This window comes from Bidens hawaiensis, unplaced genomic scaffold, assembly GCF_021521415.1.
Source record: "Bidens hawaiensis isolate Kalapana, Puna unplaced genomic scaffold, B.hawaiensis_p1.1 tig00030277_1, whole genome shotgun sequence".
Taxonomy (NCBI): domain Eukaryota; kingdom Viridiplantae; phylum Streptophyta; class Magnoliopsida; order Asterales; family Asteraceae; genus Bidens; species Bidens hawaiensis.
The window spans coordinates 113,108-185,196 of record NW_027495050.1 but is presented as its reverse complement, the minus strand read 5'-3'; the positions used below and the strand labels follow the sequence as shown (position 1 = coordinate 185,196).

The window sequence follows — 72,089 nt, the reverse complement described above, 5'->3', positions numbered from 1 at the left end:
TTACACCGTTGAAAGATATCGACATTGAAATATAAGTGCTTAGATGACTCGTGACTTGTAATGTAACTTTGTTTTGAACAAAACTCACATCAAAAACATAAATAAAAATAAAAATTTCACGATGATATATATTTAATTTGATAAAACATCACATTTTGAAAGCTATAAAAAAAATAAGCAAACGGGTAAAACATATGAACACGGGTGTGGTAGGGAAAAAATTATATGAAATATTTGAAAAAGTATAGGATTTAACTGGTATTTTTCTTTAAAGTGGAGGAGGTTGTTTAATGTTCTATAAAATATTTTGCAGATTGTAGTATTATTTAGTTATTTTTTAATTTTGAATAACCTAGAGGAAGAAAATTACTTGGTGTTCAGAGTAGACTTTGATTTTTTTTTTTAACGGCCAACTAAGTAACGTCTGGCACCTCGTACGCGGCCCTCATTGACTAAAGGTAGCCCAAGCCGGCCACTAATTCGGACGGACGGAGCCTCTAGCGGTCCACCTGTTGAGGGATTCACCGGATAAAACCCGACCCCCACGCCCGCCAAACGGCACGACAGCGAGGAGCCGGTAAAACCGGGTGAGATCAGGACTTGAACCCTGGCAAGCCAAGGTCATCCCTCATATCTCCCATATAAGTTGGTGGTAAGCCACCACCAACTTAAAGAGTAGTGGTAGACTTTGATTGTTTTAATTTGTGAAGATATTTTGGTAAATAATTTAAAATTGAAATTGAAATTGAAATAGTATATGATTTTGGAGAAAATCTTAAAGGTTTGATGTGACGATTCTCGGTCCGTGGACCGATCTTGCCGCTACGACACGCTCCTGACATGATCGTCTCGATCTCCTACTTGTACTTTAATATTATTATATGTACTTTGTTACTCCACTCTTTTGTATTTTTGTTGTTTATATTCGTACAATGTTTTTGTACACATTATAATTTACTGGACAACATCTGTTCCATGAACAAATTATACTCTGCGTCTATTTTCGAAATGTTGATTTCGCCTAACCTTCTAAGTCATGCGAATCGACATGTTAGTCGATTATTATTTATACGGTTTGGTTTACGGTTTAAAATATGAACTTTAGGTCTACTTTTATGATATAACTTTTAAACAATTGGAATATGCACTTGTGTAATTTTTAAAAGTTTAATGAATATTAATGATTTGAAAATTAGAACTTTTTATTATTTTTATGCAACGAACGGACAAATTTTGTTCTTTTACTTCATCTTATTCTTTTTTAATGTTTTTATTCTTTAGAGAACACAGCGCAAAAGACAAATGTTATTAGGTGGACACTAAAGTTGTACTAAAACAAAATAAATTGGAACGAAAGCGATTGCTAGTTCGAAAGTGGAACCAAAATGTTTGCTTTTAGGCAAAACAAGACTGTTGCTTTACTTCTTTTTTTTCCTTTAACTTTTGACCATTTGACCACATTTTTTCATCTTAGTGTAATTATTTTAAACTTATATTTATATTATTTATAGTGTTTTCATGTAAAAAGAAAAAACGATAAGTTATTTTAGTATAATTAATTAATTATTTGTTGATGCATAAATAAAAAAATTTAAACTAATGTTTGGAAATTAATTTTTTACAGGGGTGGAAAAAACAAACATTGATCTTGAGCAAGAGAAGGTGACTGTTTATGGTAATGCAGATCCACTCACACTTATAAAGAAGCTTAGCAAGTCTGGTAAGCATGCTGAACTATGGGGCCCACAGAAAGGCAGTGGTGGTGGGAAAGGTAACCAACAAATGCAAGCAACAAATAATAAAGGGTTCAAGGATCTTAATCCATCTAATAAGAATCAGAAATTTGATATACCAATTGGTGGCGGTGGTGGTGGAGGACGATTTAATGAGTGTGATGAGGATGATGATAGTTGTGATGGCCATGATTTTAAAAAGCCCAATAAAATTTTGACGGGTCCGGGTGTGGGCGGGTATGGGCCAGTTGGAATGATGAATGAGAAGAATGGACCAAGTGGAGGGTTTGATTTGCATGTGCAGTTGAAGGGAAAGGGTGGAAATAATGATGCTAAGAAAGGAAATGGCGGGACAAAGGGCGGAGGTGGCGGTGACGGTGGAGGAAAAGATGGTAAGAAGAGTAAAGGTGGTGGCAGTAGTGGTGGCTTTTTTGGAGGTATGATTTGTAAGGCACTTTTTGGTGGTGGTAAAAAGAAACACGGTGGCTCAAATTCTAAGGGCGGCAAGAATGGTAGCGGTGGGAAAATGAAGGATGGCGGGTTGGACAAGAAAGGAGGTGGAAAACCCGAGGGTAAATTTAGTAGCGATAAGCAAAATGAGTTTCTTGAGTCCTGCAAGCCGGGAAACGGTGGTGGTGGTGGTGGGCCGAGAATGGAGCACAATTGCGGCAATGGTGGCTGGAACAATAATCAAATGGGTGGTAATCCAATGATGCCTCAAATGGGAAACTATCCAATGGGCCCAATGGGTGGTCATCCAGTGGGCCAAATGCAACCGATGGCATACCGCGGTCAAGGGATGGTTGATGGTAGCCACTACAACCAACAACAATATCAGCAACAGTATCATCAACAGCAATACATGCAGCCAATGATGATGATGAATCAACCCAAGGTGAATATTTACCCTCAGATGATGTATGGTCAGCCACCGCCTTCAGCCTATGGGCCGCCGATGGGAGCACCCATGAATGATGGTATGACGCATATGTTTAGCGATGAGAACACCGATGGTTGTAGCATCATGTAAGGTCTTTCTTGGAGTATTTCTATGCGTTCTAGTTAATTTCAGTTTATAGGAGGTAGGAAGGGTATTTTAGTTTATGGTATGTTGATATTTATTTATGTTTGGAAGATAAAAAGTTTTGTCTAATGAAGATTTCATGTTATTAGTTAAGAAAATATAAACCAAATTGAATGCATGGAGCTCTTTTAACTCAAAAGTACCAAGAATATTGGGACAACATCTGTTAAATATATATTTATTAAATTAGAAAAAACCAAACTTACAGATGTAAGGTTTATCCTTGTAATTTCAAGGAATTATGGTACAGGGTGATCAGAAAACCGAATTAAAACCGAATAATCGAAAAAAGCGAACCGAAAAAAACCGAATCGAAGCATTAACCGAAAACCCATTTTTGAGTTTAGGTTCGGTTATCCATTTTATGAAAACCGAAACGAACCGATTAATTGAACTTATGTTTTCTACGTGTTTTTTTAAGATGTTTTGACAGGAAACAACATCAAAAGAATTTACCATTGACAACGATGAAGATTATGAAGATGATGAAAATTGGGTCTAAACTTTGAATATGAATAAGATAATGAATGAAGATTTGGGCTAAACTTTTAGTGTTTTTTAGATTAAAAACTTTATTGAATTTTAAACTCTACTATTTCAACAACTTTATATTTGTTTGGTTCCACGTAACACGTGTCTATTTTTGTGTTTTGAATTCAATATATATGATGTACTCTATTTTTTGAATTCTTTTTTTTTGTAATGTCTACTCATAATAAAAAACCGAAAATAACTGAAACCGAAAATAACCGAAAGCCGAATAACTGAAAACCGATTGGTTGGTATTCTAAAATAACCGATAGCTTTGGTTTAGGTTTGGGTTTCACCCAATAACCGAACCGAGCCGAACCGAACCGTGCTCACCCCTAGTAAGGTATACATACCATCAGGTCTCACTGGTTCGGTGAGCTCGATATTCCATCGTTGTATAAAACTTTTATTGAAAGAGTTTCATGTATTAAAAAAAATTGATATGTCATTATAAACAGGGCTGACAATTTTTTACACGTTAAAATGACATGACATGAAAATTAGCGGATTTGGGTTGGACTTAAACAGGGTTTGTATTATAACCAAGCTAACACATTTATGACACGATTAAAATCGTGTCTAAGCAAATTCAACCCGCACAACCTGTTTATGACATGATTAACCCATTTAACTATATAATTTTATAAATTTCTAAATCGTGTCATGTACCTATTTCTAATCCAAAGGAATACTTTACTTGATATCTTCCATAAGACACTGTAATGGCATTGCTTTCAAAAATGGACTCGTTTCTCACCTTCCAAATGTATCAAAACACCGTCAATAAAATACCATGTAGAACTCTTTCTTACATCTTGCATAACGGAGCTCTGTTGTGGATAACAAGTAGATCCCATGCCAAAAATGCAAAAATGAGTGGAATGTGTCACCAAGCATTTACAAAGCTCCAAACTTGATTGGCAATTTGACAAGAGGTGAGTAAACGATTCGTCGTTTACTGTGGATCTCACAAAGCCACACACGAACGAGTCCACCTGCATATTCTGTTTGAGTAGGCCTACCCTTGTTCGAAACTCGAAAGTTTGTCTTTCTCCGCTTTCCAGAAAGACACATAGCTTTCTTTGTAACCAAATTATTTCACTCCATAACGAAAGAGGCGTTTGATCCTCTCACATTGAAAAGAGCCCGTTCATTGAGGCTACCGATAATTCTCCAGAACTATCCTCGATCCAAACCCACTTACTAGGCCTATTAATTAGACACTTGTTGGAGCGTAATTGTGAGAACCTCTATTTCTAATGATTCAATTAAATTCAAAGACCCTCGCTTCCACGTCAAGACCAACTTTGGTCATGTCAAGTATTGGGTTGGGGGGGGGGGGGACCAACTTTGGTCATGTCAAGTATTGGGTTGGGTTGGGTTGGGTTGGGTGGGGGGGGGGGGGGGGGAGGAGGGGGTTTCTGACAACTTTGGATACTTTAGTTATTCAATGGGGCCCATTTGTCATTACTTGAACTAGAGGTGTATAAATCGGGTTTTCTAATACCAGGGTTTGTGTATTTACTATTTAGAGAAACAAGATAAGGTAGGGGAATTGAGGACAAAAACTCAACCCTATGTACATTGGTAGGGTATGATCGAGTTCGAATATAATTGGGTATTGGAACCTAGTATGTGTCCGGATATTAATACTTACTTTTGAATTTGTAAATTTTTATACAAATTTAAATTCGTTTAAAAATTAAATTTGCTTTCTAAGTTTTAAAAATGATTAAAATATATTACGAAAACTTTAAGTTCACTCAAGTACAAATTATTAATTTATAATTAATCCTTTATAAAAAAATTTAAATACAACAAGTGCGAAGTAATTAATCCTTTTCCTAATACCCGGTTCGGGTTCAGGCTATAATCGGATATGGGTATAGGGTATGACCGGTTCTGGGTATTTACGAGTATAAGTCGAGTATGTTTCGAGTACATGTATTGAGCTCAAAATGCATATCATATCCATACCGTATGGGTAGGGTAGGTTCGGTTCTGAATTTAGATATAGAATACCAGGGTATAAAAACCGGTTTCAAGTACGGTTTCGAATACGAGCTTGTGCACCTCTAGCTTGAACTTGTCATCAAACAAAAAAGAACTTCAATTTCAATACACTCACAACAGGTGTAGTATTTTCACAAAATTAATACTGTGTTGTGTTTAATTTTTTTTAGATTATTAGGTTGTGTGTTTATTGTTTTCCTGACAAATTTCCTTTTGCTAATTCGATAAGATATAACCTCATTGGTTGACCCGACACGTTTAAGCTAACCAACCCCCCCCCCCCCCCCCCCCCTTCCACCGTCCCCTTTTCCTTTCAACGAGAAATCTTGTCATTGTGAACATGTTATTATAAAGAAAGAATAACTATGTATGGTTACGTTATTATATAAAAACTAACAAAAATGAGAAGTGTGGAAAATAATATTTAATTGACATGTGTCAAGTAGAGATCAAAGGAAATATATATAAAAGTAATAGTACATATTTTCTCTCTTCACATGCAAGCCACATGTTAATCCCCCCATCATTTTTAAATATCGATAATTTTTTCATATGATATTTAAAAAAAAAAAAAATTTACCATAATAACAAACGTTTTTAAAACTTAAACACGAGTATTATTTTGTTATATAAAAATAAAAAAAAAATTACGTCATCTTACCATTGTATCTTTTTTGGTTATTGTGTCTTTATGTTTGTCAATGTGTTTTTTCGCCATTGTGTCTTTCGACTGATCATTGTGTTTTTTTTAAATACTAATAACAACGTTGTGTAATAACATGTAAATATAATGAAAAATAGCAACAAATTATCTAATATATAAAACACAATGTTGAATACATATTACACAATAACCTGAAACGTAAAACACAATAATGAATACATATAACACAATGATCTGAAACACAGGACACAATGGCAAATACATATAACACAATGACTTGAAACGTAAAACACAATGGAATCTACATATTACACAATGACTTGAACGTAATACACAATGAACATAATACTATTTTTGTCAACTTAAGTGAATGTTGAGCACAATGACTAAAACACAATGATAAGTAGAAGAACAAATGTTGAGCAAAAAGACACAATGACGAACAAAAAGACACAAAGATGTAATCTTTGTTTTATTTTTATCATTAATATGAGTATCAATTGAAAACCACAATAACCAAAATCTATAACACAATACATAGAAAAACTCAATCAAAAAACACAATGGACAACCAAATAACATAATATAAAAAACCAACTAACTTTTTTTTTTATTTTTATATAACAATATGATATTCATATTAAAGATAAAAAAAGCTTGTTATTATGGTAAAAGAAATTTTAAAAAAATGTCATATGAAAAAGTTATAGACGTCATATGGCTTGCACGTGGAGAGAGAAAGTAATCATAAGTGAGTTATTACATTCATGCATTCTTATCAATTTTTATTCTTAAATTAATTTACACCATCCAAATTTAAAATCACTTGATTAAATTCCTTGTCACAATTCTCATTTTTATTATACTTTGTAGTTTAACTTTACCTTAAGATGTAATATAGTTAAATTGATCACTTGCAAACAAATTGAAGAACTTGGCCTTTAAAAACCACGTATTATTAAAACTTTACATTTTGATGTATACCTAATTTGAAAAAACTCAATATGAGCTTTGAAGCGATTAAACATTGTCTAAAAAGGGAAAGGTTATTAATGGGTATTACTCATGCACCGATCAATCTTGTACTGTCATCTTATTTCTATTCACAATTATCTTAGAACTTTATTAATTCATTTTAATTTAATTCTTCAATGGTCAACAATAAATCAATTTTATGTGGCAAACATTTGTCATGAAATGAAGCCATGCACCTTACCCACATGGAATGGGATGGTGTTGCCATGTGGTTTGAAAGTCATGCACCCTACCCATATGGGTGCCTCGTCTTCTCTAATAAATCCAAGTTCCATAATTGTGTTTACTTACTCATAAAATGCAACTAGGTAATCATAAAACCTATTTCACCAATTTTACTTTTGAACGACAAACAAAACATAATATTAAAAACTTGCGAGACGCTAGAAAAGAATACACCAGAGTTCCAAGTGCCACCAAAAGAAAAAAAGAAAAATACAATAGCAACACCCTCAAAACCCACCCTAAGCCTGATGCAACCGGAAAGAACATCAATTTTCCCAGGTAACATTCCATTGTCGGCTCCTATATGTTATCCATAGAAATCTCATCACTTTAATCTCCTCTACCAAGTTAGAAATATGGATCGAGGTACCAGAATGAACTAATGCATTCATCTTATTCCACAAGCACCAAGTCACAATCAAACAAATAGCTTGGAACACTTTTGCGCTCTCCTTTGAAAGCGAGGAGTATTTGTGTAAGTTCAAAATATCCCGGAAACTAAACAAAAAAATGGTTGGTAACTTACACCATTGGGCAATCACACTCCAAGTGGTTTGAGTGAGACCACACGAGACGAACACGTGTTCAGCCGACTCCTCCGCTCCCCGCAAATTAGGCATAAAGACGAACTAACAGGTGTATTCCATTTTTCAAGGCATCAAACGTAGGAAGTCGATCGAGCGCTGCCCGCCAAGACACGAAACCAACCTTCTTTGGCACTAGCCTATTCCAATCAAACAGGCAATTCGGGTTAGGGGCTAAATTAGTCAAAAATAGCTCCTTTGTTTCCTTCACCGAATAGCAACCTGATCCACCAAAATCACATGAAACCACATCTTATCCATGCCAAAGAAGGACCCTTTCACGGACTCTTAAGAGCTGCCTCAACTCCTCAACTTGAACTACACTAGTAGGTCCTCTAACCCACTCCCATTTTCCACATATCCACCCGTCGAGCATGAAGAGACAGTCTGCGGCATAACAACTTTTAGCTTTCTCAAGGCGAACAGATATATGAAACGAACACTAAGCGACGATCCTATCCAAACATCTAACCAGAACCATGTTTTCTTCCCACTTTTGACAACGTGTCGAAAGCTAGTACCCAAATCTGCCACATCCTCCTTTAATACCGAGTTTATTTTTATAATTCGGCTCTAGGGCCCGAGCTCGATAGTTTAGTCGGGATCGCTGTCCATGATCTTGAGGAATGATGTCCTGCGCAAATAACTTTCCACCAAAGTCTCCCTTTTTTCGTTTTTAAAACGCCACCACCATTTAACAAGGCACGTTTATTTCTTGTAAACTTCCAAGACCAAGACCGCCATACTTGACCGGTAATACCACCTTATCCCATGCAACCTAATTAATTTTCATCTTTTCTTCCGAATCACGCCAAAAAAATACTTGTCTTAGCCGATCGAGTTTATCAAGAACCCCTTTTGGAGCTTTGAATAACGAGAACTAGTAGGTTGGTAAAGATTTTAAGACTGATTTTAACACTATGATCCGACCTCCAACCAAGAGATTCTTACCTTTCCAAATCGATAAACGCTTTCAAAATGTCTCAACAACCATGTTGTGAAGATTAGCGCATAAGATTAAGAGCATAACATATGGGCCAAGATTAAGAGCATAACATATGCGGCCCATATGTTATGCCTATATATAGTTTTTTGTTTCTTGTTCTTGTAATTTTTCAGTCTGATTGAAATAAAAAATTATTTATCTGCCTCTTTTATTCTTTTCTCTCCGTGTCATCGTTCTTCAACGATTACATGGTAACAGAGCAAGGTTCTTCATCCTTCTATCTGTTTCAATGGGTTTCTCTCATTTCGCCGGTTCTCTCATCTTCATCTGATATGATCGTTTGATCATTTTCTTTGATCATTCTTGTGTGTGTTCTAGAATTAATTGTTCCTTGATCAGTGGCGGATCCAGAAATTTTTTCCAGGTGGTGCACTACATTTAGATGCTTCAATTTCATAGAGTCGGGTACAAAAAAGTCCAGGTCGGTTTAAGGTTCGGGTCGGTTCGATGGTTCGGGCAAAGTTCATTACATAATAAAAATACGATAAAATAATTAAAGAGGCGCCGTCATTAGAAATTAAAAAACACATAATATAAATACAATAGTCTTTAAGAATAAAAAAAATACTTATAGTTGTTCCTACGAGTGTTCATCTTTTGAAATAGTTGCATTACTTTTTCAACCGAAACTTGTTGGAGAGATTCCCTTTCAATGTAACAAATGTAAGAATCGTTCATGTATTCATCACCCATCCTATTACACAAATCTGCTTTCACATTCTTAAAACATCTTTCAACACTTCCCGTTGCAACCGACATAACTAATGATAACTTTATTAGCATTTAACAAATGAATGTAATTGTTAAATAACAAATAACACTATTGAGGGGTTCGATTATACTTTTTTTTTTCATCAAAAACTATGGTTAATATTGTATTGTGTAGGAATATGTTAGAATTTGAATTTGTGAATTAATCCTATATTTACAAACAAATACATGGATTCAAGTTTTTATATCATTCTTACCTTATAAACTCTTGCTACTACATTACAGTTCTAGTATTAGATGCGTGCTCAATAGTGTTCTTCATAGAGAGTTTCATAGAAGTATACTTATTACCAGGTGGTTTGTGTTTTTTAAATCTTTGATAGTAGTTGGATAAATATATAATTTGAAACTTATTTAGTTATTTCACCTTCAAAATGTAAGAATCGAGCTCCGAGAAAGAGTGGAAGGCAGGAGGACTGGAGGAAGGCAGGAGGTGTGTGGTCGGCCAGAAAAGCAGCAGGTATCGACGGTGGTCGGAGAACGTCAATGGTATGGTAGCTCTGTAGGTGAGTTTGAAGAGGGGATAGAGGCAGCATAGTTGTGTATTGTGTAACACTCGTCAAAAATTTGTCACTAATCTAGTCATGATTAGCAATTTAGCATGATAATATTAATTGATGAATAAAACCTTACTTTATTAAGATTCAAAATATTGAAAAGTTAACAAAAAATCCCAATTTTGACATGTAACGAGCTTAACGTGAATTAACCTCGGGCAGTAGGCCGGAAAATAAATAAATCATTAATATGATTAAATGGTACCAAAAATTTAAAAATATATGTTAAAACATTAGAGATAATGTATAAACATAACTTTAGAAGGCTCAAATCGCAAAAGAAAACTGAAAAATAAGTAAACAAAAGCCAGTACAGGACCTGGAAAGGACCCGACACAAACTATTTTCAGAAAAAATAGTTTTTATAGTCCATATTGTCAGGAATTTGATTCCGTTCAAAGTCGGACAAAAATTATTAAAAACGGGATCCGATTGATTATATAAAACTCGCAATACATCAAAACGATTAACCAAGTTAGTTGTGTTATAAGCCAACCCTTTCACCCCCTTCCCCTTGGCCGACTCACCTTACACCTCACCACCCCACATCCTTTTTCTCCCAATCTCTATTCACCAACTCACATCACCAATGATTACCACCCTAAACTAGCCTGATGTGTTGTAAGTAACATGGTTTATACACATAACCTCTATTAGCTTACTCACTTATCCTATCTCCCTCCCCTTTCTCTCTATATTACGGCACACACACACACATGTCACACACACCCACATTCAAATTTCAAATCTGTAAGGCCCCGGTCCCGGTGCCCTACTTTGGCATTGGATTTACTCATAAACACGGTTCTAAATATCAGAGTGAATTAAAACTTTCGCGGAATAATAGTAAAGGTCAACCATTCATTACAAACATCCATAACTTGTCCTTTTTAAACATAACATAAAATGTAGTATCAAACATCATAACAAATCTTCAGTTGACAGCCTCTTCAATCTTGCCATGTGTCCCCCCTCAAGCCAGCTGTCTCAGTCTATTTACCTGCGTGCATACTAAAAGTCAGCTACGCTGAGTGAGATCTAGTTAATCAAGCAAAATACAATACATTCACATACTTAAATACATACGTATCCGAAGATACATATTACGTACTTCGCCCGTTACCTTTCTTTCATTCATACATACATACTTCCTTTCTTTCATACTTTCATGCTTTCTTGTTTTAGCTCACTTATACATACGTAAATATCTCTACGTTTTAAAGAGCATTTTGCCCTATAACCTTCGCATATATTATTAGGGTCTGCAAACATGTAACCTTCACATATATTACTAGGGTATGCAACTCTGTAACCTTCGCATATATTATTAGGGTCTGCAACCATGTAACCTTCACATAAATTATTAGGGTTTGAAAACATGTAACCTTCGCATATATTATTAGGGTATGCAACCCTGTAACCTTCCGCAGATATTATAAGGGTCTGCAATCCTTTAAGCATACCTCCATACAACCATACATTATCTTCTTTATATTTAAATTTATGTACTTTCACACATACACTTAATCTTTTCCATAACTTTCATATATCATTCATACATCATTCGTAAAACAATAACATATCACACTATTAACTGGCGGTACATGCAATATCCGAAGATCGTTCACGCACCGTCAAGCATTCATTCATGCAAAAAGTCATAGAAGGCATACACTTACCACTTAAGGTAAGTGTATTAACTAATCACATCGAGTATGCCCACATCCCGAAAACATAACAAGGAAATGAGGCTAGAAACTCATCTTAACTCGGTTCCTCTCAGAGTTAATGGTAACACCTTTCTTTAACTGGGCGTGGCTAACTGTATAACAATTACACGTATAAATTAACTATCCCTAACCATATCATATTTCTAGTTTAATATAACCCTAAACGAACGGGGGACCGGGGGCAGCGCCCCTGGCAGCGGGGTTCCAGGGGGGCAGAGCCCTTGGCTGGGGTCGAGCTGCCAAGTCAGCTTGGAATAATTTTATTTTCATTAACCGCCTTAACACAAATTTCATTGGAATTCTTAAACTATTATTTAATTCGCTAACTCATTCGTTATAACGAATAGCCTTTTATTAAGCCTCATTCGTTATCCCACTCGTTATAACGAATGCTTCCATTCTTTATAACGAATGGTTGATTTGGGAGGAACGAGTGCACAACAAATGGCTAAGGCCATTCGTGCTTATCATACGACAAATGGGAGGCTCATTCATTACTGGAGCATACGGATGTATCGAATGAATTGATTCGTTGTCCTAATTATGGCGAAAGGGTCATAACGAATGATGAGTGCCATTCGTTAATTCGTTAAGACGAATGAAGGGTCCATTCGTTATGAAGACACACGAATGTATCCTATTCGCTATGGTTTTCTAACGAATGACCAGCGATTCGTTCTACATAACGAATGAGTATCAGTTCTTATCCAAGACTTTGACTCAGATGTCAAAGTTAAAATCGTCAAGAACAGTCAACGCACCAGATCTGAAATTAAACCTCAAATCACGATGAGACAATACGATTTTGGTATGGTTGAGCTCGGAATCACAGCGCCTAACAACCCTAACCCTCCAAACATTCAATTTTTACATTTAAATGGTGCGTTTGATCATTGTTTAAACCCGGTTCATTAACCCATCGATTAACCCATCAAATATTTACGAATTTCAGTAAGGTTTGTTGTGTTGGATTCGTTTTTACCATTTATACATAGATCCAGGATCACTAAACGAGCCGAACAAGTTTTTGTTAATGAACGTACCTTAAACGAGTCGGTTTACAGACACGCTCAAATCTTGATGTAGGTTTTGGCTCGTTACGAGGCTCTAACACTAACAATCTCGGTTTTTTTCCTTTGGATCTTTGCTCGGGATATAGGAGGGTGTTTGTGTGTCTTTTTAAAGGTGTAGGCTATGGTGTAAAGATGGATAAAAATGGAAAGGTTTAGGGTTTAAGGGGTATTTATATTCCCTTAAGCCCATGGAACTAAGGCCCATTCCATCCCTTATTCCATATTTTAAATGACCAAGCCCACCCTCTAATAGTTTATTTATCTAAACCAATAAAGGACACATTATTGACTAAACGAAATTTTGTTTATTATTATCGAAAGTAGGATGTTACAAAATCACAAACACACACTCACATTCATGATTGATCAAGAACAATGAAGATTAACAACTAGGAAGAGGATTGGGAGTAAAGATCATCACACCCACAACCATCACATTCTCATCTTCATCCTTAGATCTTCAAGAACACAAGTAAGTTATGTTTATAAGTTGATTTCTAGCGTTAAATATGTTAGATTAGGTGTTACCGAGTTGAGATTGAGCTTGAATATTTGAAAATTATGGATGTTGATGTGTGTGTATGTGAGCCGTGTGTATGCATGTGTGTTTAAGAGGAAGGATTGAACCCACATACACATGCATACATTCATCTTGAAGTTCATACTTTGATTGTTAAGATTGATTGAAGCATTGTTGGAATACTTGATATTTAGGTGTAATCATGAATGAAATTGATGTTTGAGTTTGATGTTAGGATGAATTTTGGTTAGTTATTAATCAATAGGATTGATGATATAAACATGGATCATTGAATTGCTAGTATTAAAATGGAATTTGCAAGAACTTGTTCATAGTTGTAAATTGGGGATTTTTTAATTACTTGGATTAAAGGATGAATTTGGTGAATTAATGAAACATTGAAAATGATATGGACTAATGTTAAGTGAAATTGGATAGGATGTATGCTAGTTGAATCATCAAAACTAATATTTGAAAGATAATACTTGAAAATTGTTGGAAACCGTTAGATTGCCAAATAAGAAAATTTTGTTGAAAGAACAGTTGAATCTTTGATTATGATATGAATACTTAGCACATATGTAACATCCTACTTTCGGTAATGTTAATAAAGGAAATTTTGTTTATTCAATAATATGTCATTTATCAGTATTGGGTGAATAAACCATTAGAGGGTGGGCTTAGATTTTAAAAGATGGAATAAGAGGTGGAATGAGCCTTAGGTCCATGGGCTTAAGGGAGTATAAATACCCCTTAAACCCTAATCCTTTCGATTATTATCCATCTCTGCACCATAGCCTACACCTTCAAAAACACACACGAACACCTCCTTTATCCCGATCCAAGATCCGAAGGTGAGAACCCGAGCTTGATAGCGTTAGAGCATCGTAACGAGCCAAACCGATACCAAGATTTGAACGTGTTCGTGAAACCGACTCGTTTTTATAACGAAAACTTGTTCGTCTCGTTTAATGGTCCTAGATCTATACAAAAATGGTAAAAACGAATCAAACACAACGATTCTTGTTGAAATTCGTTAACGTTTAATGAGTTAATTAATCAAATAATAAGCCGTATTTATATAGAGATCAAACACCAGTTAAACGAAATGTTTTGATGTTTGGATGATTGGGGTTTGTGGCGCTGGGTATACGATCCTAATGATACCAATTTCGTTCTATTTCGTCAAGATTTAAGGCTTAATTGCGAATCTGGTGTATGTTGACTGTTTCCGTTCTTATCGATTTTGACTTTGACCCCAGAGTCAAAGATCTGGATAAGGCCGATGCTCATTTTTCATGATTGAACGAATTGCTGGTCATTCGTTAAGCAATCATAACGAATGAGGTTGCATGTGTAACAAATGAGCCCTCATTCGCCCTATAGGAGTCACGAATGACCTTATTCATTCGTCACCTGTTCACTCGCCATGAGAAGAAAACGAATGGGACCATTCGTCATAGCAAATGGTGTAGCAAATGATACTTAAACCAGAAGGAAGCTTTCATAACAAATCAGACCATTCGTTATAACGAATGAAGTCATTCGTCATAGCGAATATGATAGCGAATGATGCTTAACCTGAACCCATTCGTCATAATGAATGAATTAGAAAATTAAATAATAGTTTAAGAATTCTAATGAAGTTTGTGTTAAGGCAGCTAATGAAAATAAAATTAACCCCGGTCAGGGGCTCTGCCCCTTGGACCCCGCTAGGGGCTGCCGCCCCTAGAACCCTGCTGCTAGGGGCACTACCCCCGGACCCCCGTTCGTTAAGGGTTATATATTAAACTTGAAATATGATATGGTTAGGAATAGTTAATTGATATGTGAAATTGTTTTACAGTTAGCCGCGCTCAGTTATGGAAAGGAGTTACCATTAACTCTGAAAGGAACCGAGCTCAGGTGAGTTTCTAGCCCCATTTCCTTGTTATGTTTTCAGGGCTGTGTGCATACTTGATGTGATTAGTTAATAAATTTACCTTAAGTGGTAAGTGTATGCCTTTTGAATGTATATGAATAACGTATGTATGATATATAAATGTTATGAATGATGTATGAATAATATATGAAAGTTATAGAAAGGGTTAGGTGTAAGTATGAAAGTAATATATTAAATTATAATGAAGATAATGTATGCTCTTATGGTCGTATGCTTAAAGGGTTGCAAACCCTAATAATAATTGCAAAGGTTACATGGTTGCAGACCATAATAATATATGCGAAGGTTACAGGGTTGTAGACCCTAACAATATCTGCGAAGGTTACAGGGTTGCAGACCCTAATAATATATATGAAGGTTACAGGGTTGCAGACCCGAATAATATCTGCGAAGGTTACAGGGTTGCAGACTCTAATAATATCTACGAATGTTATAGGGCGAAATGCTCTTTAAAATGAATAGATAGCTACGTATGTAATGTAAGGGCTAAAAGAATGAAAGTATGAAGGAAAGAAAGAAAGTATGTATGTACGAATAAAAGAAAGGTAACAGGCTAAGTATGTAATATGTATCTTCGGATACCTATATATGTAAGTATGTGAATGTATTGTATGTTGCCTGATTAACTAGAACTCACTCAACGTAGCTGACTTTTAGTATGCACGCAGGTAAATAGACTGAGACAGCTGGCTTGAGGGGGACACATGGCAGGATTGAAGAGGCTGGCATCTGAAGATTTGCCATGATGTTTGATACTACAATTTATGTTATATTTTAAAAAGGACAAGTTATGGATGTTTGTAATGAATGGTTGACTTTTATTATTATTCCGCGAAAGTTTTAATTCACTATGATATTTAGAAATGTGTTTATGAGTAAATCCAACGCCAAAGTAGGGCACCGGGACCGAGGCCTTACAACATGTGTATTTGATATATAATGAACTGTAGACTTGAACTAAGATAGGATGCATTGTTAAAGTATAGATTGGATTAGTATATGGATAAATTGTCTTACTAGAAATAGAAACTTTGTAACTTTATTAATTGAAAGATCAAAACTTGAATAGAACATTAGGGGGCATGAAACTATGTCAAACAAGTTGAATGAGATAAACAAGATTCCCACTTAATAATTATTGGGAAGATTGAATTAGATAAGATTATCAAAAATTAAAAGTTACAAAATAGGAAACTTTGTTGATTAAACACTTAGGAAATTCATAAAAATGATGAAATGCATGAACTAACGAATTGATGATTTGAATACTTGATGATTTGATAGTTGGAATAATTTGATGATTTGATAATAATAGGAATAATTACAAAGTTGTAGAATTGATTCTTAAAAAGGACATAGATGTTAGTGGACATTAGACTTGGATTAACAAATAAAAGACCTTTATAAACTAAAAGTCAAAACCAAGTTTTATTAACAAAATGTGTACTAATATAGTACACGCAAATTTTGGAACGAAAAGCTTCAAACCGTGAGTTTCTCTATCGACCCCTCGTTTTCGAAATGTTTTTATTGTGTTTTGGGGGAAAAGGATATTCTTTCTACTGATTTTTATTGAGATTTTTATAAAGCATTTTATTTTACAAACCGTGTGAGATGAGTCAACAATTGGTTAAATAAATGTTAACCAAATTAATAAGGGCACAAAAATATTAAAAGATCTATTGGGGTGACGCCCCCCACTTCCAATCGCGTTGGGTTAAAAGTAGGAATATTATGTGTATGGTAGGTATCGAGTTATCAATTTTGATAGTCATGCACTTGTTGTATTCCTTGCTAACCTACAACAGTACGATTTGTTAAAAGACAAAATTCTATGTTTTATGAATTTTAAAGATATAATTATCATGTTAAAATAACGGTAAGAAGAGTTACTACCGTTGCTTATGGTAAAAGATTATGAAAAAATGGTCACTGAACCATTGTATAGTGGGAATTTATATGTATTCGTTTATTATATTTATCGATAAGTTGATATAATATTGTTTATCTTGACTTTTATAATTATTTGAATTGAAAGTTCGATTGCCATACTTTCATTATAATATATATGTAAATATATATATATAGAGGAATGTTAAAATAAAAAGCAAGTTTTTCCTAAAAAGTGTGAGAAGTAATGTGGACCGTTAGATTTATTATAAGACATAAGGGTAAGATGGTAAACTACAATATCTTTTTAATTATGGAATGAATTATCAAATTAACTATCGTCTCTATTTTTTACGAATAATCTTGTCATGATGATTTACAAATAGTCTTCAACAGTTGTTTATTGGAAAACTACAATATATTGATTGGTTTGTAGAGACATTATAATAATTAAAATTATTGAAGATCTTCAACAACAGAGACCATTCAACATGGTCGTTCCCCTTTCTACCCACCACCGTTCACCCGCTCATCACCACCATCCCTCTCCGCAATACTCTTTTTCTACAACCTCTATCGTAATATCGTTCAACCCTAGATGTTGGCAGGTTCGAAGGGTATTTGTGGTGGCAACAACAGTCGACAGTTACGGATCGAGGAGATCCTCCATTGATGGCGGCGCTACGATTGACGGTTATGGTTGTTGTAGGGTTCGTCGGGGATCCGCAATCGCATCCACATAAGGCGACAAAACCACCTCCACGCCACCGACCAATCACACGCCGGTGCCGAAAGAAAAACTGGATACAGGGGGTGGCAGAGGTAGCATCTTTTTTTGGTGTTGGTGCGTCAGAATCCATGGGGTCGGAGGAGGTGGAGTTACGGTTAGGGATTAGAAAGTAGGTGTGTTTTAATTTTGTGAAGCATTCATAGCATATGGGAGTACATTAAAAAAATAGAATAAATAGTATGGTTTTCTTGTAATTTAGTTGTGTGTTTCTTTTGATGAAACTGTGTTTTTATTCTTGGTATTGTGTTTACATTTGGATTAAAACTTGGTGTTATTTTTAAATTTTGATAATTATTTGATTTAAAACACACTGTTATATATTGTTTTTAAGTATTTCGGTGTGTTTTTCTGGTAATTTAGCTAGTGTGTTTTTCTTGTAATTCAGCTAGTGTGTTTTACGTTATGAGATTTTTTGTAATTCAGTAAGGTATTCGTATAGTGTGTATTCATGTTAGTGTGTTAATTATCATAATGTAGTTCATGGATGTTCTTTGTATTAGATTTTCAAATTTGGATGAGAATATGATAATTAAAGCTTTAATAAACATATTCATATATAATAAAACACATGAGACGATTATGCCCTTTAACACATCTTTCTTGGCATTTAAAATAAAACACACCTCCAATTATCTTAACTTTCCATCTTAACCATTGATTGCTAAGATCCAACGTTCCGGATTTCTTCCTACACATTTTAGACACTCTTAACTTTTTATAATAACCTCACCCTATATATATATATATATATATATATATTATTTTCAATAAAGAGAATTCACCAACATTCGTGTTGACGTTTATTTTAATATGCTTTTCAGGTAAGTGATGGCTTCAAGGGGACAAGAAAAAGAGAGCGTTGGATGTGTGTTTGATTAATGTAGAAACTGGGGTTTTAATAAACCGTGCAGTGGCACGTGTAAAACTCTGATCACGTAATAGATATTTTATTAAATAAAAGTTAAACTTTTATTATTAAAATATTATGCTTTATTATGATTGGCTATCGGCATATGTCACGACCCGAATGACTTAGTTAAAGTCTTACGCTGCCTTGGTTAAGGTTTTCGGGATGTGACATACTGTGTGTTTTATAAAACCCTAAATTGATACAAGTGCATAAAACTGAATTAGAAAAAAAAAAGTTCAAGAAATTCGTCTATCGACCGGAATCGAACCTCTGGCCGTAAGTTTGCAAAACCAACTTCTTACTAGATAGACCATCTTTTGTAATGTAAACAAAGTGGTTCCTTCTTAATTTATAAGGTGGTTCCTCTAATATTTTCTATATTTATAACATTATTATTTCGAAACTCGAGTGGTTACGAGGAACCATCCATTTACCATATAGATCCGCCCTATCCTTGATCAATTTCGTTTGTTTCATTCTATCTCCTTTGAAATTTCATCTCTTTTCTACCTATTCTTCTTCATTCCAGAAGTTTTAACCATTCAAATCTCACCAAAAGTTCACAGCATGTCATATTCTTAGGTTTGAACAGTTTCTTAAAGTGTCAAATCATTTCATCTTCTTTATCACACAAAAATCTTGTCATAACGTTCTCACCTTATAAGCCGTATAAGTTTATACTTACACGACTCATAACATTTATCCGTATAAGTCTTTCTGTATATCTTATACTTTGTATAAGGGAACTTATACGCCATATATATTTTTCGCTTCTCACTTATACGTCATGCATCTTATACTCCGTATAAGGAACTTATGTGGTGCATAAGTTGAACTTCCGTTTCTTCTTCTCGTGCGTTTGTTTCGTTCTTTTGCGTTCAAGACTCGAACAATTTTGTTATTCTGAATATGTCTATCGACTTTTCAAAGCAATGTTCTAATGGATCATTGACATGGGTGCAAATGGTCATATGTGCCATGATCAAATTCTGTTTTCAAACGTTTCTTTTCTTCAAATCCTATTCCTATCACTCTTCCTAATGGGACATCTATCACAGTCCATCAATATGTGACTATTCCTTTGACTGATGAAATTTCTGTCAATTATTATTTCTGTTTCACATATTAAACGGAATCTCCTCTCTGTCTCAAGATTATGCATTGATACTAATGGTATTGTTATTTTCTCTAAAACTACCTATGTTTTGCAGGCCCTTTCTGTCACATTTTGGATTTTCCGGACTTATTCTTTTTCGCTTCGATATATCCGAACGTTGGTAAAATATTAAAATAATATCTATATTCATAATATCGTCTATGTGAAATTTCATGTAAAATGATTATGTGCTTAGTTCGTAGCTTGTTTCATGAAATTTCGATCGTTTGCGCGTAATTTGTTGGTTTTTGGATTTCACAAGAATAATATTTATGAAACAACAACGAGAACTTATTTTATAAATCTGGCTTAGTATTTTAGTCATAATGATTCATTATAATCCGGTTTTGTATTGAAAAGTTCGTTTAAGCCCGAAACTCATTCAAAAGGGGTCATTCCTGTAAATATGATTATTATTATATTAAATAAAATATCCCAACCCAAAACCCAAACCCCAGAACCGATCGTTATCCTCTCCCTCTCATCTATTTCAACACACACACACACACAAACCCTCACCCTTCAATTCAATTTTGATTATTGCAATTGGTGGTTTCTTTGAGTGATTCTAACCATTTCTAAGGCTAATTGGTATTGGTTAACGAGTCAAGTGTGTCCTTCTGCTTTTCATGGGAAAATCATTTTACATGCGCCAACAGGACTCATTGTCGGGATTCCCGCGTGGCTTATGCACTCGTTTATTTTCTCGTGTACTTCGACCTTTCGGTTAGCTCACTTAGTTGCAAAGGTGAGTAATCACTCCTCTATATTACTGTTTTTAAATACTTTTGGGGACTTATGCGTACCTATTATCAAGTTACATTTTATAGCATATTCTCAAATGCAAACTGTTAATATTTGTGTTGTGTACCAATTGAATGACTACTTGCTATTTGCTATTTGTTTATTTATTTATTTAGTGAATTCGGAGAGTGTTGTGTTGTAAAACACACTTGTGTTATGCACCATTTATCATCATTTTAATCGCTTATTTATTTAATAATTGATGTTCTTAACTTATTTTATCATGATCTTACATAATTATATATTTTGTAGGTTGCATTTTTAAAGAAGAAAAGAACCGAGTTTTTGCAAGACATAAAGGCCTTTTATGCTCAAATCTTGAAGAACTAAGTTAAAGCTCGACCCAAGTCCATTAGTTTGAAACCTTGCATGAGTGTAATATATAATAACATCAAAATATAAAAATTCCTAAGCTAGAAAAAACTTTCGTGCGGCAGTTTGAAGCATCAAGAAGAAAAAAATATAAGCCAACTTGGTTTTGGTCCAAGTTGGTGGCTAGGAACAACAAACAAATAAAAAAATTAAAGACCTAGCATTCCCAAGGAATCCCGATCGCAAGCAGCAATAGCAAAGAAAGAAAAAAAAAATCTTAACTTGGGCTAACACTTTGGATCGGCCAGCAAGGAAAGAAGAAACAAAAGAAATTTGAAGCAAGTTTTGAAGTATTTCTCAAGTGTTTAAGAAGCCAAGGACATCCAAGAATATCATCTTACATTGATGTGCGAAAACATATATATATAAATAAAAAACGAATCGCAACTAAGCTTTAAAAACCAAATAACCTATTATAGTTCACACAAACGGCAAGTTTACCGGTCGCGTATAGCAAAGAAAAGGAAAGTCCGGATATCGAACTCGAAGACACGTGAGAATGGCTCAGATTATAGACCCTAATCCAAGTCCTACCTAAAAATATTTAATTGATTTTATTTATATTTTTATTTTATTTAATTTAAACTAACTTAACTTAACTGAACTAACTGAAACACTTAACGAAATTTAACGACTGTGACTGACAATGGAGAAAACGTCTACCTAGGTAAGAATCAAATTGACGGTCTAACGAGCTAATGGATTGAATGATCTCACGACACCGGTATCTAAAGATGACACAACTAAGGTTCGCTCAAGAAAACTAGATCACCTCTCGGTCTAACTAACAAACCCTAACTTACACTTAATGGATTTTAAGAACATCCGGGAAACGAATGCTAAGGTGTTCTAATGCCGAGTCTCCTCTCAGACTTACCGACACACGACCCTAATGGAAACGAATACTACACAACCAAGGATAGAGGAACAATTTGGTTAAACACAAACTGGACCAACTAATCGCTAACCCGACAAGAACCAAACCCGCTCTCGCGCAATCCTAATCCTAAAAAGCAAAAGCTATTAGACGACTTTAATTCCTATCACCTCTTGGTCTCTAAGAATGTGCTTACCCGCTGAATTATATCAATTAACAATCTCAACAAAACCCTACGATTGTACCTACCGCAAACAAACTCTAAACACAAAGTAAAGACTTGAACATGCAACTATCAATCAAAAGCAATTCAATTAATCGAATCACGAGATTATGAGACAATATCAATAATATGGAAGCCACTAAACACAACCTAATTCATCATTAAACCAAACTTTCAATAGCAATTCAAGTCATATTAACCAAACAATCCATTTAGCTCATCAAAACCGAACAATAATCATCTAACCTAGGTAGAACAAAGAAGTTTAGTCAATCATAATTTTTGGACAACAGCAAACACTTAAAATAACAACCATAATACTCAAGAAAATCATAATTAAACTCAATCCACAATCAAGTATAATCAAACACACCTCAATCCTTAACTCAATGACAAAACAATTAACTTTAAAGATCAAAATCAATATAGTTATAAACATAAACAAGAAAGCGAAGTTTATGAGTGTTATACTCTCGTATGGGGTTGAAATATGTGATGTAAAATGACCCCGAGCTGCTGTCCCGATCTCCTCCTTGGCTATCTTCTTCCTCCTTAACTCTCACAAATGCGTGAAAAATAACTTTTTTTATACTTGTTGTTCTGATCGGAAGCACAAAAGGAGTGTTGGTTTAACTTTTTATATATTGTTTGTTGTTTTACTCCCACCAACGTTGACCAAGAACCAAAAACAATAATATTTTGATTTCTTTCTTTCTTTCTTTTTCTCTAGCACACACTGCCGATCGGAATGTATTATTAGGCTTAAGGTTTTTATTTTTTGTGTTATTATATAATATGTATGAAAGGCTTCACACAAATGGGCTTTTGGGTCGGGCTTTAACTTGGTTCTTCAAACATTGATCATAAAGGCCTTTTAAGTCTTCCAAAACCCGGTCCTTTTCTCATTTAAAATCCGTAACCTACGAAAGATAATAAACTTTGTAAGATCATGTTAAAACAAGCCAAAACCATTATTTATTAGATAATTAAGCAATAAAGAGATGATAAAAAGGTGCGGAAAACAAGTGTGTTTTCCAACACATCAAACATCCCCACACTTAAGACTTTTCCGTCCCTGAAAAAGAAATCTACACAAGATCATAACCAAGTGAAAACAACAAACTCCCAGATTATTTAACATTACCAAAATAATAGAAACAGCTCGACATATTGATCGCGATTGCCAGTATATTTGTCCACTTTAAACCCATACACCAACCAATCAAGCCCCCAATCGCATTAAGCGTTTTAAGTTCAAAAAACCACGGCTACACCTACCCCATCTCAGAAAAAAGAGAGTTAGAAAAACTAGATTCGAAGCAGATTGGTTCGACAAATCACCGTAATCCAAGGATTCGTTAATGGTACTAAGTGGATGCACTCGGTAAAATTTGATGGATGAATGGTCATGTGGAGGCCATACAAATATTATTGGAATTTTTCCTATAAATCCCCAATTTGATATTTTTTGACTAAGAACCTCGAGCCCCAATAGCGATAACCTCAAAGTCACTATCTCCTTAACAAAGCGTAAACTCTCAGCCATGTCTAGTATGTGCAACTTTGGCCTCTTTTACTATTTTGAATGCTTTTTGCATCTTTTATTTTTACTTTCTTTTCTTTCTTTTTTTTTTCATGCATTTGCAAGATTTTTTTTTTTTTTGCACCCAAATAAATATAACTATTTTCTAAGCTCGTAAAAAGATGGACATTGTAGTGGTGTGCTGATTTGAGTGCATCTAAGTCTTACCATATCAAAGTTTTTAGATTATGGTAATCCTCCCTAAGCATCGAAATTCGGTATTATCGTTTTTCAAATTATTAGATATATTAAAATTTGCTAAAGAGGACTATCAAAGCTAGTTGGGCCTACCGACACATCCCAGATCAGATATGCAAACCATCTATTCTTTTATTACTATTATATTTTTTTTCAAAAGTTTCGAGAGCTTGTTAACACAACGGTAATAATATCATTTCCTGCTTAACATAGAAGAAAAACAAATTTCAAGGGACACATTTTTTTAAACATTTATTTATTTATTTTTAAATTCAGTCGTCCCAGTCACTTTCAGTTTTCGGGTAAATGGTTATCCCGTAGGTCTACAAGTAGATAACATGACCAAACATATACAAGTATATGTCCGTCGAACTTAAGTAACTGACATAATTTTCAACGAAAGAGTGCAAAAATGTTATTAAAATTTTTTTTATTTATTTATTTTCTACAACTAAGTAAAACAAACTCCCATCTCCACACTTAGAATGAAATTGTCCTCGATGAGAACAAGACAAATAAATAAAATTAAAATTAAAATCTTCAAGAATAAAATAGAGAACGGGTTACTCCTCTGGTTTATAAGCAGAATCTTCACCAGTTGTGTATCAATAAAACGACCGTATAACATTTCATTCGCGGCCGCGACCTCGGGAGAACCAGTTTCAAAATGCCATCAAAGCTACCATGCGCATAATAATACCTACAATATCTTAAACTCGCTCGCATGTAGCGGCGTACAACACAGAAAACAAAACATAAGAAATAAACATGTTTTTGTATTTTTGTATTTTTATATTTTTATATATTTTTTATTTTTTATTATAAATAAAGACAAATAGAATACCCTCAAAACCAGCTGCTCGAATGGAGATTGAGTACGAGCGGCTTCAATCGGGAGGATCCTTAGTAACAAAAATAAAAACAGATAAACGAAAACTCGGGCTGCCTCCCGAGAGCGCTTGGTTTAACGGGTCCTCAGCCTGACCCCTCCATCACGCCTATTCATCAGTAAAGGCATCAAGGTACAAGATCTCAATCGTCTGCTCCGCAACCTTCTCTCATATGTAGTGCTTCAACCTGTGACCGTTCACCTTGAACTTCCCACTTTCGTCTTCAATCTCAATTGTGCCATACGGGAATACCTCGGTAATGGTGAACGGGCCTGACCATCGGGAATTCAGCTTCCCTGGAAATAACCGTAATCGGGAATTGTATAGCAAAACCCGATCCCCACACTTGAACTGTTTATCACCTCTCAACTTTCTATCATGCAGCTTTTTGGTATTCAGCTTATAATTGTACGAGTGTGCATAGGCATGATCGCGGAGTTCCTCTAACTCATGTATCTGATGGGAACGGTGAACTCCCGCAGTCGAAAGGTCAAGGTTAACTGTTTGAAGTGCCCAAGAAGCACTGTGCTCCAACTCAACAGGCAAATGGCAGGCTTTCCCATAAATCATCTGAAACAGTGTAGACCCCCAGTCGGAGTTTTGTACGTTGTACGGAAAGCGCAGAAAGAATCGTCTAATTTTTCGGGCCAACCCTTTTGGTTTAGCCCAACCTTCTTCTCAAGAATGCGTTTAATGCCCCAGTTACTCACTTCCACCTGTCCACTAGTCTGTGGATGGTAGGCAGTCGCAATCCGATGGGTGACCCCATAGCGTTGCAACGCCTTCTCCATCTGCGCGTTGCAGAAGTGAGTATCTCGATCGTTCATCAAGGCTTTCGGTACACCAAACTGAGAGAATAGAGCCTTAAGAAATCTCACTACAACTCGGGCGTCGTTAGTGGGCAAGGCTCTAGCCTTGACCCACATACAAACGTAATCAAATGCCACAAGTATGTACTTCTTCCCTCTAGACGACGGGGACGGGTCCATAAAATCAATACCCTAAATGTCAAAAACCTCGCAAACCTGAATAGAATTTTGGCGCATCTCATTTCGGGATGAGATGTTATCGACACGTTGGCATCGGTCACAACTTTTAACGAACGCATGAGCATCTTTGAAAATCGAAGGCAAATAGAATCCTGAATCGAAGACCTTCTTAGTAGTAATAACAGCACCATGGTGACCTCCTGTCGGTCCTTCGTGACAGTGGCTCAGAATCTGCCACCCCTCTTCAACATCCACACATCTCCTCACCAGCTGATCAGCACCTGTGCGAAAAAGAAACGGGTCGTCATAGATGTAGAACTTTACGTCAGCAAAGAATTTATTCTTTCGCTGGTGAGACATCCTCCTAGGGAGGGAACCATCAATGAGAAAGTTCGCGATATCGGCAAACCACGGGTAGCCGTCATCCTGGGCTCTGACAAACATGAGATTCTCTATCGGGAAATGGTCATTGATGTTGACCCTAGCATCTCCAATCTCGGCTCACTCAAGACGTGACAAGTGATCGGCCGCCACATTCTCGGCATCCTTTTTATCATGGATTTCAATATCAAACTCCTGAAGCAGCAGGATCCATCGGAAAGATGAGACTTTGCGTCCTGCTTGCTGTAAAGATAACGAATGGCAGCATGATCCGTATAGACGATTGTTTTGGACAGAACAAGATAGGACCTAAACTTATCGAATGCAAACACTACAGCTAACAACTCCTTCTCGGTGGTGGTGTAATTCTCCTGAGCACTGTTTAGGGCCCGGCTAGCATAGTAGATCGGGTGGAAGTGCTTCTCCTTCCGATGTACAAGAACTGCTCCAATGGCATAGTCACTCGCGTAGCACATCAATTCGAATGGCAAATTCCAGTCGGGAGGAATCATGATCAGGGCGTTAACTAGTTTGTCTTTTAGAAGATCAAACGCCTCGATACATTGTTCAGAGAAGACAAATGGAACGTCTTTCTCTAGTAGCTTAGTCATCGTTCTCGCAATTTTTGAGTAATCTTTAATGAACCGGCGATAAAAACCTGCATGACCTAAAAAGCTACAGATGGATCTCACAGAAGTGGGCGGGGGGGAGATTATAAATGGTTTCAATTTTAGCTCGATCGACCTCGATCCCCATGAGGAATTTATGAGTTCAGAACGATGGATTAATCCCTTTGATGTCGATAATCTTCCATGCTATCGCCTCCTTGTACGCTTTCGGCACCTTCAACAACTTCAACTTCTCAAACTCCGTCAAGGCAGACGCGATGATGACGGGTAGCTTCCTCTCTTCGTCCAAAAATGCATACTCCAGATGATCGGGTAGATCCTTAAGTTCAAAGGAAGGAGGGCTCTCAACGGAGGGTTGGTCCCTCGGATCGTCTCGTACGATCTCAACAGCTGACTCTGAAACTAGAGGTGGTGACACGGTGTCATCCATCAATGGTTGAGTGGTCTTGGCAACCATATCGACCTCTGAAATCTCTCTATTGAGAATATTTGGGTCCAATATAGGTCCTCCATAGATGTCAGTGAAAAACTCCCGCACATGCGATGCGATGGTGTCAACAAAATACAAGGAGTCGTTAGCCGACTTGGGGTGCTTTAGTGATTGTCTTACGTCAAAGGTGACGTTATCATCCCCAGCTTTCAAAATCAATTTTCCCTCACGGACGTCGATCAACGCCTGTGCGGTGGCAAGAAATGGTAGGCCTAAAATGAGCGGGACACTATCATACTCATTCATATCCAGAATGACAAAGTCCACCGTGAATATGAACTTGTCGATACGAACGAGCATGTTCTCGACCACCCCTCGCGGGTATTTCATGGAACGATCAGCAAGCTAGATACTCATTCGGGTTGGCCTCGGTTCACCAAGACCTAACTTACTGAAAACAGAATACGGCATAAGATTGATGCTGGCCCCAAGGTCGGCCAAAGCATGTCGAACCGTATCTTCGCCTAAGATGCAGGGAATCGTGAAACTCCCAGGATCGGCCATATTTTCTGGCAACTTGCTCTGCAACACTGCAAAGCACCCAACACTCAACGGAATAGAAGAGACCTCAACTAGATTATTCTTATTAGAAAGAATGTCCTTGAGGAATTTGACATTTTTAGGCATCTGAGTGAGCGCCTCAAGGAAAGGAATGTTTAGGTGAAGCTACTTGAGAAGTTCGAGGAACTTGGAGTTTTTCTACTCGTCTTTGTCCGTTCGGAGTCTCCCAGGATAAGACAGTTTGGGTTTACAGACGCTCAGAGGTGGGTTTGATGATGATGAAGGTATATCGGCCGGCTTTGTACTCGCTGGAATAGTCTGCTGGTGTGCCTCGGCCGGAGGAGGCTCCATCTGGATCTCCTCGTCCACCTGCTCCTCTTCATCGACCGCAGGTGTGACAACTCTCGAAGGATCAGCCTCTCTTTCTTTCTTGCACCGCTCCTAGTAGTCACTTCTTTGGCGAACCCTCTCGGATTTTTCTCGGTATTACTCGGTAATGAACCTGGTGCTCTCTCGGATAACTGGCTGGAAATCTCTCTGACGTGACGCTCAAGATTTGCTAGAGATGTGGCCTGGTTCTTCAACATAGCATCGTGTTCCACAAATTTCGCCTCATTTGTCACTCGGTTCCTCTCATCTCGCTTCAGTTGCTCAGCCATCATTTCCTCCAGTGATGCTTTCTTCTCCTCTCTCCCCAATTGTTCCGAACTCTCCTTACCTGAACTCCCCTTCCTGAATAGATTCTCTCAATGCTGGTTTTGGTATTGGGCTTGGTAGCCACTGGCTTGCCCCCCCACGATAGTTATTCTGATTTCTCCAGTCAGTGTTCCCGCTGAAGGTGGGGTTTTGATACTTCAAGGGGTTTTTGACGAAGTCAACCTCCTCCTGATTGCTACCCGACTTAACAAGACAGTCAATGGTGTCGTGACCCTTTCGGCAAATCTCGCATTTCGCGACGCTCTTAACGGTAAGATCTCTAATGAGTTTGTTCAAAGCATCAATCTGCGCCTGCATGCTAGTGTTCGAATCGACCTGAAGTACTCCTCTCGATGACGTGGAAGAATTTATACCCCCGTGCCCCTCGTAGCTTGTTGCTAGATCAAAAAAAAGGACGACGCACTCATCGGGATCTTTATTCTTAAGGAGGTTCCCGTTAGCAGTTTGGTTCAACATCTCTCTCACGTGCTGTGTGGCTCAATTGTAGAGTTTTTCGATGAGCATCCACTTATCTAAACCATGATGAGGATAACTAAGAATGAGGTCTTTGAATCTTTCCCAAACTTCCACGAAAGACTCGTTGGACCTCATGCGAAAGGAACAAATATCCTCACGAAGTCGAGCGGATTTAGATGGCGGAAAGAATTTGGTTATGAATTTCTCTTGAAGGCCCGTCCAAGTGGTGATGGATCCAGCTGGTAGTGGCTTCAGCCATTTGTAGGCTTTTTCGGCAAGTGAGAAGGGAAAAAGATGGAGATAGATGGCTTCATCGTTCATGTTGCCGATATTGAAAGTTTCGCATATTTGAAAAAAAACATGTCGATGTGGTTTGAAGGATCTTCGCACTCTAGCCCTTGGAATTAGAGTGCGGTTTTGATGAGTTGCATGACGTAGGCAGGAATGGACCAGTTGCCAGCGGCGGTACTGTCCGGTAAGGTAATGCTAGATTGATGATTCGGAGTCGGCCTATCAAAGTCAGCTACTACTCTCCTAGGCGGTTGGTCACCCATGTTCATATCCCTAGAAGAAGCGAAAGAAACAGAAGAAGAAGAATCAGAACCTGTCGGTGAAACAGAACACTCTCTCTCGGGATGGACTTTCTTGGTATCGTTAGACGTTTCAAGTATCGGAGGTCCTTGTGATCGGGTATGACGTATACGACTAAAAAGAAAATCTAAAATTAACTAGACTAAAATTAAACTAAAAACAATAAAAACAAATAAGCAAGTAAAAAGAAACAGGTAAGTCCCCAAACTCGGGTCGTTCACTAATCGCCTCAAACCGTGTCCCCGGCAACGGCGCCAAAAACTTGATGTGCGAATATATATATATAAATAAAACACGAATCGCAACTAAGCTTTAAACACCAAACAACCTATCCTAGTTCACACAAACGGCAAGTTTACCGGTCGTGTATAGGAAAGAAAAGGAAAGCCCGGATATCGAACTCGAAGACACGTGAGAACGACTCAGATTATAGATTCTAATCCAAGTCCTACCTAAATATATTTAATTGATTTTATTTTATTATTTTTATTTTAATTAATTTAAACTAACTTAACTTAACTGAACTAACTGAAACACTTAACGACTGTGACTGACAATGGAGAAAACGTCTACCTAGGTAAGAATCAAATTGACGGTCTAACGAGCTAATGGATTGAATGATCTCACGACACAGGTATATAAATATGACACAACTAAGGTTCGCTCAAGAAATCTAGATCACCTCTCGGTCTCGCTAACAAACCCTAACTTACACTTAATTGATTTTAAGAACAAACCGGGAAACGAATGCTAAGGTGTTTTAATTCCGACTCTCCTCTCGGACTTACCGACACACGACCCTATTGGAAACGAATACTACGAAACCAAGGATAGAGGAACAATTTGGTTAAACACAAACTAGACCAACTAATCACTCACGAACCCAAACCCGACAAGAACCGAACCCGCTCTCGTGCAATGCTAATCCTAACAAGAAAAAGCTATGAGACGAATTTACTTCATATCACCTCTCGGTCTCTAAGAAGGTGCTTACCCGCTGAATTATATCAATTAACAATCTCAACAAAACCCTACGGTTGTACCTACCGCAAAACAAAATCTAAACACAAAGTAAAGACTTGAACATGCAACTATCAATCAAAAGCAATTCAATTAATCGAATCACGAGATTATGAGACAATATCAATAATATGGCAGCCACTAAACACAACCTAATTCATCATTAAACGAAACTTTCAATAGCAATTCAAGTCATATTAACCAAAACAATCCATTTAACTCATCAAAACCGAACAATAATCATCTAACCTAGGTAGAACAAAGAAGTTTAGTCAATCATAATTTTTGGACAGCAGAAAACACTTAAAATAACAACCATAATACTCAAGAAAATCATAATTAAACTCAATCCACAATCAAGTATAATCAAACACACCTCAATACTTAACTCAATGGGAAAACAATTAACTTTAAAGATCAAAATCAATATAGTTATGAACATAAACATGAAAGCGAAGTTTATGAGTGTTATACTCTTGTATAGGGTTGAAATATGTGATGTAAAACGACCCCAAGCTGCTGTACCGATGTTCTCCTTGGTGGTCTTCTTCCTCCTTAACTCTTACAAAAGCTTGAAAAATAACTTTTTTTTATACTTGTTCCGATCGGAAGCACAAAAGGAGTGTTGGTTTAACTTTTTATATATTGTTTGTTGTTTTACTCCCACCAATGTTTACCAAGAACCAAAAACAATATTTTTTTATGGCGTTCTAGCACACACTGCCGATCGGAATGTATTATTAGGCTCAGGGTTTTTATTTTTTGTGTGTTATTATATAATATGTATGAAAGGCTTCACACAAATGGGCTTTTGAGTTGGGTTTTAACTTGGTTCTTCAAACATTGATCATAAAGGCCTTTTAAGTCTTCCAAAACCCAGTCCTTTTCTTTTTTAAAACTCGTAACCTAAGAAAGATAATAAACTTTGTAAGATCATGTTAAAACAATCCAAAACCCTTATTTATTAGATAATTAAGCAATAAAAATATGATAAAAATGGTGTGGAAACAAGTGTGTTTTACAACACATCATACATCCACATAAACTTTGGTTTGATTTATGGTTCATTATTCTCTTGTTTTTGATATTGAAATTGTATTATTTTGCAATTGAGTTAAGGATTAAGTTGTGCTTGATTATACTTGATTGTGGATTGAGTTTGATTATGAATTGGTTAAGTTTAATGATGGTTATAATGAAATTTTGCTGTTATCCAAATAACATGAGTTGCTAATCTTGTTAGTTCTATCTAGGTTTGATGATAATTGTTCGGTTTTGATGAGTTTTATGGATTGTTTGATCTAAAGACTTGAATTACTATTGTAAAGTTTCGTTTAATATTGAATTAGGTTGTGTATAGTGGCTGGGATTTTATTAATTATATTTCATAAAACTCTTGCTTTGACTGGTTGAATTTTGTTTTGATTAATTGTATCTTGTTTGATTATTTACTTGGTTTTTAGAATTTGTATGATGTAGATATCACCGTAGGGTTTTGTTGAGTGTGTTTTGGTATAAATCAGCGGGTAAGCACCTTCTTAGATACCGAGAGGTGATAAGAAGTAAGGCCATATCATAGCCTTAGCGTACTAAGATTAGGATTGCGTGAGAGCGAGTTCGGTTCTTGTCGGGTTTGGGCTTGTGAGCGACTAGTTTTTCTAATATATGTTAAACTAAATTGTTCCTCTATTCTTGGTTGTGTAATATTCATTTCCATTAGGGTTGAGTGTCGGTGAGTCCGAGAGGAGAGTCGGCATTAGAACACCTTAGTAATCGTTTTTCCGTTTGTTTTTAAAATCAATTAAGTGTAAATTAGGGTTTGTTAGTGAGACCGAGAGGTGATATAGCTAGCTTGAACGAGCCTTAGTTGTGTCATATTTAGATACCGGTGTCGTGAGATCATTCAATCCATTTTCTTGTTAGACCCTAAATTTGATTCTCACCTAGGTAGACGTTTTCTCCATATTCGTTAAAACCTCATCAAGTTTCGTTAAGTGTTTCAGTTAGTTTGGTTAAGTTAAGTTAATTAATTTAGTTAAAGTAATTTAGGTCAAGTAGTTTTTAATTATTAAAAATCAAATAAAAATATATTATTCTTAGGAAGGTCTTGTCTAGGGTTTAGTAATCATAGGCGTTTTCACGTGTCCTTGTGTTCGATACTCGGACTTCTTAGGTCTATGCTACTTGTGATCGGTACACTTGTCGGTTGTGTGTGGTGTTATAAGGAATTTCCATTTTAAAATTTAAAGCTTAGCTTTGAGTCCCGTAGAAAGAAGTACTCATCAGACACACATCAAGTTTTTGGCGCCGCTGCCGGGGACACGGTTTGAGGCGTATTGAGAACGACTCGAGTTAGGACCAACCCTATTTGCTACTTGTATTTTTGCTTTGCTTAGTAGTTAATTTAGTTTAGCTAATTCTAGTTTCTTTTGTTAATTTTAATAGTTGTATACGACATACTCGATCTCTTGGACCACCAGAAGCTGAGAGACGTGAGAGACGTCGTACCGATCCATCTTCCAGTTCTACTTCGTCTGTTGATGATACATCCTCTTCTCCTACTTTTTCTGAATCCGTAACTAGGGATAAGGCTATGGCCGACACACCACAGAGGAGAACAGTTGCAGACCGGGCTCGTCCGGCCGATGTTGGGGCAAGATCCAGCATTGCTCCACCTACCATCGCAGTTAACACGAATTGGCAGATTCCGTCGAACATTATGAACACCATCTCACATTCTGCTCAATTTCATGGGTAGCTTCACGAAAACCTACATTCTCATCTCACTAACATTACACGTATTTGCGATACTTTTCATCTCGCCGGCGTATCCGAAGACACTATCAAACTCCGCGTTTTTCCGTTCTCACTAGTTGATCATGCGAGTATGTGGCTTGAGTCCTTTCCACAGGGCTCCATAGTTACTTGGGCCGCCATGCAGACCCTGTTTCTAGAGAAATACGATCCTCCGGCTAAGGCCGCTCATTTGCATAATCAAATTCATTCTTTTCAGATGGAGGACACCTAGAGTTTCTACGAGGCATGGGAGAGATTCAAAAATATACTTGCTTTGTGTCTGAACCATGGCCTGCAAGACTGGGCAGTTGTTGAGAATTTCTATAACAGGGTGACGTACGCGACACAGAGTATGCTTGACACGGCGGTGGGAGGTAATTTTTTGACAACGAATGATACGGATGAGTGCATTTCTTTGTTTAATGGGTTACCCATGAGTGGATACCTGCGACCACCAGCTAAGAGTAATAGGAGCGTCGATTCTACATCACCAAGCATGCATTCAGTCGACACGAACACCGCATTAGCGGCACAGGTTGAGGCGTTAGTGAAGACTGTGAAAGACTTGCAGGTAAAGAGTATGTTGTGCAAGATTTGAATAGGAGGGCATGATACTGTTCAGTGCCCCATAGTTTTCCAGGAGGAGGCGGTAGACTTTGTTAGTAATCCTAACCGAAATCAAAATTCTTTCAATACTTATAATTCAGGGTGCAGAGGCAATCAAAATTCCAACTTGAGGAACGAAAATCATTCTGGTTTCCAGCAGCGTCAAAGTCTATTCCAGGATTCCGGTGAGGGAGCGAGTAGCAGGCAGAAGAAGACCACTTTAGAGGAGATGAAGGCACAGCAGACAAAGATGTTGTCACAACTCATGACTCGAGAGGATTCCTAACACAAAGAGACCCAAGAGAAAATTCAGGAGCAAGAGTCATTCATGAGAAATCAGGGAGTGTCAATTCAGAATCTCGAGCGGCAGATGGGGGAGATAGTGAGTCGATTAAATGAGAGGTCACCGGGTACACTTCCGAGTAATACCGAGCAGAACCCGAAGGATTCGCGAAGCTTGTGACGACGAGGAGCGGTGCAGGGGCGCACATCGAGCCCGTGATTCAGGAGGCGACTAGAGAAGGAGTCGTTGAGGAGCCTACGGTCGATGGAGAAGAGCAGGTGGACGAGGACATTCAGTTGGAGTCTCCACCGGCCAAGGTGCATCCGAGGCGAAGCCCAGGCCGAAAACCAGCAATTACCCAGCACACCTGCGAGAGTCTATAAACCTAGAGTTCCATACCCTGGGAGACTCCACAGGGAAAGAGACGAGGGGCAGAACTCCAAATTCCTTGATCTTTTGAAGCAGCTTCACTTTAACATTCCATTCCTTGAGGCACTCACTCAAATGCCGAAATATGCAAAGTTCCTTAAGGATATTCTTTCGAATACGGAGAAGTTAGCTGAAGTCTCTTCCATCCCATTTAGTGCTAGTTGCTCTACAGTCTTGCAGAGAAAGTTACCAGAGAAGATAACCGATCCTGGGAGTTTCACGATTCCATGTATCTTGAGTGATGATACGGTGGTTTATGCGCTGGCGGATCTTGGTGCCAGTATAAATCTCATGGCGTATTCTGTGTATCGCAAGTTGGGTTTAGGCGAGCCGAGGCCTACAAGGATGAGTATCCGGCTTGTTGATAGTTCTATGAAATGCCCCTGAGGGGTGGTCGACAACATGCTCGTTCGTGTCGACAAGTTCATCTTCCTGGTGGACTTTGTCGTCTTGGACACGAATGATAATGATAGTGTCCTACTTATCTTAGGCCGACCATTCCTTGCCGCTGCGCAGGCGTTGTTCGACGTCTGCGAGGGTAAGTTGATTTTGAGAGTTGGGGATGAGAACGTCACCTTTAACGTTCGACGGTCACTGAAACACCCCAAGTCTGCTGATGACTTCTTATACTTCATCGATACCATCATGGAACATGTTGGGGAGTTTTTCAGTGAGATTTGTGGAGGATCTGCCTCTGGCACCCAGATTCTCGATAGGGAGATTTCAGAGATTGAGATGGTTGCCATGACCGATCAGTCCTTGGATGACGACACTGAGCCACATGGCCTGGAAACTGGTGTGTCTGTTGGGATCGTACGAGATGATACGATGGACCGACCTTCCATCGAGAGTCCTCCTTCTTCCTTAGAGCTTAAGGAGTTGCCTGCCCATCTGGAGAATGCGTGTTTAGATGAAGAGAGGAAGTTGTTGGTTATTATTGCATCTGCTTTGACGAAGGTCGAGAAGAGGAAGTTGTTGAGGGTGCTATGAGAGTATAAGGAGTCGATTGCATGGAATATTATCGACATTAAGGGTATCTATCCTTCGTTTTGCATTCATAAAATCCTTATGGAGGATAATTTCAAAACCGTCGTTCAGCCGCAAAGGCGGCTCAATCCGAAGATACAGGAGGTTGTGAAGAAGGAGATCATTAAACTCCTTGATGCGGGGTTCATTTTCCCCATTTCTGATAGTGCTTGGGTGAGTCCAGTTCAAGTGGTTCCTAAAAAGAGTGACATGACTGTCGTCACAAATGAGAGGAATGAGCTCATTCCCACTAGGACTGTGACTGGATGGAGATTCTACATCAACTATCGCAGACTGAATGATGCCACCAGGAAAGACCACTTTCCTTTATCCTTCATTGATCGGATGTTGAAGCGCTTGGCAGGTCAGCAGTACTACTGCTTCTTAGATGGTTTCTCTAGGTATTTCCAGGTTCCGATAGCTCCCAATAACCAGGAGAAACCCACTTTTACCTGTCCTTACGGAATGTTTTCCTATTGACGTATGTCGTTCGGATTGTGTAACGCTCCAACCACATTTCAGAGATGCATGGTGGCTATTTTCCAGGACAAGATCGAGGACTCCATGGAGGTGTTCAAGGACGATTTTTTTTGTATTTGGGAGTTCCTTTGATCATTTCCTTTCTAATCTTGAGAGGATGATGGCCCGCTAAGTTGACACTAACCTAGTCCTTAACTGGGAGAAGTGTCATTTCATGGTACGCGAGGGAAATGTTCTGGGGCATCGGATTTCAAGTGCAGGGATAGAGGTTAACCGAGCAAAGGTCGAGACCATTTCTAATCTTTCCCCGCCCACTTCTGTGAGATCCATCCGGAGTTTTCTAGGTCATGCCGGGTTCTACCGCCGCTTCATCAAAGATTTTTCTAAGATCGCGAGACCAAACTTCTGGAGAAGAATGCTCCATTCGTTTTTTCTGAGCAGTGTATTGAGGAGTTTGATCTTTTGAAAGAAAAACTCGTTAGCGTCCCGATCATGATTGCCCCCGACCGGTCGTTACCATTCGAGTTGATGTGTGACGTGAGCGACTTCGCAGTCGGAGCAGTTCTTGGACAGCGGAAGGATAAGCACTTCCATCCGATTTACTACGCTAGCCAGACCTTAAATGGTGCACAGGAGAGTTATACCACCACTGAGAAAGAACTTTTAGTTGTGGTGTTTGCATTCGATAAATTTAGGTCTTATCTAGTTTTGACCAAGACGATTGTGTACACGAACCATGTTGTTGTTCGATATCTCTTTAGAAAGCAGGATGCTAAGCCTCGTCTTATCCGATGGATCATGTTCCTTCAAGAGTTTGATATTGAGATTAGTGACAAAAAGGGAGCCGAGAATGTGGTGGCCGATCATCTTTCGCGTCTAGAGGGAGCGGAGTTAGGAGATTCGGGGGTCAGGATCGATGGCTGTTTTCCGACAGAGAGCCTCATGTTTGTTACAATGCAGGAGGAGGTTTTTCCATGGTTCAATGACTTCGCTAACTAGCTTGTGGGCGGGTACCTCCCGAAGATGCTTTACCAACAAAAGAAGAAATTCTTTGCTGATGTTAAGTTCTACCTATGGGACGACTCGTATCTTTTCCGTATCGGTGCTGATCAGCTGATTAGGAGGTGTGTAGATGCTAAGGAGGGATGACAGATTCTGGGCCATTTTTATGTAGGACCGACAAGAGGTCACCACGGTGCGAGTTCGACGGCAAAGAAGGTGTTTGATTCTGGTTTTTATTGGCCTTCGATTATTAAGGATGCGCATGCATTTGTGAGGAGTTTTGATCATTTCCAGCATGTCGGCAACATCTCGTCACGAAATGAAATGCCCCAAAACGCTATTCAGGTTTGTGAGGTTTTCAATGTGTGGGCCATTGATTTCATGGGACAGTTTCAATATTTGCGTGGGAACACGTACATACTCGTGGCCGTTGATTATATTTCAAAGTGGGTTGAGGCCAAGGCTTTACCCACGAATGATGCCCGAGTTGTGGTCTGATTTCTTAACAGTCTTTTTGCTCGTTGTGGTGTACCGAAAGCCTTGATCAGTTATCGAGATACTCACTTCTGCAATGCGCAGATGGAGAAGGCGTTGCAATGCTATGGGGTCACCCATCGGCTTGCGACCGTCTACCACCCATAGACTAGTGGGCATGTGGAAGTGAGTAATCGGGGAATCAAACGTATTCTTGAGAAAATGGTTGGTTCGAATCGTTGGGATTGGTCCGACGAATTGGATGACGCTTTGTGGGCCTTTCATACAGCCTACAAGACTCCGACCGGTTCCATGCCGTTTCGGATGATTTATGGGAAGGCATGTCATATACCTGTCGAGTTGGAAATTCGTGCTTCATGGGCCCTTCAAAATGTTAATCTTGATATATCTGCCACGGAAGGCACTCGTTTCCACCAGTTGCATGAGTTAGAGGAGCTGCGTGATCACGCGTACGCGTAGTCGCTTAAGTATAAGGAGTGGACGAAGGAACTGCGTGATAGAAAGTTGAAGGGTAATAAGCAGTTCAAGTGTGGGGATCTTGTTATATTGTATAAATCCTGGTTGAGGTTATTCCCGGGAAAGTTGAAACCCCGATGGTCAGGACCGTTCACATTCACTGAGGTATTCCCGTATGGCACTATTGAGATACAAGATAAGAGCGGGAAATTTAAGGTGAACGGTCATAGGTTGAAGCACTACATAGGCGAGCCAGTTGCTGGTCAGACAGCCGAGGTATTCTACCTTGACCCACTCACCGAGGCGTAGACGTGTTGGATGCATCACTCGGGAGATAGCCTGAGTTGTAGAGTGTGTACTTTTTGTTTTTGCTCTCGGTTTTACTTATTTTTTCTTTGTTAGGATGTTCCAAATTGAAACCGCTCGTACTCAATTTCCATCCGACTCGGTCGATTTTAGGGGTATTCTATAAAAAAATAAATAAAATAAAATAAAAATACAAAAATACAAAAAACACAAAAATATTTTTATTTCTTATGTTTTGTTTTCTATGTTATACGCCGCTACATGCGAGCGAGTTTGAGTTATTGCAGGTATGATTATGCGCATGGTAGCTCTGATGGCATTTTGGAACTGGTTCTCCCGAGATTGCGGTCGCGAATGAAATGCTATACGGTCATTCGATGGATACACAGCTGGTGAAGATTCTGCATATAAACCACGGGAGTAACTCGTTCTCTGTTTTATTCTTGAAAATTTTAAGTTCTATTTTTATTTTATTTTATTTTTCTTTCTTTTTCTTTTTCTTTTTCTCATCGAGGACGATTTCGTTCTAAGTTTGGGAATGAGAGTTTATTTTACTTAGTTGTAAAAAAATAGTTGTAAAAAAAATAATAATATTTTTGCACTCTTTCGCTTAAAAATATGTCGGTTACTTAAGTTTGAGGGATATATACTTGTATATGTTTGGTCCTGTCATCTACTTGTAGACATACGGGATATCCATTTACTTGAAAACTGAAAGTGACTGGGGTGGCTGTTGTGTGTTTTGTTTAATTCTTTCACTTAAAATTATGTCGGTTACTTAAGTTCAAGGAACATGTATTTTTATATATGTTTGGTCATGTTATCTACCTGTAGACAGCCATTTACCCGAAAACTGAAAGTAACTGGGGCGACTGAATTTTAAAAAAAAAGTCCCTTGAAATTTGTTTTTCTTCTACGTCAAACAGGAAAAGATATTATTATCGTTGTATTAACAATCTCTCGGAAATTTTGAAAATATAATAATAATAATAATATTAATAATAATAATAAAAGAAGAGATGGTTTGCATATCTGATTTGGGATGTGTTGGTAGGCCCAACTAGCTTCGATAGTCCTCTTTAGCATATTTAATATACCTAATAATTTGAGAAAGGGTGAAACCAAATTTCAATACTTAGGGAGGATTACCATAATCTAATAACTGTGAGACGGTAAGACTTAAATGCACTCAAACCAGCACACCACCACAATGTCCATCTTTTTACGAGCTTAGAAAATAGTTATATTTATTTAGGTGCAAAAAAAAATCTTGCAAAAGCATGAAAAAAAAGAGAAGTACAAATAAAAGATGCAAAAAGCATCCAGAAATAGTAAAAGAGGCCAAAGATGCACATACTAGACGGGGCTGAGAGTTTACGCATTGCTTAGGGGATAGTGACTATGAGGTTATCGTTATTGGGGCTCGAGGTTCTTAGTCAATAAATATCAAATTAGGGATTTATAAGACAAAGTCCAATAATATTTAGGAATAGCTCGTGCGGCCTCCACATGACCATTCATCCATCAAATTTCACCGAGTGCATCTAGTTAGTACCATCAACGAGTCCTTGGCTTACGGTGATTTGTCGAACCAGTATGTTTCGACTCTAGTTTTTCTAACTCTCTTTGTCTGAGATGGGGTAGGCGTAGCCGTGACTTTTGAACCTAAAACGCTTAATGCAATTAAGGGCTTGATTGGTTAGTGGTTAGGTTTAAAGTGGACAAATATACCGGCAATCGCGGTCAATATGTCGAGCTATTTCTATTGTTTAAATAATATTAAATAATATTGGAGTTTGTTGTTTTCACTTGGTTATGATCCTGTGTAGATTTCTTTTTCAGTGACGAAAAAGTCTTAAGTGTGGGGATGTTTGATTTGTTTTAAAACACACTCGTTTTCCGCACCATTTATCATCATTATAATCGCTTATTTATATAATAATTGATGTTCTTAACTTATTTTAGCATGATCTTACATAATTATATATTTTGTAGGTTGCATTTTTAAAGAAGAAAAGAACCGAGTTTTTGCAAGACATAAAGGCCTTTTACGCTCAAATTTTGAAGAACCAAATTAAAGCCCGACCCGAGCTCATTTGTTTGAAACCTTGCATGAGTGTAATATATAATAACATCAAAATAAAAAAAAATCCTAAGCTAGAAAAAAACTTCCGTGCGGCAGTTTGAAGCATCAAGAAGAAAAAAATATAAGCCAACTTGGTTTTGCTCCAACTTGGCGGCTAGGAACAGCAAACAAATAAAAAAATTAAAGACCTAACATTCCCAAGGAATCCCGATCGCAAGCAGCAGCAAAGAAAGAAAAAAAATAAAAAACTTAACTTGGTCAACACTTCCGATCGGCCAGCAAGGAAAGAAAAAACAAAAGAAATTTGAAGCAAATTTTTTTCTCAAGTGTTTAAGCAGCCAAGGACATCCAAGAATATCATCTTACATCCATATAAACTTTGGTTTGATTTATGGTTCATTATTCTCTTGTTTTTTTATATTGAAACTGAATTATTTTGCAATTGAGTTAAGGATTAAGTTGTTCTTGATTATACTTGATTGTAGATCGAGTTTGATTATGAATTAGTTGAGTATTATGATGGTTATTATGAAGTTTTGTTGTCGTCCAAATAACATGAGTAGCTAATCTTGTTAGTTTTACCTAGGTTTGATGATAATTGTTCGGTTTTGATGAGTTTTATGGATTGTTTGATCAAAAGACTTGAAGTATTATTGTAAAGTTTCATTTAATATTGAATTAGATTGTGTTTAGTGGCTGGGATTTTATTAATTATATTTCATAAACCTCTTGCTTCGATTGATTGAATTTTGTTTTGATTAATTGTATCTTGTTTGATTCTTTACTTGGTGTTTAGAATTTGTATGCGGTAGATATCACCGTAGGGTTTTGTTGAGTGTGTTTTGGTATAAATCAGCGGGTAAGCACCTTCTTAGAGACTGAGTGGTGATAAGAAGTAAGGTCGTCTCATAGCCTTTGCATACTAGGATTAGGATTGCACAAGAGCGAGTTCGGTTCTTGTCGGGTTTGGGCTTGTGGGCGACTAGTTGGTCTAATATATGTTAAACTAAATTGTTCCTCTATCCTTGTTTGTGTAGTATTCATTTCCATTAGGGTTGAGTGTCGGTGAGTCCGAGAGGAGAGTCGACATTAGAACACCTTAGTAATCGTTTTCCCGTTTGTTTTTAAAATCAATTAAGTGTAAGTTAGGGTTTGTTAGTGAGACCGAGAGGTGATCTAGCTAGCTTGTGCGAGCCTTAGTTGTGTCATCTTTAGATACCGGTATCGTGAGATCATTCAATCCTTTTGCTTGTTAGACCGTCAATTTGATTCTTACCTAGGTAGACGTTTTCTCCATATTCGTTAAAACCTCGTCAAGTTTTGTTAAGTGTTTCACTTAGTTTGGTTAAGTTAAGTTAATTAATTTAGTTAAAGTAATTTAGGTCAAGTAGTTTTTAATTATTAAAAATCAAATAAAAATATATTATTCTTAGGAAGGCCTTGTCTAGGGTTTAGTAATCGTAGGCGTTTTCACGTGTCCTTGTGTTCTATACTCGAACTTCTTAGGTCTATGCTACTTGTGATCGGTACACTTATCGGTTGTGTGTGGCGTTATTAGGAATTTTCGTTTTAAAAAATTAAAGCTTAGTTGTGAGTCTTGTAGAAAGAAGTATTCATTAGACACACATCAGAGAGGTCCATCATTATAATCACATCATGTCGTAGTGACCGGCGTTCGATCGCATGACAAGGTTTCACCGACAACTCAATTACCCATTTATGGTGACCAATGCCCGATTCTCATGGCAATGGTTTAGCCCACACATTATTATTTGTTTGAATTATTTATATGCTATGATTTGATTGGTTATAATCACAGATAACAGTTTTGCTCTTTATTTATATATTATTATATCATAATATAAAAATTGGTGATTTTCTAACTCAACCTCATGTTGAAAAAAATATATTTTGTACGCATTTGCGGGTTATCAGGTTGTATTGTTTAGCAAAATGAAGACCACGTAGAGATGCCTTTTAGGATTTAAAACCTATTCAAGATTATTAGATTAGTTTTGTAATTTCTTTATACGTGATGTACTCATTTGCAAATTGTTTATTTAAATAAAATAAATAGATATTGTCATATTTTAATTTGCATGATAGTACCTTGTGAGCTTTGAACAATCAGTTCGCGCCCCGGCATTTCCGCCTTAGGTTGGGGTGTGACAAATTGGTATCAGATCCGAAGGTTTAAGAAAGGTCGTTAGTGGTGTCCTAGAAACATGCTTAGGACCCCATACATGCTTATTTGTTTACCTTATGTGTTATATTTATTTGTTTACAGTTTACGTATTTACTTTCTAGATTAAATGCTTATATAATTGTTTATTTTTATTTCCATGCACACACAACTTCGAACCTATGCTTCACGTTCAAAATATTTTTATAACTCCGAGGCTACGCTTCAATTTCAAAATATTTTTATTAAATTTTATTAGATTGCCTTTCATTGTTGGGAAATTTCTTAAGAATTCCCTAAGTTTTGTTTTAACCTCTTTCCCCTTAAAGCGAGGGAGCGTGACAAGATTCCTCGCTAAAGTGGAAATTGTCATACGACCGACACTCAAAGCGTTTTACGTAATCGGCTGTATGGTTAAATTCTTTATTGTGTTTTAATGCTTTTAAAATGTCTAGTCGGGTGGAAAACCATGGGACGCCATGGACACGCCAACTGTTCATTTGCACAATTCATTTTATTTGCGATATTATGTTAGAGCATTATCATCCGTGGTGATACACGAGATGCTTCAACTGCTCATGTTTACATTCATCTACTCGTTATTTAGTTTGGTCGGTTAAAACGCCATGTAACGCTCATTGGTAGACAAACTCAATTATATTGTTGATATGTTATTTAGCTGGGACAATAAAATGTCATGGACAAGCTCATAGGAAGCTCAACTCACACATGTGTTTTGTTTTGGTATACTAACAAGTTGGGAAAATGAAATGCCAGGTAAAGCTCAAGGGAAGCCCAACTCACACATTTGTTTTGTTTTGGTATGCTAACAAGTTGGGAAAATAAAATGTCATGGAGAGCTCATGGGAAACCCAACAAATCGAAGAATTGTTTATTCATTTATTTGTTTGTATATTTGATTTCATTTGAAACTGTCTACGATTTGATTTAATTACTCAATTAATCAATTACTCAATTACACTTGAATCAAGATTTATTGATTTGATCTATTCACATACTCAAAAAAAAATTTATCCTTATGATTGAACACAAATCATTCACTCATCAAGACTCAATTATCACAAGTCAATTATAACTATTTCTATTCAATCATTGGATTGATTTTTCTCATATTGATCTTGTCACATTCACAAGTTGTCAAGAAACAACTAATATATTATTTTGGTTTGTCTCATGCACATCTCATCCTCTTATTAACCTATCAAATAACTTCCATCTAATTATTACATAGTTTATTAAACAAATGGTTTTCTCATACTCATGATATCACATATTCAACTATCAAACCATTTCAAATAACTCACCACATTCATAAACTATCAAACACATTGCAAGATTACCATCCTCAAAATTTTAATTGATATCATCTTAATTTGTCATAATTTGATAAAACTCATTTACTCATCTGATTGATCAATTCATTTTAATTCTAACTTATCCTTAAGTTATGAATAAACACTAGCATAACATATTTATATTTCTTTTTCTCAACAACTCATATGAAATTCACAGCATATCAGTCCTCTTATGAAATCTCAACTTATTTAACATAGAATGTTTTCTCAATATCTAACAACATCAATCATCTATTTTCTATAACAGCCGTATGGCCACTCGTATAGTAACTCAAATTCAAAATGGTAATGCAATCAATTCAATCTTGTTCATTAAATTCTTTTGTTGGAAGTTTCAATTAGTTTACCCCTACTCATTCCCATAATAATAACAACAAAAATAACAAGCGCAAGTCTAATCATCAAAACTTTGCTATTAATCAATCAATCAACCTCAATTATTCAACTTAATATAGATAATCAAGGTGTTCTAAATCAGATGAATCAAGTCAATCGTAACTAAGTTTCTTAAAGAAGATTTTTATTGCTTTCGTCATTCATATTTAAACCTATTTTATAACAACTCTTTATTCGATTTTGGATGTTAACAATTGCAATTTGAATAACCTATCAATCTTATATGTCCTCATACAAATAAAATTTTATCCTCCCCAATACAAATAACTAATTGATATCGTATTTCTAGTTTATTTGATCATTCTTGCTTATCACAATCCATCTCAATATCATATATAAGGAATCCTTTCATTTTCAACTTTCAAGGTTTGTATCCCATTTATCAACAGATGCTTTAGTTGTTCATTCTCGCTTATCACAATCCATCTCAATAGCATTTATAGGGAATCCTTTCATTTTCAACTTTCAAGGTTTATATCCCATTTATCTGGAGATGCTTTAGAAACTTTAGTATTTTATTAAAACAACTCAAGAGTTCAAATCATTTTTATTTTTATTTTATACAACTATGATCTACTGGTTTACAATCAAAATGAATTAAAAATTTTCTAACAATGTTATGTCTTTCAAAAATGATTTGTAACCCACACGATGGGACGAGTTATGTGGACCAACCGACGACAAAATTAATTATGGTCCGGAACATAATTACCAAAGTCATCGCATGGAAATCATAGTACGTACAACCGTGTGTCATAATCTAGAACTGAAAGTAGTTTTACGGTAACGGTACCAATGTTAATATGGTGGATACGTCGTTGGTACATCCTATATATAAGTGCCCTTATCGGATTGTCATTTGTAGTGTTGCGTCGATAACTCGAAGTTCCACGTTATGATATATCTTAAATTTTATTTGCAATTTTTACTTTAACAAAATTTATCCATTCTAAATAGTAAATTTGTTTTAGTATTCATTAATTTTGGGACAAAATTCCAAAAAGTAGGGGTTACTGTAACATCTCGGATTTTCCGGACTTATTCTTTTTCGCTTCGATATATCCGAACGTTGGTGAAATATTAAAATAATATCTCAAGCATATATTTATAAAATCGTCTATGTGAAATTTCATGTAAAATGATTATGTGCTTAGTTCGTAGCTTGTTTCATGAAATTTCAATCGTCTGTGCGTAATTTGTTGGTTTTTGGCTTTCACAAGAATAATATTTATTCGTACCTATTATCAATTTATATTTTATATCATATTATCAAATGCAAACTGTTAATATTTGTGTTGTGTATCAATTGAATGACTAATTGATATTTGCTATTTGTTTATTTGTTTATTTTATTGAATTCGGAGAGGCCCATCATTATAATCACATCATGTCGTAGCGGCCGGCTTCCGATCGCATAACAATGGGTTCACCGAAAACCCAATTACTCATTTATGATAACCAATGCCCGATTCGCATGGCAACGGTTTAACCCATCCATTGTTATTTGTTTGAATTATTTACATGCTATGATGTGATTAGTTATACTCACAGATAACAGTTTTGCTCTTTATTTATATATTATTATATTGTAATAAAGAAACTTGTGATTTTCTCACTTAACCTCGTGTTGACAAAAATATATTGTGTACGTATTTGCAGGTTACCTGGTTGGATTGTTTAGCAAGATGAAGAACACGTAGAGATACCTTTTAGGATTTAAAACCTATTCAAGATTATTAGATAAGTTTTGTAATTTCTTTGTACTTGATGAACTCATCTGCAAATTGTTTATTTAAAAAAAATAAATAGATATTGTCGTATTTTTATTTGCATGATAGTACTTTGTGAGCTGTGAACAAACAGTTCATGCCCCGATATTTCCGCCTTAGGTTGGGGTGTGACAGATTGGTATCAGATCCGAAGGTTTAAGATAGGTCGTTAGTGGTGTCCTAGAAACATGTTTAGGGCCCCATACGTGCTTATTTGTTTACCTTATGTATTATATTTATTTGTTTACAGCTTACGTAATTACTTACTAGATTAAGTGCTTATTTAATTGTTTATTTATATTGGCATGAACACACAACCAATTTAAACATTTGCTTGCTTATGCTTCCACCTTATCCATGAAGAGATAAATTTAAACCAAGGGTTGTACGTTGTGTTTTTCTAGGTTATCCTCTTGGTAAAAAGGCATACAAATTGTATGACATTGACACAAACAAATGTTGTCATATCTCGTTGTCATATCTCGAGACGTTTTCTTTGAAGCTTTATTTCCCTCTATAACTAAATCCAAAGATAGCTTCATTTTCATATATTGATCTTATTAATCGTTTTTTTATGATCCCTTCTTCTACTCCTCCTACTGCTCCTGCTACTAATCATTCACCTTCTCCTACTACTCTTGCTCTTAATCTTGTTCCTCATCCTTCATATTCTATTTATATCCCTGATCTTGTTTGATGATCTCCGAGAACTTCTGTCCCGCCCTCTGTTAGTGCACGGTTTTGCGTCTTGAGTCTTTATAATTATCAGTAATGTATTTGTTCATTTTTGTTTAATGTAATAAACAAGTATTTAGTTAGTTCGCTATGTATGTATCTAGTTCGCTAAGGATGTTTAGCGAACTAGATCTTAAGTTAAGTCTCCTCTGATTCGTTAAGGATGTTTAACGAATCAGGGGGTGATTCGTTAATCTATTTCGTTTATAATGTATGTAACGAAGCGGACTCTAGTTCGTTAGGGGATGTTAACGAACTAGGTCCGTCTTCTATTTATACGTGAACACTGTTCACGCTTAATTTAAGTTTTGAGAGATAATTAATGAAACTCTGTCAAAATTGCTCTCGTTCTTCATCTTAATATTATTCATACTTACATACACTAATACTGATAATAGATATAACATATATAATCACACGTAATTATGTGCTAGATCCGTGATATAGGATTAATAGTATTCATATAGATCTGAGATCTGTTTATAGTTTTTGTATTAGATATGTGTTTAAACAAGTGGTATCAGAGCTTTCGGGGCTCAATTACGCTTAATTTGGGTGTTTATTTGATTATTAGACTGATAAGTAGTATTACGTATTATTAAGGTTCTGTTTGATTAATTTTGAATCAATTTAAGTATAATTGATTGAATTATGGAAGGTTTGGACTAGATTTGAGTTGGTTAAGATATAGGAAAGGTTTAGAGGATTGGAATTGGATATTGGTTATGTTTCGGATTGGTATGTTTGGATCCGAATTTGGCCGAAAAACAGGGTATGATTTTTGGTCAAATTGGTTTTGGTCGTTTGTGAATTGAGTTACGAGTACTGTTGATTTGGATTCGTGATTGTTTCGCGAGTAATTTGGTAGTTTATTGGTGTGATTTGGTTATGAATTGAAAGAGTATTACAAATTTGAGTTTTCTGGGTTCATGTTCTTCATTTCCAGATTTCTGGAAATCTTCTTTGAAGATTTGAATATATTAATATTCAAGTTTGATTCGTTAATCTGAACTTGATTCGTTAACATATTTCATCAATTCGCTAAAGGTTATCGTTGATTCGTTTCATCAGTTCGCTACTTAATCTGATTCGTGTTAAATAGATTCGTGTAACACGTGTCTACTTTGGGAATTGTGTCATAACAACCTTTGCCCCGTGGCATTCGGTGTCAGAGTTTGTTACAAACCGGTGTAACAACCTGATTCGCTATCAACTGAAGATGGTTCGTTATCTGTTTCACTAAGTCTACCTTAGCAATTCGTTACTGAAAATCTTCTAATTCGTCAAGATTCCACTTAGCAATTCGCTAGCCGATTCGTTAGTAAATTCGTTAATTTGACTTACTGTTACATCTGATTCATTAGTCAATTCGTTGACTTTCTGATTCGTTTAGATTGATTCGCTAAGATCAATTGTGACTCGCTATCTGATCAATCTTAGATTCTTTAAGATTTGATTCGTTAATTCACTGTTCACAGTTCGCTACAGCTGTTCATAGTTCGCTAATTCTTTACATTTAAACCTTAAATTTTAGATATTTGTCAAAAATGGCTGGTATGTATGCACTAGCCTCACAGAATATGTTAATGCAACAAATGTTGCAACTTGATACTGAGACAGGATCACATTCGAAATGTCCAAGATTGATGAAGTTCGGTGATTTTGCCAAATGGGAACCTAGGTTTCGTGCTCATCTAGGATCAGTTCATCCTGACTGCTCATATTGTTTAGATGAAGTTTATACTGTTCCTATGATTGGGGATGAGACTATCGGATTCAGACCTAAAGCTATATCTCAATACTCACAAGAAGAGAAGAAAGCATTAGAGATAGAAACAAAAGCCTATTCTACTCTAACCATGGCTTTACCTGAAAATATCTTTCACCAAGTGGGTAGTATAAAAATATGTGCCTCTTTGTTTCAACATATCCGAATGAGAAGTATGGGAAACACGGCTGAAAGCAAAAAGGTGATGCTTATGTTTAAATTCAGAAACTTTAATTTACTCAAAGGTGAGACGGTTGAGGAGATGACAACGAGATTCAATCACTTAATTGCAGAAATGGATAAAATGAAGTTGGAAATTTCTGAGTTTGACAAGATTGATACTATTAAGAGTGCACTACCAAGTTCGTACTCTACTTTTCTAATGGTATTAAAAGAAAACAGTTATTTCAATGAAGACTTGACTGCAAGTGAGTTTTTACAAAAGATTGAAGCTCGTGAGTATGATCTCAAGTGTCAAATATCATCAAAGGAAAGTCAAGATCCTGCTTTCTATGGTGGTAGCATGCCTCTAAGTTCAACAATTTCACCGATCACTGCTTTTCTGACACATAACGCAAGAGAAAATGAAACAACAATTTATAGTGATCCTAGAGCATGTTTCTATACTGCTGGTAACTCTGGATCACCAAATTTTTCTGCTGGTTCAGGAAGTTCATCCACTACAAATCAATACTCATCACCTCCAAACGTCAACATGAAAGAAGCTGAAAAAATTTTTGCCTTTTTATCAGCTTTCATGACTTCTTATGAAAATCTGGTGAGTAGAAAATTGCTACTAGTGATCTGACTGATGAAGACTATGATCAGATTGATCCAGACGACTTAGAAATCATGGATTTAAAGTGGAACATGGCAATGATTGTTCGTAAGGTGAAAAGATTTATGCAAAGAACAAGAAAAGATCTTCCTACCCTGAACAAGAAGTTGGGATTTGACAAGTTAAAGGCGAAATGTTATAACCGTCAAGAATTCGAGCATTTTGCAAAAGAATGTGACAAACCAAAAAAGGAGTATAATGGTCCTCGTGGTCAAAATTCAAACTCTTCAACAACACGAGGTAATAATGCTGAGAATAAACCATCAAGTTCTGGGTCACAAGCAATGTTAGCTAATGGAGATGATTGGTCACAACGACTACTGTGCAATGATACTCAAGCTAATCTGGCTTTGTTTGGGTTGTCTCAAGATTTTCATGATGCTAGTGGAAGTGAGGTATCTTCTGATAATGATTCTGGATCGGATTCTGATGATTCCTGTGACAAGCCTAAAACTGTCTTTGCTTGCATGGCTAAGATCAATGAGGTTAGTCATTCTATTTCTGCTACATCATCGGTTAAAGTAAATTGTGTTGACTGTGAATCTAACAAACCTAAGTTGGAATCTTTAAAGAATCACAATGACAATTTAGTGAGAGAAATTACTTCTCTAAAGGATACTTATCGACAATCTCTCGAATCTCAAATGAGATCTCGTGAAAAGATTGAAGCATTGCCGATAAGTAACCATGATCTCAAAGCTGAGTTATCTGTGAAAATGACAATTAATGATCAAAAGTTTCAAGAAATTTTGAAACATCGTTCGAAGATAACCGAACTTGAGAATGAGGTCCTTGAGTTAAAGAACAAATTGGGTAAATTTCAAAATTCTTCTTTTCTGTTAAATGAAATTATAGAAGTTTCTGGAAAACAAAAAGATTCAAAAAAAGGTATAGGTTTTGTTGAAATTCCTCCACCATTTCACAATGATTATAAAATTAATCCTTTTGCTCCAACTGAGGAAGATGTTATTCTTAAAGAACCTGTGATATCAGAAAAATCAAAACCTGTTACTACTAAAGGTCTTAAACCCCAATCTTCAACTCAGAAACCTCATGTTCAAAGCAACAAAGTTTTTGTCGAAAATGTTGACAAAGTTATCATTGAGGATGTGTTTGAACCTGAAATTATACACAAGAACAAGAACATTCCAAGTTCTAATCACATACTGTGTGAACCTCATGAATTTGAGGAGGCTGTGTATGGTTCGCACACAACTAAGATGAAACAAGATGTTCATGTTAAACCAGTGAAGGCTAAGAAACCAGAAAAACCCAAAATTTCTGATGAGGATTTGTTGCGTTTCATAAATCCTAATGCATCGAAGCCGTCATCTGCTCGTGTGTTTAAGTTAAAGGGGATGGACACTATGTTCACTGAGAAAGACATTCCAATAAGTATCATTAAACCAGAACTGATTGAGAGTGTGTTTCACAATGAAACTTCCAAGATTCATGAACTTGAACGTTTGTATGCTCAAGCGAAAACAACAGCTCCATCTGATCCATTCACTAAAGCAAAGCAAGTTTTAAAACAAGCTAAAAAGGTTCAATTTGTGAAGTCAACTAGGACAGATACTTTGAAAAGTTTTTCAAATTGTTCTAATTTAGATTTTTACTTGAAAAAGAAATCTGAATTATCTGATGATTTTGCTAAGAGCATGACCAAAAATGTGAGTCATCATTCATAATCTGTGTCACATGTTCCAACAAATTTTCAACATCATCATGTTGACATGCGAAGATGTTTCCTTTGTGGTCAACAAGGTCATGTAGTACGAAGCTGTGGCCAACAGAACTATCAGAATCTTCATCCTTTTATCAAGGACCACTCCAAACCGGTTCCTCTGGTAAAGGAAATTCTGAAACGACCTGTGTAGTATGCTGATGATACTCACATTATGTTTTCGAATATACATCCTCGAAAAGTTGTTCATGTAAATGAAACTCATGGTTCCGTTAAACCTAAGTTTATTCCTACTGAACCATTATGCAAAAATGTTAATTCAAATGTAGTTCAAGTTGCGTATCTAAGACGAAAGTCTAAGAAACCTGTAACTTTTTATCAAGTTGCTGAACAACAATTGAATGCAACTAAGGCTAATTTTTTTCAAGAAAACCAAAAGGTGCCCAAGACCGAGGCCTGGGCTGCCTTTTTGAACTAATCATTTTCATTTATGTGTAGGGTACATCCAAGACCATTTCTGGTGAAAACTGGATCATGGATAGTGGATGTTCTCGTCATATTACTGGGAATCTCAACCTCTTAACAAACGTGAAAAATATTCAAGGGGGTTATGTGGCGTTTGCTGGGAATTCTGGGGGTATGATTACACAAGAAGGTGATGTTTCAAATGGGAAATTACTTTTGAGAAGGTTAACTATTGTGATAAAGTGGACCATCATTTATTGAGTGTATCGCAAATCTGTGATAAGCAATACACTACAGTATTTACAGATAAAGAGTGTCTGATCTTGAAACCGGGTTATGTGATACCCGAGGACATGGTTGTCATGCGATCACCTTGATCAAATGATATTTATGTCTTGAATATGAATTCTAAAGTATCTACATCGATCGAAACGTGTTTTATATCGAAAGCAACCGAGAAAGATTCAGTTCTTTGGCATCGAAGAATGGGTCATATACATGTTCGAAAGATGAACTACTTGATGGCAAATGATCTGGTCGAGGGTGTGTCATTAAAGAATTTTAAGTTATCCGATCATTGTATTGTTTGCAAGAAGGGCAAACAAAAGAAGAAACCGCACCCATCTAAATTATTAATTCCATTGATACTCCGCTTGAACGACTTCATATGGATTTATTTGGTCCAGTGAATCGTGCGAGTATTTCTTGAGACTGGTATTGCCTAGTAGTTACAGATGATTATTCACGATATTCATGGGTCTTGTTTATGAGTTCAAAAGATCAAACACCGGGTCTTGTTCAAAATCTAATCACTAAGATCGAATCACTATACAAACTGAAAGTGAGGAGAATTCGAAGTGACAATGGTACTGAATTTAAAAATACTGTATTGGATTTTTTTTTTGTCCAAAAAGGAATTCATCAAGAATACAGTGCCCCATATGTACCACAACAGAACGGTGTCGCTGAAAGAAAGGATAGAACGTGGATTGAAGCTTCTAGAACAATGCTTGCTGATTCAAAGCTTCCTATCCAGTTTTGGAATGAGGCGGTGAATACTGCTTGTTATACACTCAATCGAGTTCTAACTATTAAAAGACTCAAGAAGATCAGTTATTAATTGTTGAATAATCGTAACCTAATTTAAAGTACTTGGAACCATTGGGTGTCCTTGTACTATGTTGAAAAAGGATGTGGGAAAGTTTGATGAAAAAGCCATTGAGGGTTATTTCTTGGGGTATGCGTCACCTAAGAAAAGAGTGTTTAATTTTACATCCGGTTGTGTTGAAGAATGGTACCATGTGGACTGTCAAAAGTACACTACTCCTTCTCAAGGAAAAGGTCCAGACTGGATGTTTGACGATGATGGCTTATTTAATTCATTTACTCCAACGACCGATCATCCAGATGAAGATTTAGTTCGTGCTTACTTTGAAGAACATTTGGAAATTCCAAGGTTTGCAAGTTCAAATGATGTTGAAGCTACAATAGTTGCTCCAACTGACGAACCTGATAATGAGTCTCCTGTTTATTATGATAATGCTTCTACTTCATCTGATGATAATGCAGTTGTAGATCAAGTTCCTGAACTTGATAGTGATGTTTCATCTCCTGAATTGGGTGAACATTTGATGTGTGAAAAACGTATAAAATATTAAAAACCAAGTTTTACCGAATTTACCTAAAAAACCACACACAATCGGCAAGTGTACCGGACGCAATGTAGCTAGCAAGTAAGAACGGATATCGAACCTTGGACACTATGGGTAAACTCTAATTATTAAACTTAAATGATTACTAACCTAGACTTTCTTTTGATTTTTAGAATTCTTTATATTAATTAAACTAATAAAACGTAACTAATTAAAATTAACTAAAACTAAAACTTTATAAAAATTGAGTTTTAAAACAAATATGAGAAACGACTACCTAGGTAATGGAATCCCACTAGTTAAATTAATAGTTAACGAACTTGACTTGGTTGAAAAACAATATCTTAAAAATATGATATTAAAGACCACTAAAATACGCTAGATCGCCTCTCGGCCTCACCAACGACACCTTAGAACTCTAATGACATGTGAAGCTCAATTGTTAAAGGTTTGGATCACCTCCAGGTCTCACCTTGCCTAATAATATTATGGTACCCCAAAACCCAAACCACCTCCCGGTCTCTTCGAATACAATATATATTAATATAAAGAGGGTATTTTTAATTAACTTGAACACAACTTGTATCACAATAATCTTAGGGACCTAGGATAACTCACTCCCGTGCAATTATGACCCAAACCCGCAAAAGACAAAGATGAGACAACACTAAATCACCTCCAGGTCTCTCTAGTGAAAGAACAATAAAATCTAATAAACCTTTTATAAATTACTCCTACGGTAATTTCAACCATAAACCGCAAACGAGTTGAAAACACAAAGTAAACAACCTAATCATGTGTCTAACAATCACCAAAAATTATTAAACACAAGTGGAATAAATATTATAATAATAAACTAGATTTAATTACTCAACAATATTGTGAACAAACCAATTAAAAACTTTACCATAATACTAAATCAACCAAAAATCAATAGTAGTTCGTCAAACAATTAATCTAACATAGTATTCAACCAAAACCTAGGTATTATAAAGGTTTTAGCTACTCATAAAAATATACGAAACAAATATAAAATAGAATTCACAAAAGTAATTCATAATAAAAGTTTAGTAAAACAAACCAAACTTCTTGATCTGACTTTTCGCTCCACAGCAGGGAACACAAAAATTATGTCTAGCTCTCCTTCACGTGTTCACTAGCCTTCTTGACTTCACGTTTGACTTGTGTGCACAGTAGCCGTTAAACTCCCAAATTCTCTTCTCGATATGCGCCCCCTCACCAATTATATATCCCTCACCCTCACGTGAGCTCCCAACCACACCTTGTTATGATTTTTGTTTTAACCTACTGGATCAAACCCGTCCAACTATGATAAATTTGGTGCCAGCCCATTTAAATAATTTGTTCTCTTAAACTTTGAAGTCCATGAATTCCCATTTAAATTCCTAGCAACAATATTTTGTCCCTTCTTGTTTTGTTACCTGTGTACACCAAACACAAACACAAAATAAGTAAAGTTCTTATATTTATATTTATTATTTTCATATTCACATAAACCGAACAAAAACACGTTATTATCATATTATAACTAAATCAATGCTTTTATGACATAATTACAATTCAATAGAGTGTATAAAAATGCAACGATTATATATGTGACATTAATTCTTTACTCATTTTAGCACGTTGTCTCTTAAAATATTTAAAATCCAATTATAAGCCAAATAGAATTATATTCAATAAAAAAAACTGGCTCAAAATACTTGAAAGTGTAGGAAATATTTATATAATTTATATATAATTTAGCCCATATCAAATATCCCCACACTTAAACCTTTTTCGTCCCCGAAAAATATATATATTGCAATGGAATCAGAATTCAAGACTAGTTTTCAAAACATATAGGTTATCTTTTAAGAACAGATAAACGCAAAAACCGCGATTGCCGATATTGTTGTCCACTTAAACCCAGCCACCAGCCTATCAAGCCCCCAATTTCATTAAGCGTTTTAAGTTCAAAAACCACGGCTACACCTACCCCATCCCAGACAAAGAGAGCTAGAAAAACTATAGTCAAAGCAAACTGGTTTGACAAATCACCATAAGCCAAGGACTCGTTTAATGGATGAATGGTCATGTGGAGGTCGTACTAGCTATTCCTAAATATTATTGGACTTTGTCCTATAAATTCCTAAAAAATATTTATTGACTAAAAACTTTCGAACCCCAATAGTGTATCCTCAGAGTCACTATCCCCTTGGTAACACGTAAACTCTAAGTCTCGTCTAGTATGTGCATCTTTGGCCTCTTTTCTATTTTTGAGAATGCTTCTTTGGCATTTTACAGTACATAACTTTCTTCACAAGCATTTGCTTTTCTTGAACAACTTTTGATAATACACATAATTCAAAACATACTTCTCTTTTTTTTCTTTTTTTTCGCTTTTTTTTCTTTTTTTCTTTTTTTTTTCTTTTTTTTATATCACCCTAAAGTATATAACTATTTCTAAGCTCGTAAAAACATGGACATGTGGTGGTGTGCTGGTTTGAGTGCATCTAAGTCTTACCATCTTAGAGTGTTTAGATTATAGTAATCCTCCCTAAGCATCGAAATTCGGTTTCGCCGTTTTTCAAATTATTAGATATATATAAAATCTGCTAAAGAGGACTATCAAAGCTAGTTGGGCCTACCGACAAATCCCAAGTTTAGTACGTAATCTTTTATCTAATCTCATATATAATATTAGTTTTAAAAACCAATCTCAAATTTTTCTATCATTTTCCATTATTTGCAAAAATTTTCAGTAAATATTCGGGACATTTTTTTTATTTTTATATTTTATATTTTTTTCTTTTTTTTTATAATAAAATTTGAAACTGTTTTTTTTATTTTTATTTTTTTAAAACTTTTTTTTAAAACATTTTTTTAACTTAAAAGAAAACGTCAGTTCCCATCCCCACACTTAAAATCTACATTGTCCCCAATGTAGGAATAGAAAACGACAGAAAATAAAGCAGAGTAAAAAATGCAAGCAAATAAAACAATAAATTGGAACAGACTCCCCTGGTAATAATGCAGTTATCTTCACAAGTCTCGTTCCAAGGCGACCGTATAACATTTCATTCGCAGTCGCAGCTTCTGGGTGTCCTCTACAATATGATAGGCTCAGAAAAATCCTCATCCGAATGGAGATTGAGTACGAACGAGAAAATCCAATCCTGCAAAATAAAACTCAAAACAACCCAAACAGACTCTAAGGACTAAAAGACTCAAAGAAAAATAAAACAAAGCAGAATAAAAAATAAAAATAAAAGAAAAAAAATAAAAATAATGCAACTAAAATATTGTACAAACTATACAACTCGGGCGAAGTCCCGAGTGTGCTCTCCTCCTCTACTCTCCAGGCGGATCAAGGTAGATCGCCTCCTCCTCGCGATCACCAATTAGACCTCCAACATAATGCTTCAGTGTATGCCCATTCACTTTCCAAGAATGTCCATCATCAGCCTCTATCTCAACCGCTCCATACGGAAATGCCTCCTTCACAACGAATGGACCAGCCCATCGGAATTTCAATTTACCCGGAAACAACTTCAACCGGGAATTATATAGAAGCACCTTATCCCCACACTTAAACTCTTTGGGCCCCTTAATATGTTTATCATGACGTTCCTTTGTCCGCTCCTTATACCCCCAACTTATTTCATATGCCTCATTCCGTAACTCCTCAACCTCATGAATTTGAAGAAAACCACTCTTTCCCACCGCAGATAAATCAAGATTTACGGCTCTTAAAACCCAATATGCACGGCGCTCTAACTCAACAGGAAGATGACATGCCTTTCCATAAACTAGCCGAAAGGGAGTGGTCCTGATAGGCGTTTTGAATGCAGTACTAAAGGCCCAAAGTGCATCATCTAGCTTTTCAGCCCAGTCCCTGCGACTGTTCCCTACCGTTTTCTCTAAGATCATCTTAATGCCACGATTGGTGTTTTCCACTTGACCGCTAGTCTGAGGATGGTAGGCCGTAGAAAGTCGATGGGTGACCCCATAACGTTTCAAAACCTTATCCATCTGAGCATTACAAAAGTGGGTACCCCGATCACTGATCAGGGCCTTAGGAGTACCGAATCGAGCAAAGAGTTTTTGAAGGAATCCCACTACAACTCGCGCTTCATTTCTAGGCAAGGCCTTGAGCCTCCACCCATTTGGACACATAATCGACAGCAACAAGGATGTATCTATTCCCTCTAGACATAGGAAACGGACCCATAAAATCAATGCCCCATATATCGAAGATCTCAACCACCTGGATGGGGTTTTGGGGCATCTCATTTCGGGATGAGATGTTACCGGCTCTCTGACACGCGTCACATGAACGAACAAACTCATGCGCATCACAAAAAATAGTCGGCCAATAAAATCCCGCATCAAACACGCGTTTGGCGGTATAAGTCGCACCAAAATGGCCACCAGTCGGGCCCTCATGACAATGCCGAAGAATACTACGAGCTTCATCACCAAAAACACATCTTCGAATCACTTGATCCGAGCCAATACGGAATAAGTACGGATCCTCCCAAATGTAGAACTTGACATCTGCAACGAACTTCTTCTTTTGTTGATATGTCAGTCCGGGCACTAACTCACCAGAGGATAGATAATTAGCAAGATCAGCAAACCATGGAAAACCCTCATCACTCTCTTTCAAATACAATAAAGTCTCACCCGGGAAATCATCACCAATTCCTTGTTCCCAGGTCTTGTCCATGTCAGAATTTTCTAGCCGTGACAAGTGGTCGGCGGCGACATTTTCAGCTCCTCTTTTATCTTTAATTTCTATATCAAACTCCTGAAGTAAAAGGATCCAACGAAGGAGTCGGTGCTTTGCATCTTTCTTAGCGAACAAGTACCGCAGAGCCGCATGATCAGAGAAAATGATAGTCTTAGAAAGCACGAGATATGAACGGAATTTATCGCACGCGAAAACAACTGCAAGAAGTTCCTTCTCTGTCGTGGTGTAATTTTCCTGAGCATCGTTAAGGGTCTTGCTAGAGTAATAGATGGGATGAAAATGTTTCTCTCGACGCTGCCCTAAAACCGCTCCAACAGCAAAATCGCTCGCATCACACATGATCTCAAATGGAAGATTCCAATTGGGAGCAACGAGAATAGGAGCACTCATTAACCTCTCCTTAATCAACTCAAAAGCCCTCAAACACTCCTCATTAAAATCAAGCGGCCTATCTTTCTCTAAAAGCTGAGTCATCGGACGGGAGATTTTCGAGAAATCTTTTATAAATCGGCGATAGAATCCCGCATGACCTAAGAAACTACGAATAGATTTCACGGAAGTGGGCGGTGGAAGTTTTGAAATGGTGTCTACCTTAGCTCTATCTACCTCAATCCCCTCACTAGAAATCTTATGACATAAAACAATACCCTCACGAACCATAAAGTGACATTTCTCGCAATTAAGCATAAGGTTCGTCTCTTCACATCTAGCGAGCACTCGATCTAAGTTACGCAGACAATCATCGAAGGAATTCCCAAAGACAGAAAAATCATCAATAAATACTTCCATGGAATCCTTGATTAACTCATGAAAAATGGCCACCATGCACCGCTGAAATGTGGCTGGAGCGTTACATAATCCGAATGGCATGCGTCGGTACGCGAATGTGCCAAAGGGACATGTAAATGTGGTCTTCTCCTGATCACTCGGGGCGATGGGGATCTGGAAATAACTGGAAAAGCCATCAAGAAAACAGTAGAACTGCTGTCCTGACAAACGCCCGAGCATCTGATCGATGAATGAAAGCGGGAAGTGGTCCTTTCGTGTGGCCTCGTTAAGTCTACAGTAGTCGATGCAAACTCGCCACCCTGTTACAGTCCGTGCCGGTATGAGCTCATTCTTTTCATTCATGATAACTGTCATACCGCCCTTTTTAGGGACCACCTGGACTGGACTAACCCACGCGGAGTCGGAGATCGGAAAAATCAAACCAGCATAAAGCAACTTAATAACCTCCTTTTGACAACCTCCTGCATGTTCGGGTTAAGCCTCCTCTGTGGCTGAACCACAGGTTTAAACTCGTCCTCCATAAAGATTTTATGTGTGCAAAATGACGTGTTTATACCTTTTATATCCATAAGCTTCCAAGCGATGGCATGCTTATGAGATTTCATAACAACCAACAACTTTTCCTTCTCCTCCGTCTCCAAACTCGAAGAGATGATGACGGGAAGTTGAGACCTCTCCCCTAAAAACGCGTACTCGAGGTGAGATGGTAAATCTTTCAGCTCTAAAGATGGGGGGTTCTCAACAGATGGTTTTTCAATCGGAAACTCTCACTCTTCAACCACAAGGACATTAGAAAATATTTGAGAACTCTTGATCGGCTCGTGTCCTCCTGTTTCAAGTAACTTTTGCTCTTCCTTCTCCTGCAACTCAAAATCAAATTCTGTCATCTCGAATGACTGATTCTCCACATCGATGATCTGGGTGTCGGACGTGTCTCTCTGGCAGACCTTCGTAAGATAGTCGCTTACATGCATAATGAAAGTGTCAATGAAGTTGAGAGTGTCATCATGCTGCTGAGTATGCCTCATGGATTTCTGCACGTCGAATGTGACCGTGTCATCATGAACTCGAAGAGTTAATTTGCCATCGGCGACATCGATGAGAGCGCGTGCGGTGGCTAAGAACGGACGACCGAGGATGAGCGGGACGTTCGAGTCCTCATCCATATCGAGAATGACAAAGTCGACCGGAAAGATGAATTTGTCCACCTGCACCAACATGTTCTCCACACTGCCCCTTGGGAACTTCATAGATCGGTCTGCCAGCTGGATACTCATTCGGGTGGGAAGCAGCTCTCCCACGTTAAGTTTGGCAAACACAGAATAGGGCATGAGGTTAATGCTTGCTCCGAGGTCGGCCAAAGCATTGCTAACATGAAGATTACCAATCAAGAAAGGAATGGTAAAGCTGCCCGGATCGGTCATCTTCCTAGGAAGCTTGTTCTGTACGGCGGCAGAACACTCCTCACTAAGAGTAACAGTCGAAAGCTCCTCAAGTTTCTTTTTATTAGTGAGCAAATCTTTAAGAAACTTGGCGTGTTTTGGCATGTTCGCGAGAGCTTCAATAAACGGAATGTTCACATGGAGCTTCTTAAGCATGTTGAGAAACCTAGAGTACTGCTCCGAGTCATTCTTCTTCACCAATCGACCGGGATATGGCGGTTTAGGCTTATAAACGCGCATCGGTTCCTGTTCAACATGCTTCTCCTTCTCAACAGACGCTCCGCCTGACCGTGAGGTACTTGCTGGGCCTCGCCTCTGGTTCACCGTATCAGGCAGTGTCTCTAACTCTAGCTCCTCGCCAACTTCCTCCTCCTCTCTTGGTGTATCTCTAACGACCCCTCTCCCACTTCGGGTAGTCACTGCCTTGGCCTGAGCATTTTGAAATGGTTTAGAATAGGTGGGACCGGGATTAGGGACGGTGTTACTTGGGAGACTCCCCGAGGTTCGTTGATCAATCTTTGCGGACAACTCACCAAACTTAGCTTCGAGATTCTGAAATGCGACCTGTTGTCCCTTCATAAACGTCTCATGCTGCATAAGAGTGGATTTGGTGTTGGCATCATTTTGTAAGAGCTGATTTAACAATTGAGGTTGGTTAGCCAACATCTCCTCGATCTTAGAAGTACTATTTGGTACAGGAGCAAGTTCGGGGGCAGGTTCTTGGAACAAATTCTGGCGTTGCTGATAACCGGTGTTACCTGCCCGCCAATTAGAGTTAGAATTATTGTTTCGCCACCCATAATTGAAGGTACGGTTTTGATTAGCAAGAAAATCTACCTCCTCCTGATAATCAACGGGACAATCGGCTGTCTCGTGATTTCCACGACATATCTCACACCTACGAACTTGCAACCTAAGCTCTCTGACTTCCATCTTCAGTGCCTCCACATCTGCCGACACACTCGTATTCTGATCAACATGATGCACTCCACGTGACGCTGAGATGGCTGCGGCCTTGGCAGCCAAGACGGACCTTCTACTCGGTGTATGTTGATCCCCTAATGCAATGCTCTCGAACATTTCTTCAGCCTCCTCTATGGTGAGTTTATCGAGCATGTTTCCTCCGGCGGCGGTATTGAACCGCTGTTGGGGTTTCGGGAGTAAGACCGTTATAGAATTTTTCAACCACAGCCCAATCGTTTAGGCCATGCTGAGGACAACGGCTTATAAGAGTTTGGAAACGCTCCCACGAGGAATAGTAGGACTCATCGGGGTCCATATGAAAAGAACGGATTTGCTCGCGTAGACGCCCGGCCTTCGATGGAGGAAAATACTTCCTAAGAAACTTGGATTGCAAGTCGGCCCATGTGGCGATTGAGGCATTCGGAAGAGAGTCAAACCATGTAGCAGCCCGACCAGAAAGTGAGAACGGAAATAACTTAAGATGAATGACGTCGGACGAGATATTATTAATATTAAATGTTTCGCAGATCCGCACGAATCAGGACAGGTGTCCCGGAGCATCTTCGTCATCCAAACCGTGATACTGAACAGAATTGGTGATAGAATTCCTGACGTGAGAGGGAATTTGCCAGTTTTGATTATTGGTCGCAGCAGGTCGGACAATTGCAGATCGGGCTCCCACGATGCCATCGTTGGCTCTAGCATGAACGGTTTGTCTCGGCGGTGGAACGGCGTCACCCATATCTATTCTAGGAGTAGAGACGCTAACCTGGATGTTGGGTGAATCGCTCTCGCTATCTATGGTCTCCTTAAGTCGCTCCTGAAACTCTCTCTCGGGCTCTTTTGATGCAGTGAATAAAGGTGGGCCTTGAGAACGGGTATTATACATGAACTAAAACAAAATTTATTTATTTAATCAAATTTTTTTATTTTTTTATTTTTAGAAAACCTAAGGGCACAAATAGCAAGTAAAGGCACCTAAAGGAAAATAACAACTAAAAAGCAAATAAACAAATAAACAGATCAGATAATCAACTCGATTTAAACAACGAATTTGCCTGTGTCCCCGGCAACGGCGCCAAAAACTTGATGTGTGAAAAACGTATATAACATTAAAAACCAAGTTTTACCGAATTTACCTAAAAAACCACACACAATCGGCAAGTGTACCGGACGCAATGTAGCTAGCAAGTAAGAACGGATATCGAACCTTGGACACTATGGGTAAACTCTAATTATTAAACTTAAATGATTACTAACCTAGACTTTCTTTTGATTTTTAGAATTCTTTATATTAATTAAACTAATAAAACGTAACTAATTAAAATTAACTAAAACTAAAACTTTATAAAAATTGAGTTTTAAAACAAATATGAGAAACGACTACCTAGGTAATGGAATCCCACTAGTTAAATTAATAGTTAACGAACTTGACTTGGTTGAAAAACAATATCTTAAAAATATGACATTAAAGACCACTAAAATACGCTAGATCGCCTCTCGGCCTCACCAACGACACCTTAGAACTCTAATGACATGTGAAGCTCAATTGTTAAAGGTTTGGATCACCTCCAGGTCTCACCTTGCCTAATAATATTATGGTACCCCAAAACCCAAACCACCTCCCGGTCTCTTCGAATACAATATATATTAATATAAAGAGGGTATTTTTAATTAACTTGAACACAACTTGTATCACAATAATCTTAGGGACCTAGGATAACTCACTCCCGTGCAATTATGACCCAAACCCGCAAAAGACAAAGATGAGACAACACTAAATCACCTCAAGGTCTCTCTAGTGAAAGAACAATAAAATCTAATAAACCTTTTATAAATTACTCCTACGGTAATTTCACCCATAAACCGCAAACGAGTTGAAAACACAAAGTAAACAACCTAATCATGTGTCTAACAATCACCAAAAATTATTAAACACAAGTGGAATAAATATTATAATAATAAACTAGATTTAATTACTCAACAATATTGTGAACAAACCAATTAAAAACTTTACCATAATATTAAATCAACCAAAAATCAATAGTAGTTAGTCAAACAATTAATCTAACATAGTATTCAACCAAAACCTAGGTAGTATAAATGTTTTAGCTACTCATAAAAATATACGAAACAAATATAAAATAGAATTCACAAAAGTAATTCATAATAAAGGTTTAGTAAAACAAACAAACTTCTTGATCTGACTTTTCGCTCCACAGCAGGGAACACACAAATTATTTCTAGCTCTCCTTCACGTGTTCACTAGCCTTCTTGACTTCACGTTTGACTTGTGTGCATAGTAGCCGTCAAACCCCCAAATTCTCTTCTCGATATGCGCCCCCTCACCAATTATATATCCCTCACCCTCACGTGAGCTCCCAACCACACCTTGTTATGATTTTTGTTTTAACCTACTGGATCAAGCCCGTCCAACTATGATAAATTTGGTGCCAGCCCATTTAAATAATTTGTTTTCTTAAACTTTGAAGTCCATGAATTCCCATTTAAATTCCTAGCAACAATATTTTGTCCCTTGTTGTTTTGTTACCTGTGTACACCAAACACAAACACAAAATAAGTAAAGTTCTTATATTTATATTTATTATTTTCATATTCACATAAACCGAACAAAAACACGTTATTATCATATTATAACTAAATCAATGCTTTTATGACATAATTACAATTCAATAGAGTGTATAAAAATGCATCGATTATATATGTGACGTTAATTCTTTACTCATTTTAGCACGTTGTCTCTTAAAATATTTAAAATCCAATTATAAGCCAAATAGAATTATATTCAATAAAAAAACTGGCTCAAAATACTTGAAAGTGTAGGAAATATTTATATAATTTATATATAATTTAGCCCATATCAAATATCCCCACACTTAAACCTTTTTCGTCCCCGAAAAATATATATATTGCAATGGAATCAGAATTCAAGACTAGTTTTCAAAACATATAGGTTATCTTTTAAGAACAGATAAACGCAAAAATCGCGATTGCCGATATTGTTGTCCACTTAAACCCAGCCACCAGCCTATCAAGCCCCCAATTGCATTAAGCGTTTTAAGTTCAAAAACCACGGCTACACCTACCCCATCTCAGACAAAGAGACCTAGAAAAACTAGAGTCAAAGCAAACCGGTTTGACAAATCACCATAAGCCAAGGACTCGTTGATGGCACTAATTAGATGCACTCAGTGAAATTTAATGGATGAATGGTCATGTGGAGGTCGTACTAGCTATTCCTAAATATTATTGGACTTTGTCCTATAAATTCCTAAAAAATATTTATTGACTAAAAACTTTCGAGCCCCAATAGTGTATCCTCAGAGTCACTATCCCCTTGGTAACACGTAAACTCTAAGTCTCGTCTAGTATGTGCATCTTTGGCCTCTTTTCTATTTTTGAGAATGCTTCTTTGGCATTTTACAGTACATAACTTTCTTCACAAGCATTTGCTTTTCTTGAACAACTTTTGATAATACACATAACTTTCAAAACATACTTCTCTTTTTTTTTTCTTTTTTTTCGCTTTTTTTTTCTTTTTTTCTTTTTTTTATATCACCCTAAAGTATATAACTATTTCTAAGATCGTAAAAACATGGACATGTGGTGGTGTGCTGGTTTGAGTGCATCTAAGTCTTACCATCTTAGAGTTTTTAGATTATAGTAATCCTCCCTAAGCATCGAAATTCGGTTTCGCCGTTTTTCAAATTATTAGATATATATAAAATCTGCTAAAGAGGACTATCAAAGCTAGTTGGGCCTACCGACAAATCCCAAGTTTAGTACGTAATCTTTTATCTAATCTCATATATAATAGTAGTTTTAAAAACCAATCTCAAATTTTTCTATCATTTTCCATTATTTGCAAAAATTTTCAGTAAATATTCGGGACATTTTTTTTATTTTTATATTTTATATTTTTTTCTTTTTTTTTATAATAAAATTTGAAACTGTTTTTTTTATTTTTATTTTTTTAAAACTTTTTTTTAAAACATTTTTTTAACTTAAAAGAAAACGTCAGTTCCCATCCCCACACTTAAAATCTACATTGTCCCCAATGTAGGAATAGAAAACGACAGAAAATAAAGCAGAGTAAAAAATGCAAGCAAATAAAACAATAAATTGGAACAGACTCCCCTGGTAATAATGCAGTTATCTTCACAAGTCTCGTTCCAAGGCGACCGTAAAACATTTCATTCGCAGTCGCAGCTTCTGGGTGTCCTCTACAATATGATAGGCTCAGAAAAATCCTCATCCGAATGGAGATTGAGTACGAACGAGAAAATCCAATCCTGCAAAATAAAACTCAAAACAACCCAAACAGACTCTAAGGACTAAAAGACTCAAAGAAAAATAAAACAAAGCAGAATAAAAAATAAAAATAAAAGAAAAAAAATAAAAATAATGCAACTAAAATATTGTACAAACTATACAACTCGGGCGAAGTCCCGAGTGTGCTCTCCTCCTCTACTCTCCAGGCGGATCAAGGTAGATCGCCTCCTCCTCGCGATCACCAATTAGACCTCCAACATAATGCTTCAGTTTATGCCCATTCACTTTCCAAGAATGTCCATCATCAGCCTCTATCTCAACCGCTCCATACGGAAATGCCTCCTTCACAACGAATGGACCAGCCCATCGGAATTTCAATTTACCCGGAAACAACTTCAACCGGGAATTATATAGAAGCACCTTATCCCCACACTTAAACTCTTTGGGCCCCTTAATATGTTTATCATGACGTTCCTTTGTCCGCTCCTTATACCCCCAACTTATTTCATATGCCTCATTCCGTAACTCCTCAACCTCATGAATTTGAAGAAAACCACTCTTTCCCACCGCAGATAAATCAAGATTTACGGCTCTTAATGCCCAATATGCACGGCGCTCTAACTCAACAGGAAGATGACATGCCTTTCCATAAACTAGCCGAAAGGGAGTGGTCCTGATAGGCGTTTTGAATGCAGTACTAAAGGCCCAAAGTGCATCATCTAGCTTTTCAGCCCAGTCCCCGCGACTGTTCCCTACCGTTTTCTCTAAGATCCTCTTAATGCCACGATTGGTGTTTCCCACTTGACCGCTAGTCTGAGGATGGTAGGCCGTAGAAAGTCGATGGGTGACCCCATAACGTTTCAAAACCTTATCCATCTGAGCATTACAAAAGTGGGTACCCCGATCACTGATCAGGGCCTTAGGAGTACCGAATCGAGCAAAGAGTTTTTGAAGGAATCCCACTACAACTCGCGCGTCATTTCTAGGCAAGGCTTGAGCCTCCACCCATTTGGACACATAATCGACAGCAACAAGGATGTATCTATTTCCTCTAGACATAGGAAACGGGCCCATAAAATCAATGCCCCATATATCGAAGATCTCAACCACCTGGATGGGGTTTTGGGGCATCTCATTTCGGGATGAGATGTTACCGGCTCTCTGACACGCGTCACATGAACGAACAAACTCATGCGCATCACAAAAAATAGTCGGCCAATAAAATCCCGCATCAAACATGCGTTTAGCGGTATAAGTCGCACCAAAATGGCCACCAGTCGGGCCCTCATGACAATGTCGAAGAATACTACGAGCTTCATCACCAAAAACACATCTTCGAATCACTTGATCCGAGCCAATACGGAATAAGTACGGATCCTCCCAAATGTAGAACTTGACATCTACAACGAACTTCCTCTTTTGCTGATATGTCAGTCCGGGCACTAACTCACCAGAGGATAGATAATTAGCAAGATCAGCAAACCATGGAAAACCCTCATCACTCTCTTTCAAATACAATAAAGTCTCACCCGGGAAATCATCACCAATTCCTTGTTCCCAGGTCTTGTCCATGTCGGAATTTTCTAGCCGTGACAAGTGGTCGGCGGCGACATTTTCAGCTCCTCTTTTATCTTTAATTTCTATATCAAACTCCTGAAGTAAAAGGATCCAACGAAGGAGTCGGTGCTTTGCATCTTTCTTAACAAACAAATACCGTTGAGCCGCATGATCAGAGAAAATGATAGTCTTAGAAAGCACGAGATATGAACGGAATTTATCGCACGCGAAAACAACTGCAAGAAGTTCCTTCTCTGTCGTGGTGTAATTTTCCTGAGCATCGTTAAGGGTCTTGCTAGAGTAATAGATGGGATGAAAATGTTTCTCTCGACGCTGCCCTAAAACCGCTCCAACAGCAAAATCGCTCGCATCACACATGATCTCAAATGGAAGATTCCAATTGGGAGCAACGAGAATAGGAGCACTCATTAACCTCTCCTTAATCAACTCAAAAGCCCTCAAACACTCCTCATTAAAATCAAGCGGCCTATCTTTCTCTAAAAGCTGAGTCATCGGACGGGAGATTTTCGAGAAATCTTTTATAAATCAGCGATAGAATCCCGCATGACCTAAGAAACTACGAATAGATTTCACGGAAGTGGGCGGTGGAAGTTTTGAAATGGTGTCTACCTTAGCTCTATCTACCTCAATCCCCTCACTAGAAATCTTATGACATAAAACAATACCCTCACGAACCATAAAGTGACATTTCTCCCAATTAAGCATAAGGTTCGTCTCTTCACATCTAGCGAGCACTCGATCTAAGTTACGCAGACAATCATCAAAGGAATTCCCAAAGACAGAAAAATCATCCATAAATTCTTCCATGGAATCCTCGATTAACTCATGAAAAATGGCCACCATGCACCGCTGAAATGTGGCTGTAGCGTTACATAATCCGAATGGCATGCGTCAGTACGCGAATGTGCCAAAGGGACATGTAAATGTGGTCTTCTCCTGATCACTCGGGGCGATGGGGATCTGGAAATAACTGGAAAAGCCATCAAGAAAACAGTAGAACTGCTGTCCTGACAAACGCCCGAGCATCTGATCGATGAATGGAAGCGGGAAGTGGTCCTTTCGTGTGGCCTCGTTAAGTCTACAGTAGTCGATGCAAACTCGCCACCCTGTTACAGTCCGTGCCGGTATGAGCTCATTCTTTTCATTCGTGATAACTGTCATACCGCCCTTTTTAGGGACCACCTGGACTGGACTAACCCACGCGGAGTCGGAGATCGGAAAAATCAAACCAGCATAAAGCAACTTAATAACCTCCTTTTGACAACCTCCTGCATGTTCGGGTTAAGCCTCCTCTGTGGCTGAACCACAGGTTTAAACTCGTCCTCCATAAAGATTTTATGTGTGCAAAATGACGTGTTTATACCTTTTATATCCATAAGCTTCCAAGCGATGGCATTCTTATGAGATTTCATAACAACCAACAACTTTTCCTTCTCCTCCTTCTCCAAACTCGAAGAGATGATGACGGGAAGTTGAGACCTCTCCCCTAAAAACGCGTACTCGAGGTGAGATGGTAAATCTTTCAGCTCTAAAGATGGGGGGTTCTCAACAGATGGTTTTTCAATCGGAAACTCTCACTCTTCAACCACAAGGACATTAGAAAATATTTGAGAACTCTTGATCGGCTCGTGTCCTCCTGTTTCAAGTAACTTTTGCTCTTCCTTCTCCTGCAACTCAAAATCAAATTCTGTCATCTCGAATGACTGATTCTCCACATCGATGATCTGGGTGTCGGACGTGTCTCTCTGGCAGACCTTCGTAAGATAGTCGCTTACATGCATAATGAAAGTGTCAATGAAGTAGAGAGTGTCATCATGCTGCTGAGTATGCCTCATGGATTTCTGCACGTAGAATGTGACCGTGTCATCATGAACTCGAAGAGTTAATTTGCCATCGGCGACATCGATGAGAGCGCGTGCGGTGGCTAAGAATGGACGACCGAGGATGAGCGGGACGTTCGAGTCCTCATCCATATCGAGAATGACAAAGTCGACCAGAAAGATGAATTTGTCCACCTGCACCAACATGTTCTCCACACTGCCCCTTGGGAACTTCATAGATCGGTCTGCCAGCTGGATACTCATTCGGGTGGGAAGCAGCTCTCCCACGTTAAGTTTGGCAAACACAGAATAGGGCATGAGGTTAATGCTTGCACCGAGGTCGGCCAAAGCATTTCTAACATGAAGATTACCAATCAAGCAAGGAATGGTAAAGCTGCCCGGATCGGTCATCTTCCTAGGAAGCTTGTTCTGTACGGCGGCAGAACACTCCTCACTAAGAGTAACAGTCGAAAGCTCCTCAAGTTTCTTTTTATTAGTGAGCAAATCTTTAAGAAACTCGGCGTGTTTTGGCATGTTCGCGAGAGCTTCAATAAACGGAATGTTCACATGGAGCTTCTTAAGCATGTAGAGAAACCTAGAGTACTGCTCCGAGTCATTCTTCTTCAAAAATCGACCGGGATATGGAGGTTTAGGCTTATAAACGCGCATCGGTTCCTGTTCAACATGCTTCTCCTTCTCAACAGACGCTCCGCCTGACCGTGAGGTACTTGCTGGGCCTCGCCTCTGGTTCACCGTATCAGGCAGTGTCTCTAACTCTAGCTCCTCGTCAACTTCCTCCTCCTCTCTTGGTGTATCTCTAACGACCCCTCTCCCACTTCGGGTAGTCACTGCCTTGGCCTGAGCATTTTGAAATGGTTTAGAAAAGGTGGGACCGGGATTAGGGACGGTGTTACTTGGGAGACTCCCCGAGGTTCGTTGATCAATCTTTGCGGATAACTCACCAAACTTAGCTTCGAGATTCTGAAATGCGACCTGTTGTCCCTTCATAAACGTCTCATGCTGCATAAGAGTGGATTTGGTGTTGGCATCATTTTGTAAGAGCTGATTTAACAATTGAGGTTGGTTAGCCAACATCTCTTCGATCTTAGAAGTACTATTTGGTACAGGAGCAAGTTCGGGGGCGGGTTCTTGGAACAAATTCTGGCGTTGCTGGTAACCGGTGTTACCTGCCCGCCAATTAGAGTTAGAATTATTGTTTCGCCACCCATAAATGAAGGTACGGTTTTGATTAGCAAGAAAATCTACCTCCTCCTGAGAATCAACGGGACAATCGGCTGTCTCGTGATTTCCACGACATATCTCACACCTACGAGCTTGCAACCTAAGCTCTCTGACTTCCCTCTTCAGTGCCTCCACATCTGCCGACACACTCGTATTCTGATCAACATGATGCACTCCATGTGACGCTGAGATGGCTGCGGCCTTGGCAGCCAAGACGGACCTTCTACTCGGTGTATGTTGACCCCCTAATGCAATGCTCTCGAACATTTCTTCAGCCTCCTCTATAGTGAGTTTATCGAGCATGTTTCCTCCGGCGGCGGTATTGAACCGCTGTTGGGTTTCGGGAGTAAGACCGTTATAGAATTTTTCAACCACAGCCCAATCGTTTAGGCCATGCTGAGGACAACGGCTTATAAGAGTTTGGAAACGCTCCCACAAGGAATAGTAGGACTCATCGGGGTCCATATGAAAAGAACGGGTTTGATCGCGTAGACGCCCGGCCTTCGATGGAGGAAAATACTTCCTAAGAAACTTGGATTGCAAGTCGGCCCATGTGGCGATTGAGGCATTCGGAAGAGAGTCAAACCATGTAGCAGCCCGACCAGAAAGTGAGAACGGAAATAACTTAAGATGAATGACGTCGGACGAGATATTATTAATATTAAATGTTTCGCAGATCCGCACGAATCAGGACAGGTGTCCCGGAGCATCTTCGTCATCCAAACCGTGATACTGAGCAGAATTGGTGATAGAATTCCTGACGTGAGAGGGGATTTGCCAGTTTTGATTATTGGTCGCAGCAGGTCGGACAATTGCAGATCTGGCTCCCACGATGCCATCGTTGGCTCTAGCATGAACGGTTTGTCTCGGCGGTGGAACGGCGTCACCCATATCTATTCTAGGAGTAAAGACGCTAACCTGGATGTCGGGTGAATCGCCCTCGCTATCTATGGTCTCCTTAAGTCGCTCCTGAAACTCTCTCTCGGGCTCTTTTGATGCAGTGAATAAAGGTGGGCCTTGAGAACGGGTATTATGCATGAACTAAAACAAAATTTATTTATTTAATCAAATTTTTTTATTTTTTTTTTTAGAAAACCTAAGGGCACAAATAGCAAGTAAAGGCACCTGAAGGAAAATAACAACTAAAAAGCAAATAAACAAATAAACAGATCAGATAATCAACTCGATTTAAACAAAGAATTTGCCTGTGTCCCCGGCAACAGCGCCAAAAACTTGATGTGTGAAAAACGTATATAATATTAAAAACCAAGTTTTACCGAATTTACCTAAAAAACCACACACAATCGGCAAGTGTACCGGACGCAATGTAGCTAGCAAGTAAGAACGGATATCAAACCTTGGACACTATGGGTAAACTCTAATTATTAAACTTAAATGATTACTAACCTAGACTTTCTTTTGATTTTTAGAATTCTTTATAT

General features: G+C 37.5%; 2 protein-coding genes across 2 annotated transcripts in view; one reads left to right on the top strand and one right to left on the bottom strand.

Annotated features, from left to right (window-relative positions):
* Window positions 1-2,943, top strand: part of LOC143580200 (uncharacterized) — a 3,563-nt gene extending 620 nt beyond the window's left edge. The window contains exon 3 of the mRNA XM_077063295.1: window positions 1,625-2,943. Coding sequence (XP_076919410.1) covers window positions 1,625-2,763 — 1,139 coding nt within the window. The 3' untranslated portion in view covers window positions 2,764-2,943. The remainder of the gene's footprint in view (window positions 1-1,624) is intronic.
* Window positions 2,944-25,328: 22,385 nt separating this feature from the next.
* On the bottom strand, window positions 25,329-27,141 carry LOC143580203 (uncharacterized). The gene is made up of 4 exons (XM_077063298.1): window positions 26,910-27,141; window positions 26,261-26,430; window positions 26,089-26,161; window positions 25,329-25,456 (listed from the first exon to the last, which is right to left on the bottom strand). Exons 1-4 carry the CDS (start codon window positions 27,139-27,141, stop codon window positions 25,329-25,331), a joined length of 603 nt encoding a protein of 200 aa, XP_076919413.1.
* Window positions 27,142-72,089: the final 44,948 nt, after the last annotated feature.

Coding starts and splice junctions, on each gene's coding strand:
- LOC143580203 (XM_077063298.1), bottom strand. CDS start 27,141: ATGACTAAGCTACTAGAGAAAGACGTTCCATTTGTCTTCTCTGAACAA. Junction 26,431..26,909: donor TGCTAGCCGGGCCCTAAACA/GTGCTCAGGAGA, acceptor TTTTTCGCACAG/GTGCTGATCAGCTGGTGAGG. Junction 26,162..26,260: donor TCAAAGATGCTCATGCGTTC/GTTAAAAGTTGT, acceptor TTTGACATTTAG/GGTATTGATTTTATGGACCC.